The sequence below is a fragment of the Aegilops tauschii genome, chromosome 1 (genome assembly GCF_002575655.3).
Source record: "Aegilops tauschii subsp. strangulata cultivar AL8/78 chromosome 1, Aet v6.0, whole genome shotgun sequence".
NCBI lineage: Eukaryota > Viridiplantae > Streptophyta > Magnoliopsida > Poales > Poaceae > Aegilops > Aegilops tauschii.
In genome coordinates, this window is record NC_053035.3 from 356,035,772 (window position 1) to 356,106,813 (window position 71,042).

At 44.5% G+C, this 71,042-nt stretch overlaps 6 protein-coding genes across 6 annotated transcripts; 3 read left to right on the forward strand and 3 right to left on the reverse strand.

Moving 5' to 3' along the window:
- Positions 1–4,901: 4,901 nt before the first annotated feature.
- LOC109774066 (transcription termination factor MTERF4, chloroplastic) lies at positions 4,902–6,701 on the forward strand. The gene has a single exon (XM_020332783.4). It carries the CDS (start codon positions 5,007–5,009, stop codon positions 6,507–6,509), a length of 1,503 nt encoding a protein of 500 aa, XP_020188372.1. The 5' UTR covers positions 4,902–5,006; the 3' UTR covers positions 6,510–6,701.
- Positions 6,702–7,353: 652 nt separating this feature from the next.
- On the forward strand, positions 7,354–10,850 carry LOC109774064 (peptide methionine sulfoxide reductase B5). Its single transcript, XM_020332781.4, has 3 exons — positions 7,354–7,931; positions 10,129–10,285; positions 10,403–10,850. The coding sequence occupies exons 1-3, from the start codon at positions 7,597–7,599 to the stop codon at positions 10,562–10,564; spliced, it is 654 nt and encodes a 217-aa protein (XP_020188370.1). The 5' UTR covers positions 7,354–7,596; the 3' UTR covers positions 10,565–10,850.
- Positions 10,851–10,860: 10 nt separating this feature from the next.
- On the reverse strand, positions 10,861–12,718 carry LOC109774065 (uncharacterized). The gene is made up of 4 exons (XM_020332782.3): positions 12,481–12,718; positions 12,317–12,362; positions 11,272–11,346; positions 10,861–11,129 (listed from the first exon to the last, which is right to left on the reverse strand). Exons 1-3 carry the CDS (start codon positions 12,637–12,639, stop codon positions 11,291–11,293), a joined length of 261 nt encoding a protein of 86 aa, XP_020188371.1. The 5' UTR covers positions 12,640–12,718; the 3' UTR covers positions 10,861–11,129; positions 11,272–11,290.
- Positions 12,719–20,587: 7,869 nt separating this feature from the next.
- LOC109774062 (transcription factor MYB36-like) lies at positions 20,588–22,925 on the forward strand. Its single transcript, XM_020332778.4, has 3 exons — positions 20,588–20,852; positions 20,987–21,116; positions 21,215–22,925. Exons 1-3 carry the CDS (start codon positions 20,717–20,719, stop codon positions 21,909–21,911), a joined length of 963 nt encoding a protein of 320 aa, XP_020188367.1. The 5' UTR covers positions 20,588–20,716; the 3' UTR covers positions 21,912–22,925.
- A 289-nt stretch (positions 22,926–23,214) lies between these two features.
- On the reverse strand, positions 23,215–25,027 carry LOC109774063 (protein RESISTANCE TO PHYTOPHTHORA 1, chloroplastic). Its single transcript, XM_020332780.4, has 4 exons — positions 24,600–25,027; positions 24,297–24,507; positions 23,691–23,860; positions 23,215–23,553 (listed from the first exon to the last, which is right to left on the reverse strand). Exons 1-4 carry the CDS (start codon positions 24,894–24,896, stop codon positions 23,527–23,529), a joined length of 705 nt encoding a protein of 234 aa, XP_020188369.1. The 5' UTR covers positions 24,897–25,027; the 3' UTR covers positions 23,215–23,526.
- Positions 25,028–33,264: 8,237 nt separating this feature from the next.
- Positions 33,265–35,633, reverse strand: LOC109774061 (methyl-CpG-binding domain-containing protein 4). The gene is made up of 2 exons (XM_020332777.4): positions 35,357–35,633; positions 33,265–34,017 (listed from the first exon to the last, which is right to left on the reverse strand). Exons 1-2 carry the CDS (start codon positions 35,402–35,404, stop codon positions 33,484–33,486), a joined length of 582 nt encoding a protein of 193 aa, XP_020188366.1. The 5' UTR covers positions 35,405–35,633; the 3' UTR covers positions 33,265–33,483.
- Between the last annotated feature and the right edge of the window lie 35,409 nt (positions 35,634–71,042).

Below are 71,042 nucleotides of genomic sequence, written 5' to 3' on the forward strand. Positions count from 1 at the left end.
TTGATGTAGTGTTTGAGTTACTGGCCACTACCGTTGGCACAAGCTCTTCAAACTCACTGTCTGAACCAATTCAGTTTCTTGAGTCTCAACTACAAGCTGAAAGACATCGATCAGCTGTGCTGGGACAAGAAACCGAAGGACTGTGGAAGTCCCTGGAGAATTTAGATGCATACTTTCTGGTGCAACATCAAACGTTGGAGGATTTTAGCGTCAAACAGGAGAAAGCTAATAAGCTTGCTATGCTTATTGCTAGCATGGTGGATACCCAGGATAAACGTTTCTTGAGCTCTTCTGAAGTTGTTTCAGTTATGGACTTGTTTTGCTGCCACGTTTATTTGCACTGGTGGCCAATTTAGACGACCAGTGTATATAATATGCTGCTTTTTTCCTATATTTGCACTGGTGGCGAACTTTGATGCCCAGTGGATGTAATATGTGTAATAGCCTAGCGTTAGTTTCTTGCTTATTTATTTCCTTATTGTCTTGTTTAGTTGTTTGCTTGTAGTCACTACAAGTCTTTTTCCGCGTTTTGCTAGTGGCCACAATAACCTATTTTTTAAAACTAGGCCACAATAACCATGGGCGACATACGGACCGTCGTAACCATGGTCCTGCTACCTGCTTTGGTGACCACGGGCCTCCTACGGGCCGAAGGATCCATGTGCCTTCTTCTATGAGTCGTAGAATCAATGGGCCTTCTACGGGCCGTATAATTGATTGGCAAAACATGGGTCGTACTATTCATGCACCAATAATGGACCGCAATATGGGTCGTAAACGGGCTACAATGGGAATCGTCTGTTTATGGGCCGACCATAACGAGCCATTAAGAGGCTAATATGTTTAACGAGCTTCATTCTATCGACACGCATAACAGGTCATTAGTGGGTCGTATTTGATGACACCATGAAAACGGCCCAACGGATTAACGGGCCACAAATGGGCTGACTGTAGCCACATGCTGAATTTGGCCCACAAGCAGAACAGGCCAGTAACGAACCGTTAGTATTCGAATGCTAGAAATGAGCCCGAGAATAAATGGGCCCTTAGAAGGCTGAAAGATAACACGGGCTAGAAACGACCCAATGGAATAACGGGTCGTTAATGGGTATAAAGCGATATACTGTTCATTATGGTCCAGTTTCACCACGGGCCATTAATGGGCCCAGGGTTACAGAGGGCCTCATATGTGCCGAAAGACGTCATGGGTCGTACATGGGCTGGAACTTACAACGGGCTGGAATCATATTGTATGGCCCAGATGACGCTACTGGGCCTAATTCGGATAGGCCATAATGGGTCGTGAGTTAGCAGGCTATAAATGGGCTATATGCGAACAGGTCGTTAACAGGCTTTTCGTGGGCCGACCCGCTACCTTTTGACCAAGTCAAACGGGCCGGGCTTTTCACCTGAATGGGCCACTGTTGGGCCTTGCCATGTGTCGACATATCATAGGCGCCTCCCGTCTAGTGAGTGGATGACATATGTCTCAACATTGAGCCGACACGTGGTTCCTCTGGCCATTGAGAACTTTAGACGTGGAAAACCCCCATTGGTCCGGTCTGTTGACGGGTTATCGGATCCAAACCTGAACCTGATAGCTTAACGGCGACCCGTTACGGTGGATGCCACATGCCGGTTACCCTTGACGAAAACACTTCCATGATGCGCCATTTATCGTCATGGAAGTGGACACTTCTCTGATGATAATTTTGGTATTTTCATGGAACACTTCTATGATAGCACGTGTATGACTATCTTGATTCTGTCATAAAAGCGTCACGGGTGTACATGCATGACAGAAAACGTGACCTACTGTGACAAACACGTATCATCATGGAAGTGTATTTTTTATAGTGACCGCAACCGTTGGTGATATACAACAAATCACAAACGGTCTGCAGCACTTGTATGTGTGCGAAGGGGCTCTTGAACCGTTTGTGGTAGAACATTATCGCACACGGTAATTGTTCGGAAATGTGTGCGAAGGAGTCATGCATGGCACACGAGTTCCGCAGAAAACTCGTGTGCGATGGGGCACATATCGCACACAGTTCATATGTTGGCCCGTGTGCCTTAGATACTGTTTCCCAAACAGTTCATTACGAAACACCGTTTTGTTTCGCTGCGTCAAACGTTTAATCACCGATCCCATACGTGTGACAGAATTTAGTGTCTGTTGCATCACATACGATTATATTTGGCAAGGCGTCTGCATTATGGCTCCCTATCCTCGACGGTTTCGGGTCGTGTGGGAAGGACCCCCCCCCCTATCGCACACACTCACTAGGCGACGGTTTAAAATGTCGTCGCAGCAAGGGGTTAAAAACTGTTTGTATAGCAGCTCGCTGTACCAGTGTATGATCGCGTCAAATGGACGTTTCTGGAAGGTGCCTTGTCCATGTTTGGTTTCTGCCACAAATGGACTTCGTGGGTAATGACTTATGTTCGTTTAGTGAGATACGCGGTGAGGATGAACGGGGTAATTCTGGATTTCTTTTACCCTACGAGGGGCCTCAGGCAGGGTGACCCGCTAAGCCCTTACTTGTTCCTCTTTGTGGCCGAGGAACTCTCCATGGCTCTGGATAAGCAGTATGAAGTTGGCAACATTATCCCGATTAAAGTGGTCAGAGGAACCCTAGGAATCTTCCATCCATTGTTCGCGGATGATAGTTTGCTCTTCTTTAAAGCACCTGAATCTTAAGCTCTAAGGGTGAAAGACACTATATCTTTATTTCAGCAAGGTACTGGTCAAGTTCTTAGCCCCGGAAAATGCTCTATATTGTTAAGTTAGGCGTGTCCAGAATCGGTCAGGAAGGCTATTACTAGTACCTTGGAGATTACAACGACTATTTTTGAGGAGAAATATTTGGTCCTTTCAACGCATTTCGGCGTGCTTCACTAAAAGGCTAACAAACCGGGCTGAGGGGTTTATATCTCATGGTGCGAAAGACAACCTTGTAAAATCGGCGGCTCATGCTATTCCCACTTATACTATGAGCATTTTCAAGATGGGGGCAAGTTTCTATGATTGGTATGAAAAACTCATTAAAGATTTTTGGTGGGGCGATGATCAAAATAAGTGAAAAGTGCACTGGATGTCATGGGATATAATGACTCAAACTAAATCGCAAGGCGGAATTGGATTTTGTGACATGAGAATTTTCAATCAAGTTTTGTTGGTGAAGCAAGCATGGAGACTTATTCAAAGGTCGGGCATTATGTGTGCAAAAGTTTTGAAGTCAAAATATTATCCAAAAGGTAATCTCCTAGATATGGTCTTCCTTTCGGACGCGTTTCCCGTTTGGCGAGGGATTGAACATGGGCTTGAGTTGTTAAAGAAGGGCATGATATGGAGAGTGGGAAATGATAAAAGTATCCAGATTCTTAGAGATAATTAGATCCTAACCAAGAAGGGATGTCGGTCCTGTCCCTTAAGAGCATAAGCAGAATTCGTTGGGTGAACTAATTGATTATACCAAACACAAATGAGTGGAATAGGCCTTTGGTTCATAGTTTTTCCATGAGTTTGAAGCTCAAGAGATGTGCAAAATTAGAATACCTTTAATACCTGTTGATGATTTACTGGCTCGGAATCATGAGAAGAATGGCAGCTTTACGATGAGAAGCGCATACAAATTGGGGCTAAACCTGAGAAATGGTACATGATGGGAAGAAACATCACATAGCCACGTCAACGGGAGGGGGTCTCTTTGGAACCTCATATGGAAAGCACACATCCCCCACAAGGTCAGAATTTTTGCTTGGAGAGTCGCTACTGATTCTTTACCAACAAAAGAAAACAAATTGAAGAGGACTTTGGAACATGATAGCATTTGCAATATTTGTGGTAGGGAGCCCGAGGATGCACACCATGCTATTGTTCGTTGTAGCAACCCTAGAGCTCCAAGAGAAGCCATGAGGGAGGTCTGGCCTTTGCCGAAAGAAGAATGCTTCGCTCGCTCCAGACCTGATTGGCTGCAGAATTACTTAGCCAACGTGACAACATCTCCAGAGATAAGATCTTGTTGATGTTATGGAGAGCCTGGTATTTACGAGACGACATAGTGCATCATAAAGGTACAACCTCCATTGCCAAATCTGCCATTTTCTTGTCTAATTACTGGAATTGTCTTAAGGGAGGCATTAATTCTACTGATGTCTTGAAGGGCAAAAGTCCATTGGTTGCAATTCCTAGAGTGCAACCTGAAGTTGGTGCCCATGCATCCAATGTTTTGGACTAGGGCCCTTGTTGGTTTTGTGAAGGTAAATTCAGACGCATCTTTTATAGTTGGTTCGGGTTTGGCAGCGGCCGGAGTCATTGGAGAAAATAGCGACGACGAGGTTTTGTTTAGTGCGGGCTGGACCCTTCTTGACTGCACTGATGCTGAAGAGGCTGAAGGGCAGGCAATGTTTTTAGGCAAGCATGCGAACCCTGAAAATAGTATATATAGTTCCTACGATGTTTGAGACAGATTGCATGGCGGTTGTTGAGGCCCTCAACGCAAATTCTGTGATTTGGCCAAGATGGCGGGCTACTTACAATTATTCATGGGCCTTGCTGAAGAATTCTCCATCCTAGAGAGTAACAAAGATCGGAAGAGAGAGCAACTTGTGGCTGCACATAAACTTGCAGCTTATACTAGAAGTAACGGCAATTTTTTTTATGATGGGCAGTGTGCCAGTGCCACCTAGTATAACTGATGTAATCTTGAAAGGCTGTACTCCGGATACAAGTAATATATAAAACTCTCTTTTCCTAAAAAAGAAAATCACGTTAAATCGCACGAGGTTTTCTCCTTTTGGGCTCATTTTGCTTTTCATCAAAATCAAAGCGAAGCAACAACCGGAGGCGCTGTCTTCAACCCCCCGATTGTACCCCAGCGGCCCGGACGGTAGGCCCCGCCTGGCAGTCTCAGCACTCTTCTTCCCCTCCCTCTCCCTACCCCGAACTATCTCATCGCCCCATCGCCCCAAACCCCTACCTCTCCTCACCCCGATCGGAAATGATGAAGTCCCTCTTCCTCTTCTCCGCGCACCCCGCGCCGCCCCTCCTCCCCTCCCCAAACCTCCGCAGGCTCCTCTGCCTCCGCGCCTCCTCCTCCTCCACCTCGTCCCGCCCTCGCCCGGGCCGCCGCTCCCCGGGCCCCGCCCGCCCCCACCAGCCCCAGCCCTCCTCCCTCTACGCCCGCCCCAGCCTCCTCACCATGGAGCGCGACCGCGCCGCGCGCCGCGCCGACGTCGACGCCTTCCTCGTCTCCCTCGGCGTCGACCCGGGCGAGCTCGCCGGCCTCGAGCTCCCCGTCACCGTCGACGTCATGCGGGAGCGCGTCGAGTTCCTCCGCTCCCTCGGCCTCGGCCCCGACGACCTCGCCGCCTACCCGCTCGCCCTCGGCTGCAGCGTCCGCAAGAACATGGTCCCCGTCCTCGACTACCTCGGCAAGATCGGCGTCCGCCGCGACGAGCTCCCGCACCTGCTCCGCCGCTACCCGCAGGTGCTCCACGCCAGCATCGTCGTCGACCTCGCGCCCGTCGTCAAGTACCTCCAGGGGATGGACGTCAAACCCGGCGACGTGCCGCGCGTGCTCGAGCGCTACCCGGAGCTCCTCGGCTTCAAGCTCGAGGGCACCATGAGCACCTCCGTCGCCTACCTCGTCGGCATCGGCGTCGCCAGGCGGCAGATCGGCGGCGTCATCACGCGTTTCCCTGAGGTGCTGGGCATGCGGGTGGGGAAGATCATTAAACCTTTCGTCGAACACCTTCAAGGCATTGGCCTGCAGAGGCTGGCCGTTGCAAGAATGATCGAGAAGAAGCCGTATGTCCTTGGGTTTGGGTTGGAGGAAAGGGTCAAGCCTAACATTGAGGCGCTTCTGGAGTTTGGGGTCAGGAAGGAGGCGCTGGCATCCATTGTGATACAGTACCCTGATGTTCTTGGGGTTGAGCTGCGAGAGAAGCTTGTTGAGCAGCAGAGCTTGTTTGAGTCCAGCATTTTGGTCAGCGGTGATGATTTCGGACGAGTCATCGAGAGGATGCCACAAGCCATTAGCCTTGGGCGAGCTGCCGTTCTAAAGCATGTCAACTTCCTCACAGGCTGTGGCTTCTTGCTGTCTCAGGTGAGCAAGATGGTCGTGGGGTGCCCCCAATTGCTCGCACTCAACATGGATATAATGAAGATGAACTTCGAGTACTTCAAGAATGAAATGGAGAGGGATTTGGAGGAGCTGGTTGAGTTCCCGGCATTCTTTACGTATGGCCTCGAATCCACTATAAGATACCGGCATGAGATTGTGGCTAAAAAGGGATTCACATGCTCTCTCGCATGGCTGCTCAACTGCTCTGATGCGAAATTTGATGAGCGTATGAAGTATGACACAATTGGAGTTGAGGAAATGGAGGATGATAATTCCTTTGACAAAGATAGGTTTGTGGAGCAAGTACAAGATGAGGATGATGAGGATATGGAAGAGGATAGCGATTATGATGACACCGATGATGAGTTCATCGAATGATTCCCTTCGTTCATAGTATCTAGTATCAATTGTTAGCTGACGAACTTGCATTTATGTCTTGAGCTTGATGCTCTGTTGTATATGATGCAGTAGTGATCACTAGACTGTCATTTTTGAAGGATGTGCTTGATAAACCAAATGCTGGATATAATCAAATTGTAGCTTAGAGGTCTGATATATTCAGATATTTCACACAGTGCTTGTTTAACTGGGAAATGATGTAGCATCCATCCTTGTTACTGACACATTTGGCATTTTCATATGGGAACACATTTTGCAGCCATCTTTCTCATGTATGCCTAATATACTGTAAACTTAAAGTTATATCATATAGACAGTTTGCATGTTTCTGAATGTGAAACTGCATTATGACCCACTGCATTTGCAAGAACCTGAGCAAACAATGAACAAATTGCGATGTTATAAATCTGACATCCCAGTCAGAATTGAGATATGATCCTCCTGTTAATGCCACCTGTTGGTCTTCCAATGCAATGCATTCATTTTTGGTGTCACCTTGTTTTTTTTTTAGTTGACCTTGTCATTTTCTTATGATATACACCCTTTTCTTCACGATTGAGTTTATTTCACTGGACTACGACTATGTAGTGGAGAGGGATGTTGGCATCAAGATTTTGACTACGTTGTCACAGAGATGGCTTTAAAAAGTCCGCAATGCATACTAGGTGCTGTGGCTTATAAAACTTGTCTCCTGTTGAACACCAAACTCGCGGATCCCCCTTTCAGAATGCCTGGAGAGAAGTCCACCACCCCAGTCTCCAGATAGTGGATACTCCAGAGTTACTAGTCAGGCTGCTGCTGCTGGCGCCGTTTGGTTTGGAATATGGTGTGTTTCCATCGCAAAACTGGATCATCTGCAGCAAAGAATTTTGCTGGAAACATTTCAGTTCCAGTAGCCACTACTCCATCTGGAGAAATTGCTGCCAAGTGCCAACCGAGAAGAGCTGGCCCGTTCCATGTGAAATTCCTGCCTTTCATGTCAGGAGGCTACAGAACCTTATCAGAAAACGAGCGGGGATCCCTTCCCCCCTTGCGCCACAGCTGCCTGTGAAAAGGAGAAAGGGAAATGGGCGGAGTCCAGCATCTGCTCAAGCTGAGGATGGCGTCGCCCCACGCCCACCCGGCCACGCGGCCCCTCTCATCGCTCCCGTCCCTCCTCCTCGCCCGCTCCTCCTCCGCCGCCACCGCCGCCGCGTCGTCCGCCCGCCCCGCCTCCCTCTCCCTCTCGTGCTCGCGGTCGCGGGCGCGGGCCTACTGCCCAGCCGGACGACGGTTGCCGGGCGCCGTGGTGGCTATGTCGTCGGCGGCGCCCACGCCGGGGCCCGTGCAGAAGTCGGAGGAGGAGTGGGAGGCCGTCCTCACGCCGGAGCAGTTCCGCATCCTCCGCCGCAAGGGCACCGAGTAAGAACAGCAGTAGCACATGCTTCATCTTTTCTCGGGCTTGTTATCTGTTTTCCTCGTGGAATTAATTATGTGGGTGCCCTCTGCACTTTTACCATACAAAGAATATGATGGTATCATGGCTGTCTACTCTGATCAACAAACAATGCTCCATTTTCTTCTTCTTTTTTGCGGGTGAAATACTGTATTACTCAACTCGAAAAATTCATACAATCAATCGTAGAAAGTTCTGTAGCAACTAAGGGCCCTGATCTAATCCAGGTCATGGTTCTGCCCTCTAAACAAGCAAACTTAGCTAAGCTATCACTAACCTTATTCTGGCTACGATTGATATGAGTAATAAAACAATGCTCCATTTTCATTGTAAGTTAGTTTACACATCAATTCGTCAGTGTGATCAACTGCAAATCGGTATGTATTGAACCGTATTTGAACATGTCTAACTAACCTGGGTTGCCACCAGTACTGGCATGCACACTACTGCAAGTCCTACTCCTATCCTAGTTGCAATGCAACGATGATTCGACAGATCTCAAACGTTGAGTCCTCCTTTGGTTCACAAGAAATTTGTAGGAATTCCTATAGGAAATTTTCCTTTAGAGCCCTTTGGTTTGTAGGAATGGATTCATATTCCTATGTAGGATTGGTTCCTATCCTTCACATTTCAAAGGAGAAAAAAACATTAGTTCAGACCTACTGGAAATATTCCATTCCTATGAATCAAATGACATCACTTTTGCTATAGAACTGAGAGCCGTCTCATTTCCTATGATATTCCTTTCCTATGAACCAAAGGAGGCCTGACTGGTTTGCAAAAACTTCTGGAGCAATTAGAAAAGCAAGAATCAAGAAAATAGGCATCCCTTTTATTTGATACTCCCTCCGTCCGGAAAAACTTGTCCCAAGCTTGTTTCTCAAATGGATGTATCTAGCACTAACTTTGTGCTAGATACATGCATTTGAGGGACAAGTTTTTTCGGACGGAGGGAGTACAAGTTTGTCCTGTTCCTATCCTGCATAACAATTGCAACTTGGCTCACAAGATTGTCCCAGTCATGCAGTCTGCTTTGTTATTGAAACATGACTGCCAGATTGGTAGAATCTAGATACGCCCCTTTTCATGAACATTAACCCATGTACTGTCGCAACACATATCGATGGTTGTTCACAAGATTAAGTCGTGTACTATGTTTTCTCATTGAAACATGACAACATGACTGCCAGATTGGCGTCTCTAGTATTTAGACCCTTTTTCCAGTCTTTAGGAGTACTATATGTACCTTCCTACTGCGCATGATTTTATTAACCGGTTAATAAAGTAATATACCCACATGACATTTGGAACAACCACATAACAAGGCCGTGTAAAGTTGGTATAGTGAAATTAATTACAATAGTGTATTGTCTGTTACCACCTCCTGAGACTAGGCTTACTCCAAAACCACAACCAAATTCCAGACAACCAATTTGAGAACAAACTAGAAATTCTTTTCCACAAAGTTGGAGAACCGCTTGCACAAATGATAGTATAAATCCAAAATAGCAAGTAAAAAGGTGTCTTGACAAAAATAAATCAGAAGAAAAAAAATGCTACCCAACAAAAATATACTTGGCCTTTTTAAGTTTGCTGTCAAGATCTCAGTACAAACTACAAAGTATTTTATTCTAATAACATTCTAGTCTACAATAGCAGCAGCCAGAATTTGTTAGTATGTATTGTACTTTTCTTAACGCATCTGTTTATGTATTGCCGACACGGGCAAGTATAGCAAGTTAAAATTTTACCTGTTCTTGAAGGAAGGACAGGTTCATTAGGTGAATTATCAGAATATCTAGTAATTTAAAATGTGAAGCTTGAGAAATATGGATAGGTGCTTTATCACAAATCAATTATTACTTCATATTTTGTTGGTAGATTATACTGTTGATTAATCTGGAACCTGCAATTCAACCAGATGCATACATAAGTTTAGTTTGATACTGGAATGGCATGTGAGCTGACTGTATCTATTCCCTATCCTACATCCACTCCAACATTTTGTGCTGCCCTATATACTGGCCTATGGTTCCGTTTCGATTTTTTTTTACTGGTCTATGCCATCTTACATATGGTAGTCTGTTAAACTAACAATAGCATAACTGTGAAAAAGAAAGAGCTTCCGTGTGATAAATTTTCATTTGACTATATTTGTTTCAGGTATCCTGGAACAGGTGAATATGACAAGTTCTTCAGTGAGGGTATTTACGGATGTGCTGGCTGTGGAACCCCCTTGTACAAATCATCTACGAAGTTCAACTCAGGGTGTGGTTGGCCAGCATTCTATGAAGGATTTCCTGGAGCCATAAAACGGACGGTACGATTCTCTCATCCATTCCCAGTGGTTTGACTAGGAACCGATGCCTTTCTTTTCCTCTATTCATTCCATGCCCTGATGCTGACGGCGGTGACATTTCATCGTTTAATACTCTAGGCGGATCCTGATGGGAGGCGAATTGAGATCACATGTGCTGCTTGTGAAGGACATCTGGGGCATGTGTTCAAAGGGGAGGGGTTCAACACGCCGACTGATGAGCGACACTGCGTCAACAGTATCTCACTCAAGTTCGTTCCGGCCTCTGAAGAGGCTAGTTGACTGAGCTGATGAACATCTATATGAGAAATGGAAACAAAACCTTTTGTGCAACCATCATAGTGACTACTGGATGTCAGAACTCAGTACTTTTGTCAATAATGCAAGCCCCAAGTACCGATGCTCGCTGCTAATTTTGGCAGTATTACATGTGTAAATTCTAGGTTTTGTTTTCCCTGTGGAAATTAATAGTGAGCTGTACATTTAAAAATAAAGCCGCCTGAAGAATGCAGCTCATGTTGTTTCCCTTTGTGCCCAACATAATATCTTAGTGATTATCCGCAATAAACCAGTTCCTGTGCAGCAATAATACTGATTTGCGTTAATAGTCTGTTTGGCAAATATGTCAATACTGCCGACATTTATTAGAATTGACAAGTAATATTTGAAACATCCAATCTAGTGTAGTGGTTGTTGCAAATAAAAGCAATCTGATCGTCCACGTCTCAGTCAAAGCACACTACAAGTTGTGATGTTGCAAATATTCTTCATCAACAGCTGCGAACTCAGCATGTTGTGCTCTTGTCTTCACGAAGATGATATGAGTGAGATGCCTTGAGCATGCGGCCTGATGATATGAAAGCAAATATACAGTTTCAGTTTGATGCCAACAGCAAAAGCAATAGCATAATATTTGGAAACAAAGTGCACTACTAGGTTTCATAAGCTTTAATCATTAGTATATGTGGTTATGTACTGTGCTTATGTACCTGTACGAAGGCGCATTTTTCATGTTTTCTGATTTTTGTTTCTGCTCGCCTCACATGCTTTCAAGGCTTGAACATCTGCATTTGAGCGGAGGTGACAAAAAAGCTGGTTAGATCAAATCTAAGAATTTGAAGTGATGACAACTTCAGTTTATGAATGTTATTTAGTGTACAAGACAACAGAAAAATATGTACGAATATAACCATCAAAGCAGGAACCTCCCTCTCTTCTTCCTTAAAAAAAAGCTACATTTGTTCATTTATTTGAGCACCACATAAGGTACCTGAAACCGCAACATCTCCCTTGGGGCACCCCTTGAGTGAACACTACCTTATGGCAACAAATCTTCCGTAAACAATAAAACCAAGTGCAGCTGCAAGTTATTGTTACTAGTACTATTTCTATACAATCTCGAACATGATATGAGATGGGTTCTGAATTTAACCTTAATGCCTGATGCTGATGAACATGTGAGAAAGCCTCATGCATGATCAACTTCTTTTAAAAATTCAATGTAGGATGCCGCACGTTATTGTCAAGCACAAACATGATGAATTTCAGCACATGTAGTGATATAACTGGTACCTCACAAGTCACATGACAGAAGATATACTGACCAGACGTCGTTACTTCATGATTTATCTTGGATGGTTCTGGTTCTGGGTACCATTTCAACATTTCTTTTTTTGAGAAGTGTTCAGCATTTTGTATGCTAGTGCTGACCATAACAACGCTAAACTGGGCAATGTGATAGAGCAAGGGAAGGTATCAACATATCTTCTATCCCATATAGCATTGCTTCTCTTCTAGATGGAACTTAATAAAATGAGGAATTATAAGGATATCTGAATTCGCATTTTGTTTAAAGGTAGTTCAACCTGAATCTCGAACATATACTTAAAACAGGTCCAGGTTTTGCCTAATTCCAAAACATTGAACAACAAACTTAGCCCCAAAAGCAGGGTGGGTAACAACCTCAGTAAGCCGCAACGGAATTGGCATCTACGAGGAAGAAAAAGCGAGGGGAAAATCTGCGGCGATGCTTACGTGCTTGGCAGGCCTTCCAGTTGCGGTCGGACTCGGCGAGGCAGTCCTGCAAACGAGCCAAGGGAAGAGCGGAATCAAAGGTTTGATGGAGCAAACAAGAGATTCGCCTGCAGCAGCAGAGGTCAGGAAAGGGGGCAGAAGGCGAGGGGGGGTCAGGGCGGTGCCTGGAGGGAGAGGTAGAGGGCGGCGCACTCGTTGAGCTGCTTCACGCTCTCGTCGTCCTCGTCCGCGTCCATCGCGTGGAGGGGGCCCGGCGGCGCAGGAGGTGGTGGCGGTGGCGCCGCCGCCGCCGCTTCCCTGGCGTTGCTCGAGGAAGAACCCATTCGAACCAGGTTTCGGCAGTTGGTTTGGTGGCACCTTCGACCAGTCGTCCCGTGAAGTCGGTCGGTCGGTCGGCTTTGAGTCCATTCGAACCAGGTCACGGCAAGGGCAACTCTGTTTGCCTGCTCGGCTTCCGTTGCCTCGAAAACGTAAACATTGTTTGATTTGTGCAATAAAAGAATACGCTTCCGTGGATTCCTCTACACGACCCCATTAAAAAAAATACTTGATTATAACATAAACGTACACACATGCCCCCTCCGTTTTTATTTACTCCACATATTAGTTTTGACTAAAGTCAAACTTTATAAAGTTTGATCAAGTTTGCAGAAAACAATATGAACATTTACAATAACAAATTTATATGATGTGAAAATATATACAATGATGAATCCAATGATATATACTCCTCCGTCTGGTGAAAAGTATACATACCATTTGTTTAGGACAAACTATAAAGTGGAGTAAAAAAATGCATTGGAAAGGTGCAACCCACCATCTCTCTCCTCTTTAATAACCCAACCCCCAATGAGCTAAGTGAATGTAAAAATTAATGTTATTAATCTTGATTACCGTGTGATAAGGGAGAAATATTTTTTTTCTACTTTAAAATGCATTGGGAAGATAGAAGTACACTCTTTTGTGAAGAAATTTTTAAACCGGGTGTACACTCTTCATCGGACGGGGGGAGGGGTATTTGGTAGTAGTGTATATGTTAATACTCCCTCCGTACGGAAATACTTGTCGGAGAAATGGATGAATCTAGATGTATTTTAGTTATAGATACATCCAATTTTATCCATTTCTCCGACAAGTATTTTGGGACGGAGGGAGTATATTTTACTACAAACTTGTTGAAAATATATAAAGTTTGACTTTAAAAAAATCTAATATGGGGAGTAAATAAAAATGGAGGGAGTATGCTGCACACATACTCACAAGCACTCGCCTACCAATAACCCGAAGATTCGATGAAAAAGAAAAGCCCTGAAGATTTCCGCAAAAAATACATAACCTGAAGACTTTATTCAATTTAAATATAAATACAATGGTATTGGTAATGATATCTCGCTTCCACATAAGCTTAATTACTGTCATATTGTCCTGACTTTTGAGTGTCGTGGCTTAAAAATGATCTACTTGACCTATTGGAAATGGGATAGCTCTACCCTCTAAGAATATCTTGCCTCTTCTTGACATAATTTGGCAAAACTCGCACTTTTTTATAGAAAAGGGGACATCCCCGGCCTCTGCATCAGAATGATGCATACGGCCACCTTTATTAGCGAATAAAAACAGGTTCAACAATAGTTTTAAAGTCTCAAACAAAAGCTGCTCACAAAGAGCTAAGGAACCAAAATAAAAGCCACAACCGGCTGGCAAAAGAGAGATAGGAAAACTAATTGCCTATCCTATTACATGACTGCCATCCAAACTGGCTGAAAATATCCCTTGCTACCATCTCCCATTGGATAGATCCAGTAACCAAACGCTCTCTGGCCTCCGTCGGAGTGAGTAACGACCGCATACGGATCCACGCAGTGGCTCGGAAGATAACCTGCAAAAAGTGAGTGTTTGTTGTTCTGTTAAAGACCAAATCATTTCTGCAATTCCAGATAGCCCATAATAAAGCACATACTCCTACACGAATGTGTCTTGCTGTTTGGGACTCAATCCCATCCAACCACGTCCCAAATAACGTGCTAATACTATTCGGTGGAGTAATATTGAAGGCAATGTTAACTGATTGCCAAAGAATCTTTGCCAAAGGGCAATCGAGAAAGAGGTGTTTGACTGTTTCATCTGTATCACAAAAGCTACATCGAGAGGATCCACTCCAGTTGCGTTTAATCAAGTTATCCTTAGTTAAAATGACTTGTTTGTGTACAAACCACATAAACACTTTAACTCTCAAGGGAACTTTAACCTGCCAAACATGTTTCGAGGTAGGAATAGAACTTGAATTAAGGACATCCAAATACATGGATTTAACCGTAAATTCTCCATTCCTAGTAAGCTTCCAACACAACTGATTCAGACGTTGAGAGAGTTGAACATCCATCAATCTTCTCACAAGATGGAGCCAAGCTTCCCAACGGTTGCCGGCTAACGCTCTCCTGAAGCTGATATTTAGAGGCGTGGACTGGCATACTGACTCAACGGTTGCATCTCTCCGTTGAACAATACTATAGAGAGAAGGATACTGAAGCGCGAGAGGCGTGTCCCCTAGCCAAGTATCCTCCCAGAATCTCGTAGAAGTACCGTTACCGACTATAAACTTGGTCCAATTGAGGAAAACCGATTTAACTCTCATCAGTCCTTTCCAGAAAGGCGAATCCATCGGCCTCACTGTCACCTGGGATAAAGTTTTAGATTGGAGGTACTTATTACGCAGAATCTGTGCCCAGGTGGCCTCGGTCTCTCGAGAAAGTTTATACAACCATTTGCTAAGGAGACATTTGTTCTTTACCTCTAGATTTTCGATACCTAGACCCCCTTGGTCCTTCGGTCTACAAATAATGTCCCACTTAGCTAGTCTATACTTCCTCTTCAGGTCATCACTTTGCCAGAAGAAACGGGATCGATAGAAGTCAAGTCTTTTCCGAACTCCGACTGGTACCTCGAAAAAAGACAATAGGAACATGGGCATACTTGTGAGCACCGAATTAATGAGAATTAAACGGCCTCCATACGACATCAATTTGCCCTTTCAGCATCCCAACTTCTTCTCAAATCGATCCTCAATGCACTTCCATTCTTTATTTGTTAGCTTACGATGATGAATGGGTATACCTAAATACGTGAAAGGTAAAACCCCCAATTCACATCCGAACAATTGCTTATACGCCTCTTGTTCCTCTTTGGCTCTTCCAAAGCAGAACAATTCGCTCTTGTGGAAATTGATTTTTAGTCCGGTCAATTGTTCAAATAAGCATAACACCAACTTCATGTTTCTCGCTTTTACCAAGTCATGCTCCATAAAGATGATTGTATCATCTGCGTACTGTAGGACAGATACACCTCCATCAACTAGATGAGGTACCAAACTACCTACTTGGCCAGCATCCTTAGCCCTCCCTATAAGAATTGTCAACATGTCGACTACGATGTTGAACAGAATAGGTGACATTGGATCTCCTTGTCTCAAGCCCTTATGCGTTTGGAAATAGCGACCTATATCATCATTCACTCTAATTCCAACACTTCCTTTTTGCGTGAAGGATTCCACCTGTTTTCTCCAGGCTGGATCAAAACCTTTCATCCTCAACGCTTGTTGGAGGAATGGCCATTTGACTTTGTCGTACGCTTTCTCGAAATCCACTTTGAAAACAACCCCATCTAGGTTGGTGGGGCGCCTTCAACATCTTCTTCTGTGTTGTTTTGAGGCATGGTCCAATTTCTTCTACTCTCTGGACCGGTGGTGATGGATTGCATACCTGTACTACGTGCGCTCATGCTCCAACCTATGTTTCTTCATCGACTTCTAGATCCCGTTACAAGCGGTGAGTGGTTATTGTCTTTAAAGCCTGCTATGGCAAGGGTGTTTGTAGGTGTCTCTTTCCTTTACTGTTAGCTCAGTCTGATTTTCAATCTCTGGCGAGCGGCAATCAATCGGCAGAAGAAGAAGACTAGTATGATTTTCATTGTAATTTTTTACTGATCGTTCTGCGTCATGTTTCTCTTTGGATAGCTACTTTTGCATTGCTTATTTCTTTTAGAAAGGGGTAGTTCTCATGTAGGTTGTTTTTATAAAAAGTCCCTCTCTTTATTGAGCTTCAGTTAGAGTTACATCATCTAGTAAGTGAGGAATAAGCTTAACAGGAGGCTCATCAAGGAAGGAATTACAACAGGGGCCCTTGGCCATGTACGCTAGCTCATGGGCAACCTCATTTCATTCTCTAAAGCAAAGCACAAACTAGTGTTAGGGAAGTTACAAGCTAGATGGTAGCAATCAACAATCGCAGCTGCAGGTCCCATTGATCTTCCTCCATCATTCATTGAATTTCTCAGAAGCTTGTTACAGCCGGCACCTGAGCAAGTATAAAGCCGAAGAGTAATTGCGTAAGCTGATAGAACGTCATAGCACATCTCGATCTTCGAGTTGCTTGCACAGATAAATTCCACCAAACATTTGATGTTTTTGCAAAGTTTCAGCCACAAATAAAATTCGAGGAGCCCTCACAAAAAAATCGCAGTGCACTCTTGAGCAGCGATTTTTTTGTGAGGGCTCCTAGAATGTTTTTTGTGGTTGAAACTTTGCAAAAGCATCAAATGTTTGATCATGTTTCATGTCCTGAAATTTCAGATTTGTTTGATTTTGTTTCGTATTTTTTCGAATTTACTGCTCATAGGAGTAGAAAATCCACATTTGGTGCTTCAGAAGCAACAAAGTAGGCTATTAATGCTACTTCTCATGTAGGTTAATTAAGAAACATAATAGGATTTCTATGAAAAAATGGGTGACATGTGAAAGTGTGCTACATATAAATTGATGGCACTTCATTTGCAACAAACGTTGTGCCAGCAGCAAAACTGAAGTTGGCACAGTACTACTTTTCCCTCCAACGGCACTTTTTCTTCGATAATGCCTCCAACAGCACTTAATTTAGTCAAGAAACCCCGACAGAAGAAATCCAGGAGTATGTCATGGTCTATTCACGCGTAGACGCAAGTACATGGCCAACAATCCATAGCTAAAGAAAGAACAATCAAGGACACACTAGTCAAAAGGCATGCATACACAATGTTTTTTCTAGGACAAGAAAATAGTCCATTGCTCATTTGCACTAAAGCTCTTCATGTTCAGTTAACTTGATCAGCCAACAGCACCACTCAAGCTTATCTTACCTCCCCGAATAATGTGGTCAACTCAACCTTATCCCGGAAGAAAGATTATTAAACAAGAGGGGCAGCATAGCCTTAGTTAATTAAGTTAACTAATCAAGAGTATCTTGTGGAGGCCTTACCCTTGTTTTTGCAGGTTGTTTAGGTGAGTCTACTCCATGGTCGTCAGACGAAGTGGGCTGCTTCTGCTTGGAGACTAATGGCAGAGCTGTGATGCTGCATCTTTTCCTACTAAGTTAAGTTCCATCCGGGATCCGCCCAGTCTCAAGTTGGCCATGCGATATTTTTCTTCCACCATTGTTCGTTGTTGTTGTGCTGGCAAGATACAGATCAGTATACTACTATGGCCACTGAAGCTGCAACAACTTCGTACACTTGGTCAAAAGCGTACCTCTCCCCCCGCTTAATGCCCGGACCTGCTTCTCTCTGACCAGATAGAGGGTTCAGACAGGATGGCATGCAGAACAAGTTTACATACTTCCAAGTGACGAGGCTACTTGATCAGACAGTGTGGCTCAGCTCTGGTAAGTGCAGCTAGTAGAACAGTTCGTTGTTTTAACATTTTTTGGTGGCTGGTGGAGGATTGGAAATTTGATAACTTTCACTTGTATCTTGATCAGAACAGAACAAGAACCCACTCTAAGACCACCCACCCCAAGATGCAATGCAATGACCATTTGTTTTGTCCGGCAAAAAGGGAGGACATCAACCATACAAGGTCAATGACCTACTAACATAAGCACAAAGTTGCATGCTCCATGCACAATATTCTAACACTGCCTCCCATGATCTCACATAGGTGTGCAAAGACAAGGAGTTTGAAGTACAGCATGATTGCTTGCACAGGTAAGGATTGACATGACAGAAAGGGGCAATTTCTTCTGTACTATTGTTATTGAGGCTGGGTCAAAATGGATGACACCATCCACAAGCATACGGCTGCATTGTCAGTTACAACTGCCCATGGACTTTTGGCAGGTCAGCCTAGTAGTATGTACCTGCTTTCCACCATGGTCCAGCCAGCCCAAGTTAGGGTTCTTGACCTGAGACGAGGGTGGTACAAACATAACTGCATGGAGGACTTGGACTGGTCTAGAGTCACAGGCTTGTTATCTCTATACGCGGCATAGAGATTGTTGAGTACACTTGTCCTTCCCAAGTAGTACTCCATTGGTAGGTACATTATTGGTGACGCTATGCACTTCTCTCTCCCATGGTAATAATTGAGTGGCACTTGATCTGTAGCTTCATGTAGGAGCAAGAGTACTTTGTTCAAAGATACCACACTAATTTTATGAGGTCACAATATATTGAAAATCTTAGCTGATATAAATGTTTGGATTTTTGGCTTGTCTAACATGGGCCAAATTGAGGAAGAGAGTGGGAACTGGGCTCCATTTGGGACTGCCATGAGCTCTCTTCTTTACACATTAGTAGGTTTGAGCGCATATTTTCTATATATGTTACAACGGTAAATTTACTGGCATTAATAAAGATCCTCTAAGATGAGATTTTACGACATAAGCTAACCGTTGCACTTTTCCCGACAAGGAGGAAAACCCTCGGCGTGTTCATTGGTTGATGCACAAATCTATATATTATTTATTATTAAAAACAATGCGAACAAATCAGTTTAAAAAATAGAAAAGAAAACCCATGGCCATCACCCAACAACATAGGACATGTCTCGCGGCAACATCTTCAAAATCCTACCACAAATCTTATGACCGCGAACCAATCCAACATTGGAGCGACTTGTAAGCTGACTAAGGGCGTAACACTCTAAGACAATGTATCAATGCCATGAAAAAGGAATCATCACTCACACACGTTGATGTTGACTGGTCAACCAGACCAGGGACTATTACCCCGAAGCAGATCTTCAAAACAACACCTTCAAGAAGTTAACGATGGGCATGTCGATGCTGCCTGGTTAAGCTAGAAAGCTAGATCATGAGTTTTCACTCGGAGATAATACAACTGTTATGTCGACCACCATAGTCGCCATCAGGAAATTGCATAAACCACCAACCATTGGGGCTGATTTTGCACAAAACATCTACTCTTTGGGTTTGTTACGCAAAACACCAAATGTTGGTGTAATCCATTGTGGCTAGCTTTAATCCATCATTTGACTCCATTGACATTATTCCTACGGGTGGGTCCCGCTTACAAGTGCTTGCACAAAACTAGTTCGACAAAGGAGAAATCGTTGGAAGGAAGACGCAATCGCATCACTTCTGATCATCGATGCACCCCTGTCTCGCTGATGTTAGCCGTGCTCGCACCGCCCAAATGCCATCCTACAATGGCCCCAATCCGGCCCTCGGTCAAGCTAGATTTGGCCTTGCTGGCATTCACCAGCAGTAGTGAGGCGGAGGAGTGCCGCGTCTCACACAACCTCCCCACAATCCAGCCAACACCTGATACATCTATGTTTGACCAAGTTTACAAGAAAAAGTATGAGCATCTACAATATGAAGTAAACAAAATATGAAAACACATTTCATGATGAAACTAATGATAGTAATTTTGCATTGTGGTTGTTGATTATTTCCTCTATAAACTTGGTCAAATGTACAAAAAGTTAACCATTTGAAAATTAATACACCTTATATTTTTGAAACGGAGGAAGTACCTTCATTAGCCGAGGGTTGCATCAAGGATTGATCCAAATTGGATTGATTAGCAGTCATGCATATCCCTTTGCCATGGGATTCTAAAGGATGCTCGGAGACAAACAGGAAATGAGGAGATTGCATTACATTCTTATCCCTGGGCGTGTTCCGTTGATGCGGTAAAGTGGTCACTCTCTAGACCCTACGTTCCTAGTAAATCTAATTTACGTTCATAGGAGCTGGTTTTCAACGTACAGGTGTTGTTACACTCCTCGTCTGCTCAATGACTCAATGCCTTGATTCCAGTACCTCTTAGCGATTAACAGAAATCATAGCACACACTTTCTGCATGAGCAGCATAGGTGTCCGGCCAAGGTAACAATAAAAGGGCTTCCAAAGTACTCCACGAGAAGAGCCGGCAGGTGTCATGTCATCAGCAGCGCATATCACCAAGTCAAACCATATCCGTATATTCTATCAGTCCCTCTCATCTGCTCCTATAAATCCCTCCCCCCGCGCATACCACATCACCCAAACCAACTCAACCCAATCGACTCACAACGCAAGGCAACACAACACAACACAGCACAGGCTCACACACGCACACACAACTTCAATGGGGAGGGCGCCGTGCTGCGACAAGGCGACGGTGAAGAGGGGGCCATGGTCACCGGAGGAGGATGCGATGCTCAAGGCCTACATTGAGGAGCGTGGCACCGGCAACAACTGGATTGCATTGCCACACAAGATTGGTAATTATCTCCCAAGATATATGTTCATCATCCAAGCATCTTTAGCTTTTCTCATCTTGGAATTTCCAGGCATTTTTCATCAATCGTTTGTGGTTAACTAACTAAGTTTATATATCTGCGTGGGAACTTAACAGGGCTGAAGAGGTGCGGCAAGAGCTGCAGGCTGAGGTGGCTCAACTACCTGAGGCCCAACATAAAGCACGGGGACTTCACCCCAGAGGAGGACAGCACCATCTGCAAGCTCTACATTAGCATCGGAAGCAGGTACACATACAAACACCAAATTAACCCACTAATGTAGTCTCCACAAACCGCAACACAAATGTTTGTGCTAATCCGGTGTGCCATGATTAACCAACCAGGTGGTCAATCATCGCCGCACAGCTGCCGGGAAGGACGGACAACGACGTCAAAAACTACTGGAACACCAAGCTCAAGAAGCGGCTCCTCGGCGGCCGCCGCAAGGACCGCGGCGCCGGCACGCAGCAGCACCGCCAGGGCGAGCTGGACGGCGCCAACGACGGCGGCGAGCAGCAGCCGCTGAGCGCGTCGGCCATGGAGAGGATCCAGCTCTGCATGCAGCTGCAGGAAATGCAGAACCCCCTCAGCAGCATCAGCAACCACAACAACCCCTTGCACCTGTGGCAGCCTAGCAGCCATCATCAGGTGGCCGCCACCCACAGTAACAACAGCAACAACAACAGCAACAGCAGCCGCAGCAGCAGCTTCGATGTAACAGTAGCTGCTGAGCAGGGGCAGTCCAGCTCCCTGAACGATCAGAACCTCGGCGGACAGCAGCAGATGGAGACGACAGCCACCATGGACGGCCTGGCCTCGCCGTCGAGCGCGGGCAACTCCAACATCGTCACCATCGAAGCCGAGCTTCAGGAGCTTCTCTACAGCGCTACGACGACGACGACCGACAGTGTCGTCACGCAGCAAGGGGGTGTGGACTGGTGGAGCTATGAGCAGGGCAGGTCCCCAGTGAACTGCTGGGACTTCACCCCTGAAACCAGCTCGGTTCTCCAGGACTACACGTCCGTGGTGTATGACATGTGAACAAAGTGTGAAGAGGACCAAGTTAATTAGGGGTGGTAATAGGGATTTGTGTAGGCTTGGATCTTGTAAGAGTCCAAAGAAACTGTGACGAACTTCTTGTAAGAAATATGTAGTAGTAAGCTGCTGTAAGGCATAAATAAATAAATAATCAACAAAGGTATGTAAGAACAGGTTCTGGCAAACAAATGTAACTTGGCACCATGTTGTCCAAAGAACAGATAAGAGGAACATGAGCCATTTGCAAGGCTTGTAGTACATATATCCTCTTTTGCTATTAGAATTTAGAATCAGGAAACTCTGACATCATCGACTCAGGACTGAAAACAATGCCCCTTTCGACAATATTCTGCTGAACCACGGTCATTGCTATCCATCGTCAGTGGGCTATGCGAACCTTCATACTGTCCCATGAATGGGAAATCAAGGTGAACTGTATTCTTGAAACACAGACACAATCCCTAGCCTCTGCATCGATCGATGAACACAAGAGTGGAGCATTATTCATCAACTCTTGCTACATAAGAAAGCATGCAAATAGGAACCTAGATCCAAACCGGCCTACAGAACGAACTGACAACATCTGATCAACAGCTAACACTACAAAAAATGGAATGACATCACATGGTTCACTGTCCAACATGAACAGATATGTAGCACAGCCGATGCTGGTTAGATCACCCTTCACTAAAATGCAGTTTTTAGCGCGTACCTCAATAGAAGTTGCAAAATTCCTTGTCCGAAGAAGTGTCTTATTCTAAGCATGCTTACATTGTTTCGGTGTTTCCCAATTATAAGAGCAGGAAGGGTCAGAACATAACTATTTACCTGAGTTGGATGTCGCTCTGGCCCATCACCTTCATTAACAACCAGGGTTTCTACAATAACAGCTGATCTCTTGGACAATATTTGGGAATGTTATTTAAAAAATGGAAAATAGTTTACTGTTGCCGGATTAATCGACATTGTGGTTCCTACACCAAACCAGTAGGAACTGCACATTCTTCATACAGGGAAAGTATATTGAAGATGATGAAAGTAAAACTATGTCTTAAAGGTGGTACTGTCTTTTAACTGGGAACTGAAGGGATGCAACGAGATGAACACAGTAGCCAATCATACATGTAGGTTGCGTTGCCGTGTAAATTTTGGTCAAGGAATATGACCTATTACAACCTGTGCACAAAAAGGTAACCTGTTTACTTCTTTTTGCATGGGTGGCTTTTGCCTGATTTCTTGCAATTATAACTCAAATGGTTCAGGCCGCTTTTGGCTACCATAGTTGCCCCCAAAAAACCCAAGTCACTTGAACTATAAATGTGCCTTGAAGTAGCTGGACCTGGAACATTTGATACAATAGGTACAATTTTTATAATAAACACATACATATTAACAATATCTAACATTGCTGCATGGTTCCTAGTTAATAATGAATGTTGGCCCTCAGTTACATCTATTTAACAATCTGATGTCAAAATCCAATTTCTCCGTACTTCGTGGGTATAAACAAAACTTTAAAGGGCTATACAGACGCTATATCTTGAAATTTGGTCAACCTGTGCCCTAGAAAGAAACCAGCAAAATTCACAAGTAGAATGCTCCTCAATCAGGATAATCTTCACTCGGTCTTTTGCAGCCATCCAAGCTGCACAGAGAAAATCTGTTAGACATATACATGAAAGCTTGGGATAATTTTTTTTTCGTCTGCAGCAATGCATGGGTTATTTAGCTAGCATATACAAGAGCGAAATCCTGAAGGAGAAGACAACATTAAACATGTACCTTCCACGCATACATCACGAAAAAGGCGACTGTATCTGCTGACCAGACAACCGCAAACGATTTCACGAAGAACGGGATGATCACGTTGATCAAAGGGACCAGGATGAACAAATAATTGAGAGCCTCTTTCTCCTTGTTTGAGCAGTCACGGGCCCGTAAAGAAGGTATAGCTACAGAAGTAGAATGCGATCCGTTACTGTATTGCTGAAAATGTTTCTGTGCATCAATACTGAATAAAAAAAACATATTCTCCATAATTTAGACATATCGTTTCAAGTTGTTGCAACATCAGCTTGAGGCTGCTTGTCTATTTTGATTCTGCTGGATGATAATCATTTATAAATTTGTAGTGAACTAGATATACAAGATACATCCTTCGCACAAAATAAGATATACGAGATAACATCATGTTCCTATTTGCAAAGCCTGCCAAGAACAGATCCTAGGCCTAAGACATACTAGTTCTTACAGGACTTTGCTGCTAGCAACAAAATTCTTAGCAATTGAACAGCAGTAAGCACCACATATTCACTTCATCGAGAGATAAGCACCAAAAATCATCTTCAACAAAGAACTAATTTGCTGGAAAACACATGTCTTACTTACTGAACATCCAGATGGACCACATCCCCATGAGCCTCCAAATGTCCGGTTCGCTGGAGGGAAAGACGAGGTTGAAGGAAAGGGCGCCGCCGGCAAGCATGGAGGCGTACGCCTGGACCTCAAAGATGGTGTACAGGGTGGATCCGGGCACGGCGGGGTTCTTGCTTTTGGTGGACGCCCTCGGCGCAAACGTCGCCGCGGTCTTCTGAACTGCCTGCTCGGGGAGGACGCTAACCGTATCAGATAAAGCTTGATAATTTCTCTCTGCGCAACTGCAAATGGGTTCAGGGCTTTAGCAATTCCAACCTTCTTGAGCTCCTTCTCGATCTTCGGGTTGACGACGGGCTGCTGCCTCTCCGCCGCCGGCTCGGCCGAGGTACCGCGCTGGCCGCCGGCGCCTGCGCCTGCCTCCCCTTCCGTTACTGCGCCGGCCACAGCGCCGTCAGAGCCATCAGAGGCTGCGCGCGCTAAACCGGGCCGCCGCCTCCTGCTCCTGCTCCGGCCCGCGCTTGTACAGAGGGAGGCCGCCGGCAACCGCAGCGCGGCTGCCACCGACGGGAACGCGCAGCCGCCGCTGAGCGGATTGTTTAGCAGGGGATTCATCGTTGTTGAGGTTCTTTTTTTCGGGGGGAGGAGGGCCGGGGTGGCGAAGGGATGGGGAACGGAAGGTCCTCCCGCCTTCACCTTCTGGCCGTGGTCGCCCCACGAACACCGTGGTATTTCCACCCGTTGGCTTCGTGCTTTCCACAACGGTTTTTAGGCCAAAAATTTGTAATTTTTTTCGAATTTCAATAAATAAAGCACTCCCTCCAATTTAAATTAATTGACGCAGCTATAGTACAACTTTGTACAAAAGTTGCGCTAGAGCTGCGTCATTTAATTTGGATCGCGGTGCTATCTCGTGGATAGACCTGCAGCGATGGAGGCACGGTCAATTTCGGTCTGGTATTTTTGTCATTTACTAGCAAGATGCCCGTGCATTGCACGGAACATCAAGATGCATTTTTTACAAAACACCTGTTGTGATTGACCCATGCGGGAGTAATCCCATGTGTAAAAACTAATGATATCTCGAGAAATAGGAGAGATAAGGTGAGGAGGAGTGGGGCGTGGTGGTGATTGATGGTCAGACTGAGCGGAGGCATGAGGATGGACGACGCCGATTGTGGCCACCATGCTAGATTGTTCCAGAGAAATTCCTTTTTTAATTGCTCAACAATGAGGTTGTGGGAGATAAGGATGAACGAGGGAAGGTCTTATCTGCAAATGTGGAGAGAGGTGCGGGTATCTTTTTGCAAAATTGCCATAGTTTGCTTTCTATCCGTTAGATATAGATCGGACGGTCTATATTGCAAGATGGCAGGCACACAATCATCACCAACTCGGTTTTTTATAAGAGTATAGATAAAGTCGAATGCCGTGTCAAACTTCAATTCTTTGGGCAATATCCTATTCAGGAACTTTAAAACAATGTGTGTCTACATTTTTCAGAATTTGTTCACCAGCTATTAGAATTTCATAATTTCTTCATTTCCTCATATGAATTTCACGACTTTTCAACTTCAGAAAAGAATGGAAGTTCCAAATTTTCAAAAAAAATGTATTCTTGAAAATTCAAACTTTTAGAGTACTCAACTTTCAAGAACTTTCAATAAAGTAAATATTGCAAAACCACATTAGTTCTGATAATTGTATCGAGCGATGCTATCTCGCGGACAGCCATGCAGCACGGTAGGCATAGTCAATTTCGGCCAGGTAATTTTGTCGTTTATAAAGTCCTTTGTCATCTCAAACTTCAATATTTTTGGGGAAATTATCCTTTTCAACAACTTTCAAAATGTGTGTCGACATATTTCAAAAAATGTGTGCCGCAAAATTTAGAATTTCATACTTTCTTAATTTTGTTGTATGAATTTCGGGATTCTTTACTTTAAAAAAATTAAAGTTCAAAATTTTCAAAAAATGTACTCTCAAAAACCCAAAATTTAAGAATACTCAACTTTCAAGTTGTTCAGATGTTTTGAATTCTAAAAAATTTGAACTTCCAAAATTTGGAAATTATACACAAAAAGAAACAAATGATGAGAAGGAAAAAAGTGCCACATGGGTGGGCCCAGATTTGGGTGTGTTGTTTTACTTGGTCCAAATCTCCAAATTATGTCTCCTATAAGTACCCCTAAAAAAACGTCTCTCTGTGTGTGTGGTGCGGCTTTGGCCAGAGCTCGTATTCACTGTCTACGCATTGCGTAATGTGGTTAGCACAACTGATGTGTCGTATTCGGCTAGAGATTCATGATCTTCACGAATTTGAGGTGGAGGGAACCAATAACACGGGGAAAACAAAGAACATGAAGTATAAAAAGATAACTCGTGAAGCCTTTGCGGCAATACACAAATTTGGCAAGAAGTGGCTTAGATATACAGGATCCCGATCCCATAACAACAACACTCTTGCGACACTTGATCAGTCAAACGGTCGAAGGTGATCCCAAATCCAAAAGAAGAAAGAGCTAGTTGTTCCTCTCCAATCCTAGGACATTGAGGTCTTGTACCTCACCATTGGATACATGTATGTAAGGAGGCCTTGGACACCTCACCATCAATGATAAGATGAGCGCTAGCTTTTTAGTATAAATGCTTTACTAACCCTAAAAATAGAGACATGTATGACTTAAATAGGTTCTCACACAAAGGGGGAGATGGAAGGAAAAAATTACATGGGCTCAACCCATTTTCATTCTCGTAAACACGGTCCAAAGTGTGTGGATGGATTCGGAGTTTCTGAGCACCTGAAGTTGCATGCCTTTGCTTCCTTGGAAACCATTTCCCCTATAGTTTTGGCTTTGTGTTTCATGCCTTGTAGCGATCTGACCCAAATGGATCGGAGTCTCTGTGCATAAGTGCTATCCCTAGATCGGTTTCACCTGACCCAAATTGAGTGAAGTCAAAGGGAACAATGAGTAGATGAGGTGCATGGAAGGAATTTCACCAGAGATCATCATGTGCCAGATTGAGTGTATTGATGAGTCACTAAAGGCAAAGAAAGATGGCCATAATTTTGGTTCTACAGTGTCGAGCGTGAAACAGTGCCCTTGGTTTACTTATGTCGAAGGCGACTGTCAAGTCTGACTTTGCTGCCATCGTGTGCACCGATGAAGTTATTCCCAATAACACCCTACAGCCAGCGGAGTTATTCCTAGAAGCCCCCTACAACCAGCATAACCTGGCGCTTGCCGACTCTCTCACCTTCCACAACATGTCAAGGTATGTATCATATGTACTTACCTCTAATTCTCTGACAACTTAACACTATTTGGGACTATTTGTTGGAATTATGATGATGTTTAGATCAAATTATACTATCTATAGTGTAATTTTTCACAATTTTTGACCGAATCTCTCCTCTCATAATTAAAAAGAACATAGTGTTTTGTCGTTCACCTTGTCCTTGGTCCAACCTTAAGTATGTTCTCCTAGCCCTCTCTCCGTTTTGATTTTCTCCACTAGTTTTTCCTGAAAACCCGCCTTAGTTGTCCGGCCTTTTATTGACTTATACGAAATTTTATTATGTATTCTTTGTTAAGTCTACATCTTCTCTCATGCTTTAAAAAAGGTGTTATGTAGTCCACCTCGTCCTTCGTCCAACCTCCGTTGAGGTGTTTTCTTTTGCAAGGATGAAGAATTTTGAGGTGTGTCAACATCAAAATGAAATGAGGGCATGCGCTAAGTGAACCGTGTGTGGTCCTGCCCATAGTTTGTTCAGCTTACAATAAACACAGTTTTTTTAGGGGTACAATAAACACAGCTGAGCTGAACATATAGGCGGAACCAATCTTTGGCAAAGGCACGAAATAAAAGGTAATGGAAAGATGAAACGATTTGTTTCTCAAAAAGGGGGAAATGACAACACGCTCAATCCCGTGAGACAAGGAAAGAATCGTACAGAGGATTAATTGGTTGCCCAAACCCTTCGAATCCTATCCTACCCTTAAATAAACATGAACCCTTTCGGTAATTCTCCGGAAGCCCCGATCGTCGTTCGTCTTCCGGCGGCCTAAAGTGAAGTCCCGAGCTCTGCACCCGGTGACGGCAGGCACTCCATGCCCATCCCCAAGTTTTTCAAACTACCTTTGCCGCGTGCGCCTGCAGAATCTGCTTCGGCACAAACCGCGCGCGACGGTCCAGATCATACCTCAAGGTGCGCCGCGGCGACGAGGAGCCATCCAGTGGTATACATCATCTTCAAGTGCATACGGTGTCTCACATGATGTATGTGCGTATTAACATAGCGCCGAGGGGTGCATCCCTCACCGGATAGATTTTCATCAAGGTAACCTTCCGCTACACTAATCTTCTTTCTCATCATACGTATGTACGAGTCATATTATTCGATTTATTGTATTCATTCATGTATAACTTTGTACTACTAAATCAGCGTCAATTAATATGATTCGAAGGAAGAAGTACTAAATATAACCACATAGTGCCATATCAGGGTAACTTAGACAGCAACAATGCAATTGAGCAGCTGCAACATGATTTCGACTTGGAGGCGCTGCCGGGACAACGGCGTCAGAAGGCGGCGGCTGAACCATCTACGTTGCGTACACAACATGTGTTTTGGTACCAGGTATTGGAGTGCACTCGGTCTTCAATATACGTAGTACAATTTTGTTACTGAATGTTCCTCATCTGGCATTAGCTTCTGCTATCTATATGCATGCCCTTGCTAGACCCTCTTTGGATTGTTGAATTTTTAATTAAAACATAGGAATATGAAAAACACTTAATTAAAGCAACTTCAAAGCGCCAACCCAAACTGTTCGCGCGTGTTCGTTTGGGTCGAAACGGACACAAAAGCTGGCTCAACGCGGCGAGCGTCCGCTTTTTGTCCGCGCGCGACCCCTTTCAGGCCGGGTTGGTGTCGGCTGGACACGCAGTGGACGCGCGCGACGCCCGCCCTTGTTATCCCCTGGCCCGCTAGTCGGTGGCACATGGCCATTCCCCTTCCTCCATCGACAGCCAGCACACCAGACCTTCCCACCCGTCGCCACCACCGCCCAGTACAGGTACCCAGGCCGAACGCCCGCACCCACACCTCCCCCTGCAGCACGCCACCCCCTCCCCCCCCCCCCCCCCCCCGACGCCCCCCTACTCCGCCGTTTGGTGGACCATTTTCGCCGCCATCGCAGCACCCCTGATGTTGGTGAAGGAAATATGCCCTAGAGGCAATAATAAAGTTATTATTTATTTCCTTATTTCATGATAAATGTTTATTATTCATGCTAGAATTGTATTAACCGAAAAACATAATACATGTGTGAATACATAGACAAACATAGTGTCACTAGTATGCCTCTACTTGACTAGCTCGTTAATCAAAGATGGTTGAGTTTCCTAAACCATAGACATGAGTTGTCATTTGATTAACGGGAACACATCATTAGGAGAATGATGTGATTGACTTGACTTGACCCATTCCGTTAGCTTAGCACTTGATCGTTTAGTATGTTGCTATTGCTTTCTTCATGACTTATACATGTTCCTATGACTATGAGATTATGCAATTCCCGTTTACCGGAGGAACACTTTGTGTGCTACCAAACGTCACAACGTAACTGGGTGATTATAAAGGTGCTCTACAGGTGTCTCTGAAGGTACTTGTTGGGTTGGTGTATTTCGAGATTAGGATTTGTCACTTCGATTGTCGGAGAGGTATCTCTGGGCCCACTCGGTAATGCACATCACTATAAGCCTTGCAAGCATTGTAACTAATGAGTTAGTTGCGGGATGATGTATTACGGAACGAGTAAAGAGACTTGCCGGTAATGAGATTGAACTAGGTATTGAGATACCGACGATCGAATCTCGGGCAAGTAACATACCGATGACAAAGGGAACAAACATATGTTGTTATGCGGTTTGACCGATAAAGATCTTCGTAGAATATGTAGGAGCCAATATGGGCATCCAGGTTCCGCTATTGGTTATTGACCAGAGAAGTGTCTCGGTCATGTCTACATAGTTCTCGAACCCGTAGGGTCCGCACGCTTAACGTTCGTTGACGATATAGTATTATATGAGTTATGTATGTTGGTGACCGAATGTTGTTCGGAGTCCCGGATGAGATCACGGACATGACGAGGAGCTCCGGAATGGTCCGGAGGTAAAGATTCATATATTGGATGATATGGTTAGGCCAAGGGGTCAGGCCCACGGGGCTATAAGTCGGTGCAAAAGGAGTTTTGCGGAGGCCAGGGGGCCAAACGCCGGAGACCCTGGCGTCTGGCCCTGGGCCAGACGCTGAGGCCCATGGCGTCTGGGCCAGACGCCAAGGATTGTGGCGTTTGGTCCTGGAGTCCGAGTGGGACTCTTGCCTTTCGGGCAAAACCGACTTTGAGGAGGCTTTTGCTCCAAGTTTTGACCCCAGGGCTCTACATATAAATAGAGGGGCAGGGCTAGCACCAAAGAGACATCAAGTAACACCAAGCCGTGTGCCGCCAACCCCGTCCCCTCTAGTTTATCCTCCGTCATAGTTTTCGTGGTGCTTAGGCGAAGCCCTGCGGAGATTGTTCTTCACCAACACCGTCACCACGCCGTCGTGCTGCCGGAACTCATCTACTACTTCGTCCGTCTTGCTGGATCAAGAAGGCGAGGACGTCACCGAGCTGAACGTGTGCAGAACTCGGAGGTGCCGTGCTTTCGGTACTTCGGTCGGATCGTGAAGACGTTCGACTACATCAACCGCGTTGATATAACGCTTCGGCTAACGGTCTACGAGGGTACGTAGACGACACTCTCCCCTCTCGTTGCTATGCATCACCATGATCCTGTGTGTGCGTAGGAATTTTTTTGAAATTACTACGTTCCCCAACAGTTGGCGCCACCATGCCCACGCCTCCCCTTCCGTCAGCACGCAAGCACGGCTACCTCGCTCGCCGAACGCTGCTACGTTCGCCTCCACGCCTCCAGGCCTGATATCTGGTCTCGCAGAGGCACAAGGCTCTTCACCAGCCAGCTTCTTCCACGACGCCCGCAATGTGTTCGAAGGATTGCCCGAAGGGTACAAATGGACTCGGCGATGAGTACTTTTTCCACAATTTCATTTGCGATTCGGATGACTCTTCATCCGATGATAAATTGTGGTTGCTGCTTTGGTCGTCCATGACCACATTAATAGGCAGCGGTCGATATTCAGGGGCTCGATCCTGGGGCACCTCCATCGTTGAATCGCAACCGAGAGAGTGGCCATTGCCTACTCTCGCAGGACTACTTTGAGTCCCCTAACCCACTCTTCAAACACCACCTATTCCGGCGTCGTTTCCATATGGCTAGACATGTGTTCAATCGTATCCAGGAAGGGAGGGGGTGGCGTACGACAACTATTCCGACTGCAAGGAGGATGCCCTCGGAAAGATTGGCTTCTCCTCTTATTAGAAATGCACTGCAGCTATTCGGATGCTTGCATACGGAGTTCCCAGTGATCTCATTGATGAGTATGTTCGAATGATCGAGTCCACGTGCCTAGACTCCATGTAAAAGTTCTGCACGGGTGTGGGAGCAGTGTTTCGCCTAGAGTACTTGAGATAGCCAATTGCTGCGGATACAACCTGGTTGTTGGCGATCAACGCGGTAGGGGCTTTCCGGGGACGCTTGGTAGAATAGATTGTATGCACTGGGAGTGGAAGAACTACCCTTCTGCTTGGCATGGGCAGTATAGGGGCTATGCCAAAGCTTGCACTGTCATACTTGAGGCCGTGGCTTCACAAGATCTCTGGATTTGACACTTTTTCTTCAGCATGGCCGGATCTCACAATGACCTCAACGTGCTTTAGCGTTCTCCGGTGTTTGGAGGGCTTGCAGAAGGCAACTGCCTGGAGGTCAATGCTGAGATCAAAGGCCACCAGTACAACAAAAGATACTACCTAGCTGACGGGCTCAGTGAACTACTCTTGTGAAGACAACCGCCAACCCTGTAGGAGAGAAGAGGAGGTGATTTGCCCAAGCATAAGGGAGTGCTAGGAAGGATGTGGAGCGTGCCTTTGGTGTTCCTCAATTTTAATGGGGCATCATTCGGTATCCTGTTAGAAATTGGAGCACCAAGAAGTTTTAATGGGAGGTGATGACTGCTTGTGTGATCATGCACAACATAATCGTAGAGGATGAGCGTCCGGATGAAATCTACGATCAAGGGTTTCAGTTTCAGGGTGACAACGTTGTGTTGTGCCTGAGCATGGAGGAGCGGCAACGTTTGCACAGTTCACCGAATTTCATCATCAAATGCGTGATTAGGATACTCATATTCAACTGCAAGATGATTTGGTTGAGCATGTGGGCTCACCTTGGCAACCAATAGATGTATCGTCTATTTTTTTCTTTCAAATGTATTTGAGATAATTTAATTTTTATTTGGCTTGTAAACAATGAGATATTTATTTGGCTGTGAAACTATGATATATTTGTATTTTTGTTTGAATTATGTGAACTTGGGCCAAAATCTATTGATATGCCACAAAAAGAGCTAAAAAATGGCCGCAAACCGGCCGCCAGGACAAAAATGCATCTGCGCATTGCCGACCCAAACACATAAGGGGGCGGACAAGCCGACCCAAACGGACAAAAAACAGAACAAACACGCGTCCGTTTGGGTCGATGCGTTGGAGTTGCTCTAAGGATTTCGGAGTTGCTCTAAGGATTTCAAAACACAGAATCTTGCAATATGTGAGCCTTCATCTGGCGTTAGTTTCTGCTACCTATGTGGCCTTGCCAGAATTTGTGGTTGATGACTGATGGATAGCAATTGTCATATATAGGTTTCGCAGTGCAGAATGTAAATCAAATCAAACGATGGCAGAATTAACACCCTAGCTTAGGACAGTATTGACCAATTCAGCTGCTTTCTAATGAGATCTCTACGCATATGGCCATCTGGTAAAACAATGTATCACGGCGGATGGTAAACTCAAGGACATCTGTAACTAGATCTTTTTATTAGAAGAGAAAGCTACAGCCCTTCTCGAGCATCTCAGAATTTTACCAGAAACTCATGCATAAAAACGAAGAGATTCAGTGCATTGGAGCGCTCAGAGTAACATCGCAGAGAGAGAGACCCGACTTGATGACTAACTTCAAGGTAGATGAGGTAGGATCATCCAAGCAGCAGGCGACAGTTTTGCATTTGCTGCCATGGCTAGTTCTCGCTGCTTGAAGCATTTGCCTTGTCCTTCTTGCTGCTTGAAGCATTTATCTTGTCCTGCTTTTTAGCCTTTTTAGTCTTCCACAAAGAGCTCTGCGAAACGGTCTCCTCAACGATCTTGGGCACCGTAAAACTGAAGCTTTCAGCTGATATGCGGTCTTTGTACTCTGGGTTTGTGTCGAGGAACTTCTGCACGTCCCCGATGCCCCTTGCACGCTTCCCGTTTGGCAGGACATAGTAGATGTCCATTTTAGACAGATCACCTCTCATGATCACAAGTCTCTCGGTCTTGGGCGGAGGCTTTGGTATGTTGGGCTTGTCGATGACCCAGATGCGGCTGCTGTCGTACTCAATGTCTGGAGGGTCTTCACACGAGCACTCAGGTCTTTTACTGCAGAACCATGGGTCTTCAGTGAAGTTCTCACGAATTGTCTCAAATTCATCTTTCGTTGAAACTGTACGCCATTTATGACATTCACAACACTGGACAGCATACAGGCCAATTGATTCCGTTGCACCTCGTTTTTTCTGCCAACATCAGAAGGTTTCTTTTTAGTATTTTATTATATCAGGCAAGGCAAGCAAGTTATCTGAAGTAAGCATTTCAATTTGAAAACATGAAATTTAACTCTTATCAGGAAAACACAAATGCAAGTCAACAACCTTTTCCACTCTCCCTACTACCTGTAGGATGATTAGTGGATAGTGCAAAAGGTGGTGTTTGTAAACTGCGCAAGCCTGAACACATCTAACACAACCATTCCTACAATCTAAAGAAAAATGCACAGCCATTCCAGATTATAAACATGAATACAAAAGAAATATCTAATGGTTTGCACAATACATTTGCTTTCCATGCTGGCAGTTGTCTTTGGTTAAACAATGTCACAACAACACAGCTATTTCTTATACTGTTGTCCCCAACAGAGCCTAAAGAGGAGATTGGCCAAGACAATTGTTTTGCTGGATTGAGTTGCCATAATTGTGTTCCATTATATTACTGGGATATACAGCAATTCGGCCCATCAATCACTATTGTTAGTTATGTAACAGTGTAGATTGAGAACACATTGTCTGAAATCTTAAGAACCGCAAATAGGTTAACACTGCTGCATTGCCAATTGCAATGGAAATATCGACCAATAACAAGCTTACACTGATCTGAATTCTATATCAATTAGCTTACTTGACAGGAGATGGGAACTGTGTAACCCCTTTAATGATTGCACAAATTTCACATTTTTCTTCATTCTCTACTACATATTCTCTTGATTCCAAGTTCCCAACTATGACTTTAGAGAATAACCCACAGTTATTTGTTGTTGTTTGAAGCTCCTAACCTCCCTGCAACTGGTTAAACAGTCTTCACATACCTGCCCTCACCATATATAGACAATAGTCCAAGTGGACATGTCTATAACTTTGGTACTAACAGTAACGCATGTATCCAGCCTAACAGATGAATAAAGGAACAAAATTTCTCATGTATCCGGTCCCGAACCAAAGGCATGTGTGCAGGATCGATCACCAAATCCTATTCTGAGGCTATCCAAACAAATATGCAGCCAACATTGATGTTCTTCTAGAACAAGGCTCAACCTTTTTGTTCAGGGATCCGGCATGTAGATACTCATCACAATCCAGCCATCCCTACCAAACAAAGCAGCCAGATGCAACCAAACCTACCCCCGCAATAGCAACGAAATCAACCTCTGAGCATTACACCAGCGCCCACCACGCCGAAATTGACCTCATAGCATTACATAACCATCAGTCCATCACCAAGGAGATTGCACAGGGGAGGAAATTAAAGCTGCGGAAACATTAATCAATCAAGGCGGGGAAGATCAAAGAAGGGTAAAGGGACCTGAGAGGAGGACCCCGGCGAGGCCGGAACCGGCGCCGGCGAGGCCATGTTCGACAGTGAGGTGGCCTGCGTCGGGAACTCGGAGGCGCCCCGCTGGAGAAGCCACCGGCGACGGCGCCGGTAGTAGGCGGGCGGATGCGAGAGGACGGAGCCAAGGTCGGCCGTCCGGATGGGGACGGAAGTGGGGAGAGTGGATCTCGGGCAAGTGGTTACGGGGATATACGGACAGGATCGTCCACGGTATGCTCACCGAAAGTGATCCACCCTCAATGTCAAACCACCCACCAAACAATTTGTTTGTTACGAAGGATGGATCAGCCTGAATAAAGGTGAAAAAAAAACAACCCTAACGCAACTTGTCCATCACCGTCTTATATGCCTTGTAAAGAAGCTAAAAAATCCCAGTACCAAAAAAATGCCATCATCTATAAAAAGCAGAAAAATGACATAGGTAAAACCTAATATTCACCGAACGTTCGATTTGGAAACCCCCCGTCCGAAAACGTTATGACAAATAAAAACCAAGTATTTAAAAAGAAAAAATTACATGGCAAAATAAACGAAAAATTGCCATGTGAATAAAAGCATTCTTGCCATGGCAAAAATGGAGTAGATTTTGCCATGGCAAAAAAACTAAAATTTGCCATGTGAATAAAAGCATTCTTGCCATGGTAAAAATGGAGTAGATTTTGCCATGGAAAAAAATGGATTAAAATTTTCCATCGCAGACATGGATTAAGTTTTCCGTGGAAAATAAATTAAAATTTTCCATGTGAACACAAGTATATACCATGCTACATAGTAAAAAGTCGCCGTGTTCCTGAAAAATGTAAATTTGGCATCATATTTAAATTAAAATTGCCTTTACAATAAATTTGCCATGGCAAAAATAAAGTAAAATTTGCCATGTCATTAAAAGTATGCGATGGCAAAAAATGGACTAAAATTTTCCATGGCAAAAATAGAGTAATTTTGCCATGGAAATAAAGTAAAAATTGCCATGGCTACTCAAGTATATTTTCCATGCTACATATAAAAAATTGACATGTTCTCGAAAATGTAAAATTGCTATGCTCTAAACAATACATTTGCCATGTAAAAAATTGCCATGTCAATAAAAGTAAAAGTTGCCATGGCAAAGAAAATGTAGAAAAATCCCGAAGAAAAGTATTTTTGCCATGCTCCGTGAACTACAATTGCCATGGCCCTTTAATACATTTGACAAAAAACATCATAAGTTTGCCATGGTTTTGAACATATTAAGTTGCCATGTTTTTGAACACCCCATAACTTTGCCATGTTTTGAAACATGACAAAGTTGCCATGGCAAGTTTGCCATGTTGTTGAACATATTAAGTTGCCATGTTTTAAAACATTTATAACTTTGACATGTGTTTGAACATGGCAAAGTTGCCATGGCAAGTTTTCCATGTTTTTAAATAAAAAATTGCCATGGCAAATCACAAAAAATGTCATATAGAGCAATTGCCATTGTTTATGTACACGGACGAAGATGAAAATTGCCGTGTATGTGAAACAATACAAAAAGATCAAAATTGCCATGTCAAACACATATTCTTATTGGTCGTGGATTTTTTTAATCAATTTTGCCATGCTAATATTTTTTTGCCATGAATGTGAAATAATACAAAAATGATCAATAGTTGCCATGGCAAAAGCATGTTCAAATTTCCCGTTGTATTTTACCTAAAGTAGGCATATTTTGTGTGATTAATTTATCGTGTATGTGAAATAACACCAAATCAAATTTGTCGTGGCTCCAACCAAATCCACCCATCTCGTCTCCGTCCATCACCCCTGTTCGTGTTGGTGGTCTATGGCGTTGAGCACTGGGCATGCAACTCCTAGTCCTAGCTCATCCGTTGTGGCAAGTGCTGCTCCTCTGCCAGCTACCACCATGGAGGCCGCCCGCCAGCGACGCTTCCTACCACCGCGCACCCCCAGCAGCCCCCCTCCATCTGCCTCATCTACTCCGCCGCGAAGCTGGGCAGTAGGTGCCAGCGGGATGGAATTGGGGGTGGGGAGGGGGCGGCGCTTATCTCCCCCGAAACTATAGGAGGCTGCCACAATGTTGAGATTTCCCTTAGGGTCGACTAGCTCCGTCCCCCGCCGGCGTCCACTATGGAGGTGTAACATCTCAAAATTCTAAATTTTGGAATGTTATATTAAATAAATAGTTTTGATTGATTATTTGATTGTGGTATGGTTTCTTGTGTGAAATTGAGTGAAATCTAAAATTTTTTGAAAGTTAAATGAGAGGGAATAAAAGGACTTTCCCAAACTTTCACATTGCATTTATGATCTCCATGAATTCAAATTCTTTTACAAAACCCTGGAGAGAAGATAACATGAATTCTTCCATTTAAAACGAAAAGGGTTTTTGAAAATATTTGAATTTCATTTGGAAATATTTCAACTTCAGAAACTTCATGCAACTCAATGATTTTCATGAGAGAAGATAAAAGGACTTCTTCAAATCTTATGAAATATGAGTTGGGAGTTTAAAAGAATCAAATTTGAAAGTCCCTTTGAAATTACTTTCATTTTGGAGTTATTTGGTTTTTATTCAAATTATTCTTCTCCAAAAATAAAATAAATGGAAATAAGGGTAAAATGATTCCCTTCAATGTAAAAATGAAGAGAAATAAATTTGAAATCATTTTGGTATTTTTAAAATGATTTTATGGGGTTTTATTGCAGCAGTAGCACTATTTGCTTTATTTAAATTTTTGAGGATTTTATTTGACGCTAAAAAAATGTTCATGTTTTAGATTTTTTTTGAAAATTTTGATATATAATATGCCTATATATCATTTTTATTGTCTATGGTTTTTATTTATTTTTCTGTTGTTTGTTTAAAAAAAATGTTAGGACCGACCGGACCGGGCCGGCCCACTTCGCCAGGCCGCGGCCCAGCCGGCCCAGCCGCGCGCTCGTCTCCTTCCCCGAGCCGTCGCCCGCATGCCAACGCCGCCATAGGCAAGCCGGACTTCCCCGCCGCCTCGCCCTTGCCCTTCTTCCAAGCTGCCTCCCCGCCCCTGGCCTTTAAAAGCCGGACCCCGACCCCCTCCTCTCCTCAGCCGCCGTCGCCTCGCATCTCGCCACCGCCGCCACAACCACCGCCGCCGCACTTCCCGCACCGTCGCCGTCGCCTTAGCCCGCGCCGCCGACCGCCGCCGTCGCCGGAGCCCCGCCGCCCTCCCCCGAAGCCGACCGCCGCCGTCGCCGGAGCCCCGCCGCCAACTCGCCGCCCTCCCCTGAAGCCGTCGCCGTCGTTGAGTTCGCCGCCGTCGCCGTTGACCCCCGGTAGCCCCTTGGATCTAATCCCGACCGTCGGATCGAAATCCGACGGCTTAAATCCTCACTTCTGTTTTTTCCGAACGTTCTAATTTGCAAGCGTTCGCTCGTTAGTTTCTGTAGCGAACGGTTTTCGTAGGGTTAGGTTCTGTAGCGAACTTTCGTTCGTTAGATTTATTCTTTTATTTTTAATTTCGGTCAGGGACCTATCTGTGATTACTTTTCTTACATATTAGTCCTTGAATTTCAAACCCTCACAACTTTTACACCGTTTATCCAAATCCAACGAAACCAACGCCCACTCCTTCGTTATGATCCCCTCTGTTCAGATAACCAACTTAAACATATTTTTGAAAGTTTAAAATTTGATTTCAAATAGATTTTAATTCAAACTTCTTTTGTTCATACCTCGAGTTTTATAACTCAGATTTAATTGATTCTCTTTTGCTAATTGAAGCTCTTGACTTAAACTTTCTGATAAGACCAAATCCACCCAATTTTGGTACTGTTAGAAATTGTTTTCTGTTGCAACAGTACAAGGCAAGTTCACACTTTAATCATATTTTTCTTCATACCCAGTTTTTATGCATTAGTTTCACCCTCAAAGATTTGCATGAGTATGATTGGGAATTGGGGCATTGCTATGTAGTTGATGAGGTAGGAACCTATTATCTTTTATCAACCCTGGGATTATACGTTATGCTCATACTGCTTTGCTATGCTCGTAGACATGGATTGGTATGTGAGATTCATGAAAGATGTGAGAGTTATATTTAACCAAGGGAAACTTAAGGTGGCAACATTAACACACATCTGGGTGGAATGGTTGGGGCACCCTGGGGATATACCAGTGGCTTTCCCAGGCACCTCGGGAATCCAGTGTTGTCCTAGGAGATCCCGGGGGACCCGTGTGATCATCCTATTGGAATGCCACCCAGGCTCAAAGGGATCATAAGATTATTCATGCTAGAAACTTCCATGTGCAGCCACATGCCATCATGGGCTCCGGCATTGTTGAGTAAGTTGTGGGAATCCTTTCCATGATGGGCTAGCAGATGTAGGGGATTGTAGGTGTACCGGCCTATCTATCAGTTAAGGGGACCTCTTTAGAAAGACTGTGTCTCGATCATTCGGTTCTCAAACATCAGGCAGTGCGAGAAATTCAACGGAGGAGATCGAGTCTTGTGGGGAAAAGTGCGCAAACCTCTGCAGAGTGTACAAACTAATCATGATTAGCCGTGTCCCCGGTTATGGACAATTTGAGCATCTGGTATTTGAATTATTTGGTTGATCTCATCACTCTATTTTATGAATTTGTTGGGTTACTAATGATTTTGTGATTTTGGGATTGAGTTGGGGTTACCTTCTCAATATGGGTAATTTAAACTTGGTAGTAAATAAAATCTATTCCTTTGTTGTAGGAAAAAAAATAGCTTTATGCAAAATTAAACTTAGAGCCTCCACCAGCCAAATATGCATGTAGTGATAGATACTATTCATCATTATCCTATTGTGTGAATTTGCTAGTACATTCAATGTACTGACCTACATGGCTGCAACGTCTCATGTTGCAGGAATCTTATGACGAGTAAGTGATATGTTAGGGTTACGATGTCTACACTCAACTTTGCCGTTGGTGTTGTTGGGAACTCCACAACCTTGTTGTTACTTCCGCTATATGGATTGAGGTAATAGTATTTATGTTACTTTATACATGTGATTTACCTCTGTTATAAATCCTCGAGTACTGTGTGTGTCAGCATACCGATCCAGGGATGACACTTAAGCACAGAGAATTGATCCATTCGGGTCGGGTCGCTACGGGAGGCTGAGTCACGGCAGGGACCCCGGCCTCACGCACCCCGGTCATTCCCAAAGTAGGAGCTCGCGACCTAACGCCGCAGAGCATCTACTGGAGGCAGATATCGAACCCTAGCAGCAGCCGCACACGTGCCTTCCTCCTCCACTGTGCCTTCCATCGCTGTCGGCTGGATCCACCTTCTGTTCGCGACCGCCGCAGCCTCTGCCCACCTCCCCAATCATCTACCGCCGCCCCGGGTCTGCTGGGATCCGCGGGCCTCACCCGAATCTGCGGACCCACTTCTGAATACCCACTCAGATGGTGGTAGCTCACTCGAACGCTTCATCGCCATTTGGCCTCACTCGCCAGCATTCGAACATGGAAGGCAAAGGGGCAGCACGGGACCCAAACATTTGAGGAGCGTAACACGAGGCTTCAAGTGAAGTTATAGTGGCAGTTGCTAGTAACACTTGTATTAACCCTCCTCTTTACCTCCCTTGTAACGTAGCCTTAATGGGGACGACGCACTCTATATAAGCCGCTCCCTAGCGCTGTGATAAGGGTTTACAACCCTTCTGCAATCAATCACCCCAGAGAAAACATAGCCTCGGGGCTCGAGACGTAGGGCTTTTACCTCTCCGCGAGGGGCATTAACTCATAAAATCCGAGTGTCACACATGTGTCGTAGCTAGGTTTCGCCCCTATTCGTACCCCTAGTGCTCACTGTCAGATTCGTTGCCTCGACACTACCATCATATAACATTACAATTAGATACATGTTTTCATTTGCCTTGCATGATCAGCATGGCTAGCTCGATATTTGCACACTTGTACGTCTTTTTATGTATATGCTATGCCAGATCATTGCACATACTGGTAGTTTGCCAGAGGCATTCATCATATAGAGTTTATCTCATGTTTTGAGTTATGATTAACTACTTAAGTTGAAGTGTGTCAGTAGAAAATGCATTGTAAGGTGTTACTTGTAAAAAGGAGAGAGAGAGAGAGAGTGAGAGAGAGAGAGATATGCACCACAGAGGTGGCATAAAAAGAGAAAAAAGAAATAAAAGAAGAAATAAAAAGAAACAGAAAGGTGTTTTTAGTATACAGTTGTGCTTCAAAGTAGCACCACTTCATGCATTGTAACGTAGAAAGTTTCATGAGCTTCATGTTTTATACTAGTGGGGAAAATACACTATAGAACTTGGCTTCTATAGTCTGATGACCAGCATCCTCAAAAGCTCGAGGTCTTCATGAGCAAGCAAGTTGGATACACCCCCACTTAGTCCATAGGAGAGCTTTCACATATTCATAGCTCTATGTGCATCCTAGCTGCATGGCGATCCCTACTCCTTGCGTTGACATCGATCATAAGACCTTCCTGATAGTCTAATAGTCAGTTGTGTTGATGCAAGACTTTTTATTTGTTTTTGTCTTCTCAAACCCCAATCATTATTATAATTTTTGCTTAAGTGCGAGGCATAGGCTTGCGCTCAGTGCAACATAGGTAGTTGAGTGGTTGATTAACACAGACATACGGTCTTCCTACTGTACCTAGTAAGCCTTGGGTTGGTGCTTCTGATGCGATCACTAATGTATGATTTATTTTGTCTATGACTGTCATTATTATGTTCCCAACGTAATATTGAAACCTTCGGCAATGGTTGTTTGGGATCCACAACACTATTTCCTCTTTCTTGACCTCCATGGAAATGGAACTACGAGGATTGCATGTATTATTCCCATGCTAGCTAACTTTTGCAAACTTGCACGATGAATATCACTTTTGGACTTTGGTTTTCAATATTACGTTAGTGCCGTGGAGTTAGTGATACGTCTCCAACGTATCTATAATTTATGAACTATTCATCCTATTATATTATCCATCTAGGATGTTTTATATGCATTTATATGCTATTTTATATGATTTTTGGGACTAACCTATTAACCTAGAGCCCAGTGCCAGTTTCTGTTTTTCCTTGTTTTTGAGTATCGGAGAAAAGGAAAACCAAATGGAGTCCAATTGAGCTGAAATTTGACGGAGATCATTTTTGGACCAGAAGAAGCCCACGGAGTACCGGAAGTGGGCCAGAAGAGTCCCGAGGCCACCACGAGGGTGGGGGTGTTGGGGAACGTAGTAATTTCAAAAAAATTCCTACGCACACGCAAGATCATGGTGATGCATAGCAACGAGAGTGGAGAGTGTCGTCCACGTACCCTCGTAGACCGTAAGCGGAAGCGTTATGAAAACGTGGTTGATGTAGTCGTACGTCTTCACGATCGACCGATCCTAGTACCGAACGTACGGCACCTCTGCGATTTGCACACGTTCAGCTCGGTGACGTTCCACGAACTCACAATCCAGTAGAGCTTCGAGGGAGAGTTCCGTCAGCATGACGGCGTGATGACGGTGTTGATGAAGCTACCGACGCAGGGCTTCGCCTAAGCACCGCTACGATATGACCGAGGTGGATTATGGTGGAGGGGGGCACCGCACACGGCTAAGAGAGATCAATGATCAACTTGTGTGTTCTAGGGTGCCCCACTGCCCCCGTATATAAAGGAGCAACAGGGAAGGCTGGCCGGCCCCTGTAGGGCGTGCCAGGAGGAGGAGTCCTCCTCCTAGTAGGAGTAGGACTCCCCTTTCCTACTCCTACTAGGAGGAGGAAAGGAAGGAGGAGAGGGAGAAGGAAGGAGAGGGGGGAAAAGGAGGAAAGGGGCCCCAGCCCCCTAGTCCAATTCGGTTTGGGCTAGGGGGGCCGCGCACCCTTCCTCCTCTCTTCCACCACTTGGCCCATGAGGCACATTACTTCTTCCTCGTATTCCCGTAACTCCCCGGTACCTCGAAAAATACCCGAATCACTCGGAACCTTTCCGATGTCCAAATATAGTCGTCCAATATATCGATCTTTACATCTCGACCATTTCGAGACTCCTCGTCATGTCCCCAATCTCATCCGGGACTCCGAACTACCTTCGGTACATCAAATCACATAAACTCATAATACCGATAGTCACAGAACTTTAAGCGTGCGGACCCTACGGATTCGAGAACTATGTAGACATGACCGAGACACGTCTCCGGACAATAACCAATAGCGGAACCTGGATGCTCATATTGGTTCCTACATATTCTACGAAGATCTTTATCGGTCAAACCGCATAACAACATACGTTGTTCCCTTTGTCATTGGTATGTTACTTGCCCGAGATTCGATCGTCGGTATCTCAATACCTAGCTCAATCTCGTTACCGGCAAGTCTCTTTACTCATTCCGTAATGCATCATCCCACAACTAACTCATTAGTCACATTGCTTGCAAGGCTTATAGTGATGTGCATTACCGAGAGAGCCCAGAGATACCTCTCCGACAATCGGAGTGACAAATCCTAATCTTGATCTATGCCAACTCAACAAGTACCATCGGAGACACCTGTAGAGCACCTTTATAATCACCAAGTTACGTTGTGATATTTGATATCACACAAGGTGTTCCTCCGGTATTCGGGAGTTGCATAATCTCATAGTCAGAGGAACATGTATAAGTCATGAAGAAAGCAATAGCAATAAAACTAAATGATCATTATGCTAAGGTAACAGATGGGTCTTGTCCATCACATCATTCTCTAATGATGTGATCTCGTTCATCAAATGACTACACATGTCTATGGCTAGGAAACTTAATCATCTTTGATTAACGAGCTAGTCAAGTAGAGGCATACTAGGGACACTATGTTTGTCTATGTATTCACACATGTATTATGTTTCCGGTTAATACAATTCTAGCATGAATAATAAACATTTATCATGAAATAAGGAAATAAATAATAACTTTATTATTGCCTCTAGGGCATATTTTCTCCAGTCTCCCACTTGCACTAGAGTCAATAATCTAGTTCACATCGCCATGTGATTTAACACCAATAGTTCACATCGTCATGTGACCAACACTCAAAGGATTTACTAGAGTCAGCAATCTAGTTCACATCGCCATGTTATTAACACCCAAAGAGTACAAAGGTGTGATCATGTTTTGCTTGTGAGAGAAGTTTAGTCAACGGGTCTGCCAAATTCAGATCCGTATGTATTTTGCAAATTTCTATGTCAACAATGCTCTGCACGGAGCTACTCTAGCTAATTGCTCCCACTTTTAATATGTATCCAGATTGAGATTTAGAGTCATCCGGATCAGTGCCAAAACTTGCATCGACATAACCCTTTACGATGAACTTTTTGTCACCTCCATAACCAAGAAACATATCCTTATTCCATTCAGGATAATTTTGACCAATGTCCAATGATCTACTCCTAGATCACTATTGTACTCCCTTGCCAAACTCAGGGCAGGGTATACAATAGGTCTGGTACACAACATGGCATACTTTATAGAACCTATGGCTGAGGCATAGGGAATGACTTTCATTCTCTCTATATCTTCTGCTGTGGTCGAGTTCTGAGTCTTACTCAACTTCACACCTTGCAACACAGGCAAGAACTCTTTCTTTGACTGTTCCATTTTGAACCACTTCAAAAACTTGTCAAGGTATGTACTCATTGAAAAAACTTATCAAGCGTTCGTGATCTATCTCTATAGATCTTGATGCTCAATGTGTAAGCAGCTTCACCAAGGTCTTTCGTTGAAAAACTCCTTTCAAACACTCCTTTATGCTTTCCAGAAAATTCTACATCATTTCTGATCAACCATATGTCATTCACATATACTTATCAGAAAGGCTGTAGTGCTCCTACTCACTTTCTTGTAAATACAGGCTTCACCGCAAGTCTGTATAAAACTATATGCTTTGATCAACTTATCAAAGCGTATATTCCAACTCCGAGATGCTTGCACCAGTCCATAGATGGATCGCTGGAGCTTGCATATTTTGTTAGCACCTTTAGGATTGAAAAAACCTTCTGGTTGCATCATATACAACTCTTCTTTAATAAATCCATTAAGGAATACTGTTTTGTTTATCCATTTGCCAGATTTGATAAAATGCGGCAATTTCTAACATGATTCAGACAGACTTAAGCATTGCTACGAGTGAGAAAATCTCATCGTAGTCAACACCTTGAACTTGTCGAAAACATTTTTGCGACAATTCGAGCGTTGTAGATAGTAACACTACTATCAGTGTCCGTCTTCCTCTTGAAGATCCATTTATTCTCTATTGCTTGCCGATCAACGGCCAAGTCAACCAAAGTCCATACTTTGTTCTCATACATGGATCCTATCTCAGATTTCATGGCCTCAAGCCATTTCGCGGAATCTGGGCTCATCAACGCTTCCTCATAGTTCATAGATTCGTCATGGTCAAGTAACATGACCTCCAGAACAGGATTACTATACCACTCTGGCGCGGATCTCACTCTGGTTGACCTACGAGGTTCGGTAGTAACTTGATCTGAAGTTACATGATCATCATCATTGGCTTCCTCACTAATTGGTATAGGAGTCACAGGAACAGATTTCTGTGATGAACTACTTTCCAATAAGGGAGCAGGTACAGTTACCTCATCAAGTTCTACTTTCCTCTCACTCACTTCTTTCAAGAGAAACTCCTTCTCTAGAAAGGATCCATTTTTAGCAATGAATATCTTGCCTTCGGATCTGTGATAGAAGGTGTACCCAACAGTCTCCTTTGGGTATCCTATGAAGATGCACTTTTCCGATTTGGGTTTGAGCTTATCAGGCTGAAACTTTTTCTCATAAGCATCGCAACCCCAAACTTTAAGAAACGGCAACTTAGGTTTCTTGCTAAACCACAGTTCATACGGTGTCATCTCAACGGATTTAGATGGTGCCCTATTTAACGTGAATGCAACTGTCTCTAATGCATAACCCCCAAACGATAGTGGTAAATCGGTAAGAGACATCATAGATCGCACCATATCTAATAAAGTGCGGTTACGACGTTCGGACACACCATTACGCTGTGGTGTTCTAGGTGGCATGAGTTTGTGAAACTCTTCCACATTGTTTTAATTGAAGACCAAACTCGTAACTCAAATATTCATCTCTGCGATCAAATCATAGAAACTTTATTTTCTTGTTACGATGATTTTCCACTTCACTCTGAAATTCTTTGAACTTTTCAAACGTTTCAGACTTATGTTTCATTAAGTAGATATAACCATATCTGCTCAAATCATCTGTGAAGGTCAGAAAATAACGATACCCGCCGCGAGCCTCAACACTCATTGGACCGCATAGATCAGTATGTATTATTTCCAACAAGTCTGTTGCTCGCTCCATTGTTCCGGAGAACGGAGTCTTAGTCATCTTGCCCATGAGGCATGGTTCACAAGCATCAAATGATTCATAATCAAGTGATTCCACAAGTCCATCAGCATGGAGTTTCTTCATGCGCTTTACACCAATATGATCTAAACGGCAGTGCCACAAATAAGTTGCACTATCATTATTAACTTTGCATATTTTGGCTTCAATATTATGAATATGTGTATCACTATGATCGAGATTCAATAAACCATTTATATTGAGTGTATGACCATAGAAGGTTTTATTCATGTAAACAGAATAACAATTATTCTCTAACTTTAAATGAATAACCGTATTGCAATAAACATGATGAAATCATATTTATGCTCAACGCAAACACCAAATAACATTTATTTAGGTTCAACACTAATCCCGAAAGTATAGGGAGTGTGCGATGATGATCATATCAATCTTGGAACCATTTCCAACACACATCGTCACTTCACCCTTAACTAGTCTCTGTTCATTCTGCAACTCCCGTTTCGAGTTACTAATCTTAGCAACTGAACTAGTATCAAATACTGAGGGGTTGCTATAAACACTAGTAAAGTACACATCAATAACATGTATATCAAATATACCTTTGTTCACTTTGCCATCCTTCTTATCCGCCAAATACTTGGGGCAGTTCCGCTTCCAGTGACCAGTCCCTTTGCAGTAGAAGCACTTAGTCTCAGGCTTAGGTCCAGACTTGGGTTCCTTCACTTGAGCATCAAGTTGCTTGCCGTTCTTCTTGAAGTTCCCCTTCTTCCCTTTGCCCCTTTACTTGAAACTAGTGGTCTTGTTAACCATCAACACTTGATGCTCTTTCTTGATTTCTATCTTCATTGATTTCAGCATCGCGAAGAGCTCGGGAATTACTTTTGTCATCCCTTGCATATTATAGTTCATCACGAAGTTCTAGTAACTTGGAGATAGTGACTAGATAACTTTGTCAATTACTATCTTATCTGGAAGATTAACTCCCACTTGATTCAAGCAATTGTAGTACCCAGACAATCTGAGCACATGCTCACTGGTTGAGCTATTCTCCTCCATCTTGTAGGCAAAGTACTGTCAGAGGTCTCATACCTCTCGACACGGGCATGAGTCTGAAATACTAATTTCAACTCTTGGAACATCTTATATGCTCCATGACGTTCAAAACATTTTTGAAGTCCCGCTTCTAAGCCGTAAAGTGTGGTGCACTAAACTATCAAGTAGTCATCATATCAAGCTTTTGTCAAAAACATTCATAACGTTTGCATCTACTCCTGCAATAGGTCTATCACCTAGCGGTGCATCAAGGACATAATTCTTATGTGCAGCAATGAGGATAATCCTCAAATCACAGAGCTAGTCCGCATCTTTGGTACTAACATCTTTCAACTTATATTTCTCTAGGAACATATAAAAATAAACGGGGAGCTACATCGCGAGCTATTGATCTACAACATAGATATGCTAATACTACCAGGACTAAGTTCATGATAAATTAAAGTTCAGTTAATCATATTACTTAAGAACTCCCACTTAGATAGACATCCCTCTAATCATCTAAGTGATCACGTGATCCAAATCAACTAAACCATAACCGATCATCACGTGAGATGGAGTAGTTTTCAATGGTGAACATCACTATGTTGATCATATCTACTATATGATTCACGCTCGACCTTTCGGTCTCAGTTTTCCGAGGCCATATCTGCATATGCTAGGCTCGTCAAGTTTAACCCGAGTATTTCCGCGTGTGCAAAACTGGCTTGCACCCGTTGTAGGTGAACGTTGAGCTTATCACACCTGATCATCATGTGGTGTCTCGGCACGACGAACTTTGGCAACGGTGCATACTCAGGGAGAACACTTGTACCTTTAAATTTAGTGAAAGATCATCTTATAATGCTACCGTCAACCAAAGCAGAATAAGATGCATAAAGGATAAACATCACATGCAATCAAAATATGTGACATGATATGGCCATCATCATCTTGTGCTTTTGATCTCCATCTCCAAAGTACTGTCATGATCTTCATTGTTACCGGCATGACACCATGATCTCCATCATCTTGATCTTATATCAACATGTCGTCACATGGTCGTCTCACCAACTATTGCTTTTGCAACTATTGCTATCGCATAGCGATAAAGTAAAGCAATTACATGGCACTTGCATCTTATGCAATAAAGAGACAACCATAAGGCTTTTGCCAGTTGTCGATAACTTTAACAAAACATGATCATCTCATACAATAATTTATATCTCATCACGTCCTTACCATATCACATCACAACATGCCCCGCAAAAACAAGTTAGACGTCCTCTACTTTGTTGTTGCAAGTTTTACGTGGCTGCTACGGGCTGAGCAAGAATCGTTCTTACCTACGCATCAAAACCACAACGATATTTCGTCAAGTTAGTGCTGTTTTAACCTTCACAAGGACCGGGCGTAGCCACACTTGATTCAACTAAAGTTGGAGAAACTGACACCCGCCAGCCACCTGTGTGCGAAGCACGTTGGTAGAACCAGTCTCGCATAAGCGTACGTGTAATGTCGGTCCGGGCCGCTTCATCCAAAAATACCACTGAACCAAAGTATGACATGCTGGTAAGCAATATGACTTGTATCACCCACAATTCACTTGTGTTCTACTCGTGCATATAACATCTACGCATAAACCTGGCTCGGATGCCATTGTTGGGGAACATAGTAATTTCAACAGTTTTCCACGCACACGCAAGATCATGGTGATGCATAGCAGCGAGAGGGGAGAGTGTCGTCCACGTACCCTCGTAGACCGCAAGCAGAAGCGTTATGACAATGCGGTTGATGTAGTCGTGCGTCTTCACGATCGACCGATCCTAGTACCGAACGTACGGCACCTCCGGGATCTGCACACGTTCAGCTCGGTGACGTCCCACGAACTCACGATCCTGTAGAGCTTCGAGGGAGAGTTCCGTCAGCACGACGGCGTGATGACGGTGTTGATGAAGCTACCGGCGCAGGGCTTCGCCTAAGCACCGCTACGATATGACCGGGGTGGATTATGGTGGAGGGGGGCACCGCACACGGCTAAGAGAGATCAGTGATCAACTTGTGTGTTCTAGGGTTCCCCTGCCCCTGTATATAAAGGAGCAAGGGGGGAGACTGGCTGGCCCCTGTAGGGCGCGCCAAGAGGAGGAGTCCTCCTCCTAGTAGGAGTAGGACACCCCTTTCCTACTCCTACTAGGAGGAGGAAAGGAAGGAGGAGAGGGAGAAGGAAGGAGAGGGGGAAAAGGCGGAAAGGGGGCCCGCCCCCCTAGTCCAATTCGGTTTGGGCTAGGGGGGCCGCGCGCCCCGCCTCCTCTCTTCCACCACTTGGCCCATGAGGCCCGTTACTTCTTCCTCGTATTCCCGTAACTCCCCGGTACCCCAAAAATACCCGAATCACTCGGAACCTTTCCGATGTCCGAATATAGTCGTCCAATATATCGAACTTTACGTCTCGACCATTTCGAGACTCCTCGTCATGTCCCCGATCTCATCCGGGACTCCAAACTACCTTCGGTACATCAAATCACATAAACTCATAATACCGATCGTCACAGAACTTTAAGCGTGTGGACCCTACGGGTTCGAGAACTATGTAGACATGACTGAGACACGTCTCCGGACAATAACCAATAGCGGAACCTGGATGCTCATATTGGTTCCGACATATTCTACGAAGATCTTTAGCGGTCAAACCGCATAACAACATACGTTGTTCCCTTTGTCATTGGTATGTTACATGCCCGAGATTCGATCGTCGGCATCTCAATACCTAGCTCAATCTCCTTACCGGCAAGTCTCTTTACTCGTTCCGTAATGCATCATCCCGCAACTAACTCATTAGTCACATTGTTTGCAAGGCTTATAGTGATGTGCATTACTGAGAGGGCCCAGAGATACCTCTCCGACAATCAGAGTGACAAATCCCAATCTTGATCTATGCCAACTCAACAAGTACCATCGGAGACACCTGTAGAGCACCTTTATAATCACCCAGTTACGTTGTGACATTTGGTAGCACGCAAAGTTTTCCTCCGGTATTCGGAAGTTGCATAATCTCATAGTCATAGGAACATGTATAAGTCATGAAGAAAGCAATAGCAACATACTAAACGATCAAGTGCTAAGCTAACGGAATGGGTCAAGTCAATCACATCATTCTCTAATGATGTGATCCCGTTAATCAAATGACAACTCATGTGTATGGCTAGGAAACTCAACCATCTTTGATCAACGAGCTAGTCAAGTCGAGGCATACTAGTGACACTATGTTTGTCTATTCACACATGTATTATGTTTCCGGTTAATACAATTCTAGCATGAATAATAAACATTTATCATGAAATAAGGAAATAAATAATAACTTTATTATTGCCTCTAGGGCATATTTCCTTCAGGGGGGCGCGCCCTACCCCCCTGGGCGCGCCCCCTGCCTCGTGGCCGCCTCGGGGACCTCCTGACTTGTTCCCGACTCCAACACCTCTTATATAACCCCAAACTTCCAAAAAGAAATGTAGATCGGGAGTTCCGCCGCCGCAAGCCTCTGTAGCCACCGAAAACCAATCTAGACCCGTTCCGGCACCCTGCCGGAGGGGGGGGGGATCCCTCACCGGTGGCCATCTTCATCATCCCGGCGCTCTCCATGACAAGGAGGGAGTAGTTCACCCTCGGGGCTAAGGGTATGTACCAGTAGCTATGTGTTTGATCTCTCTCTCTCTCTCTCTCTCTCTCTCTCGTGTTCTTGAGGTGGTATGATCTTGATGTATCGCGAGCTTTGCTATTATAGTTGGATCTTATGATGTTTCTCCCCCTCTACTCTCTTGTAATGGATTGAGTTTTCCCTTCGAAGTTATCTTATCGGATTGAGTCTTTAAGGATTTGAGAACACTTGATGTATGTCTTGCATGTGCTTATCTGTGGTGACAATGGGATATCACGTGATCTACTTGATGTATGTTTTGGTGATCAACTTGCGGGTTCCGTGACCTCGTGAACTTATGCATAGGGGTTGGCACACATTTTCGTCTTAACTCTCTGGTAGAAACTTTGGGGCACTCTTTGAAGTTCTTTGTGTTGGTTGAATAGATGAATCTGAGATTGTGTGATGCATATCGTATAATCATACCCATGGATACTTGAGGTGACATTGGAGTATCTAGGTGACTTTAGGGTTTTGGTTGATTTGTGTCTTAAGGTGTTATTCTAGTACAAACTCTATGATAGATCGAATGAAAAAGAATAGCTTCGTGTTATTTTACTACGGACTCTTGAATAGATCGATCAGAAAGGATAACTTTGAGGTGGTTTCGTACCCTACAATAATCTCTTCATTTGTTCTCCGCTATTAGTGACTTTGGAGTGACTCTTTGTTGCATGTTGAGGGATAGTTATATGATCCAATTATGTTATTATTGTTGAGAGAACTTGCACTAGTGAAAGTATGAACCCTAGGCCTTGTTTCCTAGCATTGCAATACCGTTTATGCTCACTTTTATCATTAGTGACCTTGCTGTTTTTATATTTTCAGATTACAAATACTCATATCTATCATCCATATTGCACTTGTATCACCATCTCTTCGCCGAACTAGTGCACCTATACAATTTACCATTTGTATTGGGTGTGTTGGGGACACAAGAGACTCTTTGTTATTTGGTTGCAGGGTTGTTTGAGAGAGACCATCTTCATCCTACGCCTCCCACGGATTGATAAACCTTAGGTCATCCACTTGAGGGAAATTTGCTACTGTCCTACAAACCTCTGCACTCGGAGGCCCAACAACGTCTACAAGAAGAAGGTTGTGTAGTAGACATCAAGCAGTTTCTGGCACCATTGCCGGGGAGGTGAGTGCTTGAAGGTATATCTTTAGATCTTGCAATCGAATATTTTTGTTTCTTGTTTTATCACTAGTTTAGTTTATAAAATAAAACTACAAAAAAATGGAATTAAGGGTGCCTCATATGCTTCATCTTTTTAATGTCTTTCGTGAAAATGATGGGAAGGAAAATTGTGCTCAAGTGCTAGAAGAAGAATTACATAGAATGCTTGGCATAAAATATGTGAATGATGAGCATGATTGCAATGTTGTTAGTATGAATTCTTTGAATACCCATGATGCTAATGATGTGCAAAGCCACAAGCTTGGGGATGCTATGTTTGATGAAGATGATATGTTTAGTCCCCCAAGTTTTGATGAGCAAATTTATTATGATGAAAGCATGCCTCCTATTTATGATGATTATTGTGATGACACGTATGCTATAATGAATAAAGATAACCATGAAACTTGTCATCATGATTTTAATTTTCAATTGGATTATGCTTCACATGATAGTTATTTTGTTGAGTTTGCTCCCACTACTATTGATGAGAATAAATTTGCTTATGTGGAGAGTAGTAAAATTTCTATGCAAGTAGATCATGAAAAGAATGCTTTATGTGCTGGTTATATGGTTGAATTCATTCATGATGCTACTGAAAATTATTATGAGAGACGATCATATGCTTCTACATATTGCAATAACATCAAGTTTCCTCTCTATGTGTTGAAAATCTTGAAGATTTGCTTGTTTTGCCTTCCTATGCTAGTTGATTATTGTTCCCATAAGTTGTTTGCTCACAAAATCCCTATGCATAGGAAGTGGGTTAGACTTAAATGTGCTAGTCATATTCTTCATGATGCTCTCTTTATGTTTTAATTCTTATCTTTTATGTGAGCATCATTGAAATCATCATGCCTAGCTAGGGGCGTTAAACGTTAGCGCTTGTTGGGAGGCAACCCAATTTTATTTTTGTTCCTTGCTTTTTGTTCCTGTTTATTAATAAATCTTTGATCTAGCCTCTGGTTAGATGTGGTTTCATGTTTTAATTAGTGTTTGTGCCAAGTAGAACCTTTGGGAAAACTTGGGTGAAGTCTTTATTATCTTGCTGTAAAAAACAGAAACTTTAGCGCTCACGAGATTAGCTACAACTTTTTACCGGAGAGTGCTATTTAGTTGATTCTTTTTGCAGATGATTAATAGACAAATTCCTCACGTCCAGTAACTTATTTCAGAATTTTTGGAGTTACAGAAGTATTCGAATGATACAGATTACTACATACTGTTCTGTTTTTGAAAGATTCTGTTTTCATTGTGTTGTTTGCTTATTTTGATGAATCTATGAGTAGTATCGGAGGGTATGAACCATAGAGAAGTTGGAATACAGTAGATATTACACCAATATGAATTTAGAATGAGTTCACAACAGTACCTAAGTGGTGATTTATTTTCTTATACTAACGGAGCTTACGAGTTTTCTGTTAAGTTTTGTGTTGTGAAGTTTTCAAGTTTTGGGTAAAGATTCGATGGACTATGGAATAAGGAGTGGCAAGAGCCTAAGCTTGGGGATGCCCAAGGCACCCCAAGGTAATATTCAAGGACAACCAAGATCCTAAGCTTGGGGATGCCCCGGAAGGCATCCCCTCTTTTATCTTCGTTCATCGGTAACTTTACTTGGAGCTATATTTTTATTCACCACATGATATGTGTTCTGCTTGGAGCGTCATTTTATTTTCTTTTGTTTTGTTTTCTGTATGAATAAAATACCAAGATCTGAAATTCTTAAATGAGAGAGAGTCTTCACATAGCTACATAATTATTTAACTACTCATTGATCTTCACTTATATCTTTTTGGAGTAGTTTGTCATTTACTCGTGTGCTTCACTTATATCCTATGAGTAAATGGTTGAATGCTTTGAATCTCATAAATCTAAAATTATATATGTTTCATATCCTTATCCCATGGGGAGTAATGCCTTCACATATAAGAAGTAGAGGTGGTAAATTTTTTGAAGGTTAGCAAACATTGTATTGGTCACGTGAACAATTCATGAAAGAATATTGAAGGAAGAGAGATTTCACATATAAATATACTATCTTGGACATCTTCTATGATTGTGAGCCCCATTAATTATTTTCAAACCTGAGCAAATTAGTTGAAGTTGGACAAGGAAGACAACATAATGAGTTATGCTTGGGTATATTTGTATAGAAGTTATATTGTTATGGATCCTCTAACATGTGGTGCTTGCTATTTAGAATCCTTTGCTAGCCAAAATATCTGTACTAAGCGGGAATACTGCTTGTGCATCCAAATTCCTTGAACCAAGTTTCTTCCATGAGTGTCCACCATATCTACCTATATGCGGTATTTACCTACCGTTCCAAGTAAATTTGCATGTGCCAAACTCTAAACCTTCAAATAATAATCTGTTTTGTATGCCTGAATCGCTCATGTAGCGACTAGGGGCTGTCAGTATCTTCCATGCTAGGTGGGTTATTCTCACGATAAGTGGACTCCGCTCATCATTCACGAGAAAATGGCTGGTAACCGGGATGCCCAGTCCTATGATCAAAAGATCAAAAACAAAATCGCAAATAATTTTAACAAAACTCCCCCAGGATTGTTGATAGTTGGACGGCACCCGTTGTTTCGGACGAGCCGTGGAGTCTGATTGTTGGTGGAGGGGGAGTAAAATCTTTACCTTTTTGTTTGGGAACCGCCTATAATGTATCTAGTATGGAAGATATTGGGAGCTCTTGGTCGTTATGTTGACAATGAAAGCATACCTCTCAAAATTATTTTCATCTCTGTTTTTGCTTCGAGCTCTGGCACCTCTGCAAATCCCTGCTTCCCTCTGCGAAGGGCCTATCTTTTACTTTTATGCAAGAGTCAGTAGTATTCCTTCTCATTCTAACCTACTCTTTAGTTGGCAAGCATCATGTGATGGAAATATCTAAGCATATATGGCCATTCAAATATATTTGATCATGAATTATTATTGTTGACAATTATCTACATGATAAGTAAGTTAGCCCCTATCTTTCTCTGTGTTCGATGGATGCTATTTGTTCTAAAAATATGCTTTGAGTGGTAGCAATCATGGAAGACTATATGATAGTTGAGTATGTGGAATTTGCTAAATTAAAGCTCTTACATAGACCCTTCCTGAAAATTTCCAATTGTTTGATGACTGAGAACATAGTTTGTTAGTTTTCAAGAAAGTTTATGATCTATGCTTTAACATGTGAATAGCTTGTTACTTGATCATGAAAAGTTTTGTGAGTTGAGCTACTGTTATGACATATAATGATACTAGAAAAGGTGATTGAAATTATCATTGATCAAGCTTGTGCACCTGCTAGCATTCACACTTCATAAATTATTTCTTTTATCATTTACCTACTCGAGGATGAGCAGGAATTAAGCTTGGGGATGCTGATACGTCTCCAACGTATCTATAATTTATGAAGTATTCATGCTATTATATTATCCATCTAGGATGTTTTATATGCTATCTTATATGATTTTTGGGACTAAACTATTAACCTAGAGCCCAGTGCCAGTTTCTGTTTTTTCCTTGTTTTTGAGTATCGCAGAAAAGGAAAAACTAAACAGAGTCCAATTGAGCTGAAATTTGACGGAGATCATTTTTGGACCAAAAGAAGCCCACGGAGTACCAAAAGTGGGCCAGAAGAGTCCCGAGGCCACCACGAGGGTGGGGGGCGCGCCCCCTGCCTCGTGGCCGCCTCGGGGACCCCCCTGACTTGTTCCCGACTCCAACACCTCTTATATAACCCCAAACTTCCAGAAAGAAACCTAGATCGGGAGTTCCGCCGCCGCAAGCCTCTGTAGCCACCGAAAACTAATCTAGACCCGTTCTGGCACCCTGCCGGAGGGGGGATCCCTCACCGGTGGCCATCTTCATCATCCCGGCGCTCTCCATGACGAGGAGGGAGTAGTTCACCCTCGGGGCTGAGGGTATGTACCAGTAGCTATGTGTTTGATCTCTCTCTCTCTCTCTCTCTCTCTCTCTCTCTCTCGTGTTCTTGATGTGGTACGATCTTGATGTATCGCGAGCTTTGCTATTATAGTTGGATCTTATGATGTTTCTCCCCCTCTACTCTCTTGTAATGGATTGAGTTTTCCCTTTGAAGTTATCTTATCGGATTGAGTCTTTAAGGATTTGAGAACACTTGATGTATGTCTTGCATGTGCTTATCTGTGGTGACAATGGGATATCACGTGATCTACTTGATGTATGTTTTGGTGATCAACTTGCGGGTTCCGTGACCTCGTGAACTTATGCATAGGGGTTGGCACACATTTTCGTCTTGACTCTCCGATAGAAACTTTGGGGCACTCTTTGAAGTTCTTTGTGTTGGTTGAATAGATGAATCTGAGATTGTGTGATGCATATCGTATAATCATACCCATGGATACTTGAGGTGACATTGGAGTATCTAGGTGACATTAGGGTTTTGGTTGATTTGTGTCTTAAGGTGTTATTCTAGTACGAACTCTATGATAGATCGAACGGAAAGAATAGCTTCGTGTTATTTTACACCGGACTCTTGCATAGATCGATCGGAAAGGATAACTTTGAGGTGGTTTCGTACCCTACAATAATCTCTTTGTTTGTTCTCCGCTATTAGTGACTTTGGAGTGACTCTTTGTGGCATGTTAGGGATAGTTATATGATCCAATTATGTTATTATTGTTGAAAGAACTTGCACTAGTGAAAGTATGAACCCTAGGCCTTGTTTCCTAGCATTGCAATACCGTTTACGCTCACTTTTATGATTAGTTACCTTGCTGTTTTATATTTTCAGATTACAAATACTCATATCTATCATCCATATTGCACTTGTATCACCATCTCTGTTGGGGAACGTAGTAATTTCAAAAAATTGCCTACGCACACGCAAGATCATGGTGATGCATAGCAACGAGAGGGGAGAGTGTTGTCCACGTACCCTCGTAGACCGAAAGCGGAAGCGTTAGCACAACGCGGTTGATGTAGTCGTACGTCTTTACGATCCGACCGATCAAATACCGAACGCACGGCACCTCCGAGTTCAGCACACGTTCAGCCCGATGACGTCCCTCGAACTCCGATCCAGCCGAGTGTTGAGGGAGAGTTTCATTAGCATGACGGCGTGGTGACGATGATGATGTTCTACCGACGCAGGGCTTCGCCTAAGCACCGCTACAGTATTATCGAGGTGGACTATGGTGGAGGGGGGCACCGCACACGGCTAAAAGATCAATGATCAATTGTTGTGTCTCCAAGGGGTGCCCCCTCCTCGTATATAAAGGTGTGGAGGAGGGGGAGGGCCGGCCCTCTCTATGGCGCGCCCTGGGAGGAGTCCTGCTCCCACCAGGAGTAGGATTCACCCCTTCCAAGTAGTAGGAGTAGGAGTCAAGGAAAGGGGAGAAAGAAGAGAAGGAAGGAGGGGCCGCAGCCCCTCCCCTAGTCCAATTCGGACTAGGCCTTGGGGGGGGGGGGCGCAACCTCTCCTCTCTCTTTCCCCTAAAGCCCAATAAGGCCCATATACTCCCCGGCGAATTCCCGTAACTCTCCGGTACTCCGAAAAATACCCGAATCACTCGGAACCTTTCCGATATCCGAATATAGTCGTCCAATATATCGATATTTACATCTCAACCATTTCGAGACTCCTCATCATGTCCCCAATCTCATTCGGGACTCCGAACTACCTTCGGTACATCAAAACACATAAACTCATAATATAACCGTCATCAAACTTTAAGCGTGCGGACCCTACGGGTTCGAGAATAATGTAGACATGACCGAGACACATCTCGGTCAATAACCAATAGCGGAACCTGGATGCTCATATTGGCTCCCACATATTCTATGAAGATCTTTATCGGTCAAACTGCATAACGACACGTTGTTCCCTTTGTCATCGGTATGTTACTTGCCCGAGATTCGATCGTCGGTATCTCGATACCTAGTTCAATCTCGTTACCGGCAAGTCTCTTTACTCGTTCCGTAATACATCATCTCGCAACTAACTCATTAGTTACAATGCTTGCAAGGCTTATAGTGATGTGCATTACTGTGTGGGCCCAGAGACACCTCTCCGACAATCGGAGTGACAAATCCTAATCTCGAAATACGCCAACCCAACAAGTACCTTCGGAGACACCTGTAGAGCACCTTTATAATCACCCAGTTACGTTGTGACGTTTGGTAGCACACAAAGTGTTCCTCCGGTAAACGGGAGTTGCATAATCACATAGTAATAGGAACATGTATAAGTCATGAAGAAAGCAATAGCAACATACTAAACGATCAAGTGCTAAGCTAACAGAATGGGTCAAGTCAATCACATCATTCTCCTAATGATGTGATCCCGTTAATCAAATGACAACTCATGTCTATGGTTAGGAAACATAACCATCTTTAATTAACGAGCTAGTCAAGTAGAGGCATACTAGTGTTACTCTGTTTGTCTATGTATTCACACATGTATTATGTTTCCGGTTAATACAATTCTAGCATGAATAATAAACATTTATCATGATATAAGGAAATATATAATAACTTTATTATTGCCTCTAGGGCATATTTCCTTCAGTCTCCCACTTGCACTAGAGTCAATAATCTAGTTCACATCACCATGTGATTTAATACCAATAGTTCACATCAGCACACCCATAGTTCACATCGTCATGTGACCAACACCCAAAGGGTTTACTAGAGTCAATTATCTAGTTCACATCGCTATGTGATTAACACCCAAAGAGTACTAAGGTGTGATCATGTTTTGCTTGTGAGAGAAGTTTAGTCAACGGGTCTGCCACATTCAGATCCGTATGTATTTTACAAATTTCTCTGTCAACAATGCTCTGCACGGAGCTACTCTAGCTAATTGCTCCCACTTTCAATATGTATCCAGATTGAGACTTAGAGTCATCTGGATCAGTGTCAAAATTTTGCAGCGACGTAACCCTTTACGATGAACCTTTTTGTCACGTCCATAATCGAGAAACATATCCTTATTCCACTAAGGATAATTTTGACCGCTGTCCAGTGATCTACTCCTAGATCACTATTGTACTCCCTTGCCAAAATCAGTGTAGGGTATACAATAGATCTGGTACACAGCATGGCATACTTTATAGAAGCTATGGCCAAGGCATAGGGAATGACTTTCATCGTAGTCAACATCTTGAACTTATCGAAAACATTTTTGCGACAATTCGAGCGTTGTAGATAGTAACACTACTATCAGCGTCCGTCTTCCTCTTGAAGATCCATTTATTCTCTATTGCTTGCCGATCAACGGGCAAGTCAACCAAAGTCCATACTTTGTTCTTATACATGGATCCTATCTCAGATTTCATGGCCTCAAGCCATTTCGCGGAATCTGGGCTCATCATCGCTTCCTCATAGTTCGTAGGTTCGTCATGGTCAAGTAACATGACCTCCAGAATAGGATTACCGTACCACTCTGGTGCGGATCTCACTCTGGTTGACCTATGAGGTTCGGTAGTAACTTGATCTGAAGTTACATGATCATCATCATTAGCTTCCTCACTAATTGGTGTAGGAGTCACAGAAACAGATTTCTGTGATGAACTACTTTCCAATAAGTGAGCAGGTACAGTTACCTCATCAAGTTCTACTTTCCTCCCACTCACTTCTTTCGAGAGAAACTCCTTCTCTAGAAAGGGTCCATTCTTAGCAACGAATATCATGCCTTCGGATCTTTGATAGAAGGTGTACCCAACTGTCTCCTTTGGCTATCCTATGAAGACACATTTCTCCGATTTGGGTTTGAGCTTATCAGGATGAAACTTTTTCTTATAAGCATCACAACCCCAAACTTTAAGAAATGACAACTTTGGTTTCTTGCCAAACCATAGTTCATACGGTGTCGTCTGAAACGAATTTAGATGGTGCCCCTTTTTACGTGAATGCAACTATCTCTAATGCATAACCCCAAAACTATAGTGGTAAATCGGTAAGAAACATCATAGATTGCACTATATCCAATAAAGTATGGTTACGACGTTCGGACACACCATTACACTATGGTCACTACAGGAAACAGCTACTTTGCCGTCTGCCATGGCGGACGGCAAAGGCTCGAAAGGCGGACGGCAAAGACCTTTGCCGTCAGCCGCGGACGGCAGAAGGCTCCGGCAAAGAAGGCTACGGTAAACAGCTGCTTTGCCGTCTGCTTCCTGGCGGCGGACGGCAAAGAGGGCGGACGGCAATAATTGCGCTGTCAGTCCGTTAAGTGGCTAACGGCAGACCTTTGCCGTCCGCCGCAGACGGCAAAGAGCCTTTGGTCTTTGCCGTCCGCCTTATGATGTCATCTACACGTCACTAGATGGCAGGTTCTTTGCCGTCTGCCACTGATGGCAAAGTGCAGGTTCTTTGCCGTCTGCCACGGATGGCAAAGTCTTTGCCGTCTGCCACTGTAGGCAAACTGACCAAATGGGCCAGCTCCCAGGAAGCACAGTTGGCTGCCACGTGGCTTCTTTGCCGTCCGCGGCAGACGGCAAAGAGCTCTTTGCCGTCGGTGGCAGACGGCAAAGAGCCTGCATATTGTCTGTTTTTTCTGTTTTTTATTAAATCCCACAATTTGCAGCACATATCACATATATAAGTTCATATCCAGCACATATCCAACACATATCTAGCACATAAGTTTCATATCACATATCACATCAGTTTCATCCATACACATTGTTCATACATAAGGAAGTTCCATCCATACACATTGTTCCATCCATATATATATTACAATGCAAAGTGTCATGAAGATAGCAAGCTAGATACAATGCAAAGTTTCATCAAAGGAAAAGCAAGCACTCCATCATAGCAAGCTAGCTTCCATCAAGTGAATGAAATCTGGAAAATGGTAAATAAGAAAGTTAGAAATAGGTGACTAGAACAAGAAGAAGACTAGAACAAGAAGAAGACTAGAACAAGAAGTATATGTCATTTATGAGCTAACTTAGGTGAAATGGATCATATATGAGCTAACTAAGTTGAAATGGGTTGTTTATGAGCTAACTTAGTTGAAATGGATCATTTATGAGCTAACTTAGTTGAAATGGGTCGTTTATGAGCTAACTAAGGTGAAGGGCATCGTTTTTGAGCTAAGTAAGGTGAAATGGGTCATTTTGGAGCTAACCTAGGTGAAATGGGTCATTTTGGAGCTAACCTAGGTGAAATGGGTCATTTTAAAGCTAACGTAGGTAAAATGGATCATTTAGGAGCTCATCTACGTAAAATGGGTCATTTTAGAGCTAATTTAGTTGAAATGGATCTTTTTGAGCTAACTTAGGTGAAATGGATCATTTAAGAGCTAATTTAGGTGAAATGGATCGTTTTTTAGCTCACTTAGGTTAAATGGATCGTTTATGAGCTAAATTAGTTGAAATGGATCGTTTATGAGATAACCTAGGTAAGATGGGTCATTTTGGAGTTAACCTAGGTGAAATGGGCCATTTTAAAGCTAACGTAGGTAAAATGGATCATTTAGGAGCTAATGTAGGTAAAATGGGTCATTTTTGAGCTAACTTGGATGAACTGCATCATTTATAAGCTAACCTAGGTAAAATGGGTCATTTTGGAGGAAAATAAGCTAACTCTAGGTCATTATGGTAAGCATATTGGAGGAAATAAAGCTAAGTCTAGGTCTTTATGCATTTGTTAAGCAAAACACTAGAGAAACTTACCGTGATCAGGGAGGTGTAGGAGCGGGGTGGCTAGTGCCGCTACCTGGAGAAGGATCGTGCGATGCGTTTCTGGAGTTAAGCTGCACCAAAGATCATTTCCAATGTCTCGTTAGCATTACGACACTCAAATGTTAAGACTACCAAGTAATGTCCATTCAAACTAAACTCACCGTGCTCCCAGGAGCAATCACTGGCATCGGCGGAGCGGGCTGACCGGACTTCTCGCACACAGACTGCACATTTGGTTTTCAGAACAGAGTCATACTAGTTAGTAATGAGACTCAAATGTTAAGACTAGCAAGTAATCTGCAGAAGAAACTTACCACAAGGAGCTCGTACATGGCCCTTGCCTGCATGTCATTCCGTGCCCTCTCCTCCTCCATCATCTTGAATGAATTGCATGATGAATGAATTGCATGAATCATGAAGCAAACCACATACCCAGTTGCGCCCGAACTGATATAAGTTGGAGCTGCCTTGATGGTGTGGCACACCTTCCATTTGGGCACGTTTGTCCTTGGCCTGGTTGTGGAGGGCTAGCCATTCTTGTGAGCACCACTCATCGACCAACACCTCCCAACAATCCATCCGATCCGCACACCATCTCGGAGGCGCCTAAGTTAGCAAATAGAAACTTGAGCGCTACGGCTAAGAATTACTAAATGAAGGAACTTAAGTAGAAGGCCTTAAGAATTACCTTCATGTACTGCTCCTTACTCAGGAACTTATCGCGGCACGCCGGCTTGGTCTTCTTGATACCACGCAAGGCGTAGTAGTCTCGAACAGCCTGCACCCGAGCCTCGTGCCGTAAGTTCTGGAGTAGGCGCTTGCAGACGTTCTGGATAACATTTGCGCAGTCCTCCTCGTATCCCTCCTCACACCTGTAGAATGTCTGCAATCAAATGAGACAATATTGATTAGTACAATTAATAACTAGCTAGTTGAAGATTTTGAAATGTGTAAAGGAGAAATTACCCAGAACGTCCTGATCACCATGTCTGCCCTCGTGTCGCACACGACACCGTCGATAATGACATCCGGCGGGGCCGGGGCAGCCACGTAGTGCTCCCAGCTCAACCCAAGCTCTGGAAGCCGACCCTCACCAGGCAACGTGACAAACCCCGGGAAGTTTTGCCGGCAAAGAACTCCAAGGACGGAGTTGGGCCGGCGGACACTATGATGGTGGTCCCAACCCCTGCAGCATGACAAGGCCAACGCATTAGTTATTTGAAGAAACGTGAATGCAGAAGGTACAAAAATATTAAATGCACTTACGTACCTCTCCCCATCAGGGAAGATCAACCACCTCTGCTCGCGGGTCGCCGGCACGGACGGGAGCCGTGTAGCACCACGCTGGTACACGGTGCCACCCTCCTCCTCAAGATCAGTCGGCTCCCCGCCATCACCAGCATGACCACTCGGCTCCTCGGGCTGATCCGGCCAGGTACCCCATCCGGACGTGTGCTCCTCCGGGGTCTCGTGGGCCGAACTCTCGTGGGCCGAAGGCCAGTCGACCCGAGGCTCGTGGGCCCAAGACCCGTGGACCGGAGGCTCGTGGACCGGAGTCCGTGTAGCCTCCTCCTCGGACGAGTCCACCCTAGCAATCACGTGCTCGGGTGAAACAGCTGGGGGTGGCGGCGAGGAAGGTGCCCTAGCAGTCACCCTACCTCCTCTCCCGCGACCACGTGCCCCACCTCCTCTCTTCCTACCTCGTCCCCTGCTGGGCACCGCGGTCGACGAAGAAGGGCCCGGCGGTGTGGACATACTGTCCAGCAACGCTCGGCGGAGAGGTACGTCTGGAATCGAAGACCTCAGACCACGCGCCGACGAAGAAGGGGCCTTGGCGCGCTCCCGACCAGCGCCCACCATCTTTCAACACCTGCCATGACAAACAGTAAACGAAATTAGTACAACATAAAAAAAAGACCGACATGAATAATAATATGTGTATCACTTAAGTGTATCATCATCAAGTACAACATTAAAATTTTTAATACCTGACACTACTAATAATCTCGATCAGTATCATCAATAAATGCATAATCATCATCATCACTATAATAAATGACGGGATCATAGGGTTCAGTGGCATCAACATGTGCAAGGCCACCTTGACGTAATCGGTGAAGCAATGACAGGTCATCCGCAGCAGTAACCTCTTCTTGTTCCGGCTCTTCTTGTTCCGGCTCTTCTTGTTCCTCCTCTGGGGTGATGTCGGATTCACTGTCGCTGTCTACTTCAATGTATTGGGGTGAAGTATAGCGGTTCTTGAAACGCTTTTTGGAAAGACGTGTCTCTTGGAAGAATTCTCCTTCATATGTGTCTGGGTTAATGTGAGGTTCATAATCCTCTTCCTTTGGGGGAGATAGTCTAGCACGTGGCGGCACTTCATAAACGACATCCCAACCTTTCAGATTTGGATTAGTTTGGCAGGCCCACGGTAGATAGAATACTTGGGTCGCCTGTTGAGCCGTAATATAGACATCAGGAACATCTAAATGGGTGCTTTGGTTGATTTCAACTAGCCCTATATGTTCATGAGTCCTTCTAGTCTCCTTCGGCTGAAACCAATAACATTTGAAGACTACGACATTCGGTGGGTTTTCACCATAGAATAGAAGTTCATAAATTGCTTCAACTCTCCCATAATACTCGGTACCTCCTTCGCCGATAGCAGATACACAACAATTTGTAGACTTTCGGTCGGCCATAGATAGCTCTTTGCCATAGGTACGAAAGCGATACCCGTTGATGTCGTATTTGTCAAATGAACGGACCTTATAGTCAAAACCATTAGCGACTTGTCTCAATTCGGCGTCCATAGACTCTGAATTAGCCTACAAGTTTAATATGAAAGGATTGTTGCATTACGCACAAATTAGCGAATGAAACCGGGATAGCCGCCTACAAATTAGCCTACAAGTCTAATAGAAATTACCGTTTGTTTGAACCAAGAGATGAAACCGGGATAGCCGCCTCCTTGCTTTGCGAGAAGCTCATACTCTTCGACAGAATCCTTTTGGATCACCGCTCCATACGAGAATAAGGCGACGTATCGACTGTATGAAATATCCAGGAATAAGAGCAGTTCAAAGGAAATAGAAGTTGCGAAACTATGTACCGAGAACTTACTCGATGTACGGCCGCACTTCTATCAGGTTGTTGAAGATATACAACGAAATGGTCCGCCATTGTTCGTTATCCAAAGATACTGGATTTGAAACACTGGCTGGTGCGAGATTCCCTTTGAATAGGCTGAGGTTGGATCCACCCTTTTTAGGGTCGTCAGCATTGTACCGAGGCTTCGGATTATGCAAATGACGATTTTTGGCTTCGTAGTGTGCTGTCACGAAGTTTGCCGCCTCCTCAGTGATGAATGCCTCAGCCATCGATGCTTCAATTCTACGTTTATTTTTACATTTTTGTCGAAGCGTCTTCTGCATCCTCTCAGTTGGGTAGCACCAACGATTTTGCATGGGCCCCCCCAATCTTGCCTCGGTCGGGAGATGCAAAATCAAATGTTGCATTGGATTAAAGAAGCCCGGTGGAAAGATCTTCTCTAACTTGCAGATCAACTCCGGCGCCAACTCTTCCATTTCTTCTAGCACGCCAGGCGATAGTTCTTTCGCACAAAGAACACGGAAGAAATAGCTGAGTTCTGCCAGTACTAGCCATTCATCCTCAGGGATGAAGCCACGCAACATCACCGGCATTACCCGCTCAATGCCAATCATGACTCTTGAGACCAAATATCTTCAATTTATCAAGACTGGCTCCCCTCTGTAGATTCGCTGCATACCCATCGGGGAACATCAACTGCATTTTCACCCACAAGATAATTTCCCTCATAGCCGGCCTTCCAAGATTGAACCATGCCTTTGGCTTCGTCTAGTTCTGCTTTCCTTTCGGTTCTTTCATGTTTTGTAACGGCCTATCACATAGCGCCTCCAGATCGACTCTAGCCTTAGTATTATCCTTTGACTTCCCATCTATGCCGAACAATGTACCAAAAAGTGCCTCGGCGATATTCTTCTCAGTGTGCATCACATCGATGTTGTGTGGGCAAAGGAGGTCTTTGAAGTAAGGCAGATCCCATAAGCATGTTTTGTGAGTCCAGGCGTGCTTAGAATTATACCCCTTGAAGTACCCTGGACGCTCGGGATCTGGCTCGAGAGCGTTTAACTGATCCAGGGTCTGTTGGCCTGTCAATGCATGTGGTGCAGAGTTTTTGACAACTCTACCTCTGATGAAGTTCTTCTTGTCTTTCCTGAACTTATGGCGAGGATTCAGGAACTCTCTATGCATGTCGAAGCAAGAAAACTTGCGACCGGCCTGAAGCCAACGAAACTCAAGAGCTCCCTTGCATGTGGGGCACGGGAACCTTCCATGCACACACCAGCCAACGAATAGCGCATACGCCGGCAAGTCATGCGTCGAGTACATGTACCAGACACGCATTATGAAGTTCCGTTTGCTATAGGCATCGTATGTCTTGAACCCATTATCCCAGGCTTCTTGCAATTCGTCCTTAAGCGGTTGCATGTACACATTCATATTTTTCCCCGGATAGTTGGGCCCTGGAATTATCAACGTCAGGAAAATGTTCTTTCTTTGCATAATCTGTCCGGGGGGGGGGGGGGAGATTGAGTGGAAAGACAAATACGGGCCAACAACTGTATTGGGCTGCCGTCATACCAAACACACTGAACCCATCCGTGCTGATGCCGACTCGAGGATGCCTCGGATCTGCCGCTTTGTCACCATGTAATTCATCAAACTTTTTCCACGCAACACCATCCGATGTGTGTACAATCATCAGATTCCCATCTGCATCTAGTTCGGTTCTTTTGCCCGTTTTGTGCCATGTCATCTGTCTGGCCGTCTCTTCGACCATGAAAAGACGTTGAAGTCTTGGTACGATTGGCATATACCGAAGAACACTAACGGGGATTTTGGTCTGTGTCTTCTCACCCATACCGTTGTCTACCACAACATACCTGGAAGACTTGCAAATGGGACAATAGTTCAAGTCCGCATAGTCAAGCCTAAACAAGACACATCCTTTCTCACAGGCATGTATCTTATCATAGGGCATCTTCAGTGCACGGAGGATTTTGTCCGACTGGTATAGGTTTGCAGGCATTACATGGCCTTTGGGTAGAAAGCGTCCAAATACTGTCATCATTGCATCGTAGCATTCTCTGCCCAAGTTGAACTGAGCCTTCAGAGCCATTACTTGTGAGATGGCATCCAACTGACAAAGCTCAGTGTGCTCATGGAGCGGACGTTTTGAAGACTCCAACATTTCATTGAAGGCCTTTGCAGATTCCTCCATCTCCTCGTCCGAATCCCGAGCATCATCAAAGTCTTGCACCATGTTTTCCATCCCGGTACCATGCTCGTCGGTGGGACGACGATCCACCTCAGCTCGGTCACGTTGGGCAGACTCACCTTGAAATGTCCACACCGTATAATCGGGCGTAAAACCACTCTTCTGCAGGTGTTTGCCCGTTTCAGCCTCTGTCCTCTTTTCCCAATTGCCGCACCGTAAACAGGGGCACCAGGTTTTCCTCTGGCCATTTGCAAATGCGGCTCGCACAAACCCCTTGGTTTTTGTGAACCATTCAGTGCTCCATTTGTTCTGACCAGTGTGACCGGTGTATATCCACGCACGATCACTCATCTTGACTTTCAGAGCTACTAGACACACAACAAATATATATATATATAATTCAGCATGTATGTATTCATCAATTGATCTACTTTGTCAATTTTATTACGTCCATGCAACCTACACTCTAATAGGTAATGATAGGTCCTAATCCCACCCGAGTATGTTTAGATTGGGTTCATTTTCCCATGCTATGCCCCGGATCCTACGCAAAATTTCGGCAGCACCTCCCCGTTGTTCTCCTGATACACGTCTCTGCAATAAACAGGGAGGATGTGTACCCGGAGAACAACAGGGGAGGCACTGACGAAATTTATGCGTCGGATCCGGAGCAAAGCATATGGGAAAACGAACCCAATCTAAACATACTCGGGCTGTCCATGGATAGCGTTGGACAATTCAAAAGAATCAAGGTTATAAATATGCAAATGCATGCATATTTATAACTATGACGCTTTCGAACGGGAGACACATATTGGATACGCATACTGATGATTCAAGACACATATATATCTAGCTATCAAGTTTCATCGGAATAGATCAAATAATTAATGGGGGAGGAGGACATGTCATTTGTGCTCACCCACGAACGAAGGGGCAGAGCTCGTCAAACGCACGGCGAGGTCGTCGAACACCAAACCTCGCAGTGATGAAACAACTGCACATTTAAAACTACCCGATCAACACAATTATATATGATGTTTTTCATAACAAAATCGAAAGATATATGACCTAACTAATAATTCACAAATATATGACCCCGTCGGCTTCTGGAAGGCCAAAGAACACCTTTTCGGGAGGTGTCGGGGGTCGGGGTGTCGTGTCGGTCTCGGGGTGCCGTGTCGGGGTCGGGGTCGGGGTCTCGGGGTCGGGGTGTCGGGTCGGGGTGTCGGGTCGGGGTGCCGGGTCGGGGTCGGTGTGCCGTGTCGGTGTCGGGGTCGGGGTGTCGGGTCAGGCTCGGGGTCGGGGTGTCGGGGTCGGGGTCCGGGTCGGGGTATCGTGGTCGGGGTCTCGGGGTCGGGGTGCCGGGTCGGGGTCGGGGTGCCGTGTCGGTGTCGGGGTTGGGGTGTCGGGTCAGGCTCGGGGTCGGGGTGCCGGGTCAGGGTCGGGGTGCCGTGTCGGTGTCGGGGTCGGGGTGTCGGGTCAGGCTCGGGGTCGGGGTCTCGGGGTCGGGTTGTCGGGTCGGGGTGCCGGGTCGGGGTGTCGGGTCGGGGTGTCGGGTCGGGGTGCCGTCTCGGGGTCGGGGTGTCGGGTCGGGGTCGGGGTGCCGTCTCGGTGTCGGGGTAAGGGTGGGTGTGGTGTCAGGGTGTCGGTGTCGGGGTGTCGTGTCGGTGTCGGGGTCGGGGTCTCGGGGTCGGGGTGTCGGGTCGGGGTTGGGGTGCCGTGTCGGTGTCAGGGTCGGGGTGTCGGGTCAGGCTCGGGGTCGGGGTGTCGGGGTCGGGGTCGGGGTGTCGGGGTCGGGGTCGGGGTTGGGGTGCCGTGTCGGTGTCGGGGTCGGGGTGTCGGGTCAGGCTCGGGGTCGGGGTTGGGGTCTAGGGGTCGGGGTGTCGTGTCGGGGTGCCGGGTCGGGGTCGGGGTGCCGTGTCGGGTCGGGGTTTTTTCCTTTTCTTCTTCTTCCTATTCTTCCTTTTCTTCCTCTTCTTCTTTTTTCTTCTCCTCCTCCTCCTCTTCTTCTTCTTCTTCTTCTTCTTCTTCTTCTTCTTCCTTTCCTTTTTCCTCTTCTTCTTCTCCTCCTCTCCTCTTTTTTCTTCTTCTTCTTCCTCTTCTTCTTTTTTCTTCTCCTCCTCCTCTTCTTCTTCTTCCTTTCCTTTTTCCTCTTCTTCTTCTCCTCCTCTCCTCTTTTTTCTTCTTCTTCTTCCTCTTCCTCTTCTTCTTTTTTCTTCTCCTCCTCCTCTTCTTCTTCTTCTTCTTCCTTTCCTTTTTCCTCTTCTTCTTCTCCTCCTCTCCTCTTTTTCTCTTCTTCTTCTTCCTCTTCTTCTTTTTTCTTCTCCTCCTCCTCTTCTTCTTCTTCCTTTCCTTTTTCCTCTTCTTCTTCTCCTCCTCTCCTCTTTTTCTCTTCTTCTTCTTCTTTCCTCAAACTAAACTAAGCCTACAACTAAACCTAAACCTAAAACTACAACTAAAACCAAATCTAAACTAAAACTAAAACTAAAAAGGAAAAAAGAAAAAAAAACAGAAAAAACTGAAAAATGGGGGGCTCACTTGGGGGGTGGAGGAGGCCGGTGGAGGAGGGGGCGGGGCGGTGGAGGAGGCGGCCTGGGGCGGCGGGGGGCCGGGCCTGAGGCGGGGGGGGGGGGGGCTGGGCCCGGGCGGTGGGGCGCGGGGCGGCGGGGGGCCGGGGCGGTGAGGGCGACGGGGCCCCGGGGCGGCGGCGAGCCGGGGCGGCGGGGGCGACGGGGCGGCGGCGTGGGAGGAGAGAAACGGCGAGGGAGAGGGAAGAACTGAGTAACGGGCGGAGGGTACGGGCCGTTAGGTAGTAGGCTCTTTGCCGTCCGCCCCCCTTTGCCGTCCGCTTTTTTGCCTCTTTGCCGTCTGCTAGCGGACGGCAAAGAGGTGGCCCGTTAAGTTTTTCAAAAACGGGCGGGGGGTGGGGGCCACCTCACTCTTTGCCGTCCGCCAGCGGACGGCAAAGATTCTTTGCCGTCCGCTGGCCGACGGCAAAGAGCTGGCAGACGGCAAAGAGCTTGCTTCTTTGCCGTCTGCCCTTTCTTTGCCGTCTGCTTTTGGGTAGCTGATGGCAAAGAGCTTCTTTGCCGTCAGCTAGCAGACGGCAAAGAGCTGGCAGATGGCAAATTAGCTGATTCCAGTAGTGGGTGTTCCAGGTGGCGTGAGTAGTGAAACTATTTCACGTTGTTTTAACTGAAGACCAAACTCATAACTCAAATATTTTACCTCTGCGATCATATCGTAGAAACTTTTATTTTCTTGTTACGATGATTTTCTACTTCACTCTGAAATTCGTTTGAACTTTTCAAACGTTTCAGACTCATGTTTTATCAAGTAGATATATCCATATCTTCTCAAATCATCTGTGAAGGTCAGAAAATAACGATACTT

Bases quoted from the DNA above. Each gene is read 5' to 3' on its own strand.
- LOC109774066 (XM_020332783.4), top strand. From the start codon at position 5,007: ATGATGAAGTCCCTCTTCCTCTTCTCCGCGCACCCCGCGCCGCCCCTC.
- LOC109774064 (XM_020332781.4), top strand. From the start codon at position 7,597: ATGGGCGGAGTCCAGCATCTGCTCAAGCTGAGGATGGCGTCGCCCCAC. The intron at 7,932-10,128 runs GTAAGAACAGCA...TATTTGTTTCAG, and splicing joins CTCCGCCGCAAGGGCACCGA to GTATCCTGGAACAGGTGAAT. The intron at 10,286-10,402 runs GTACGATTCTCT...TTAATACTCTAG, and splicing joins CTGGAGCCATAAAACGGACG to GCGGATCCTGATGGGAGGCG.
- LOC109774065 (XM_020332782.3), bottom strand. From the start codon at position 12,639: ATGGGTTCTTCCTCGAGCAACGCCAGGGAAGCGGCGGCGGCGGCGCCA. The intron at 12,363-12,480 runs GCACCGCCCTGA...GCTCGTTTGCAG, and splicing joins CCCTCTACCTCTCCCTCCAG to GACTGCCTCGCCGAGTCCGA. The intron at 11,347-12,316 runs GTAAGCATCGCC...GCTCAAATGCAG, and splicing joins CTGGAAGGCCTGCCAAGCAC to ATGTTCAAGCCTTGAAAGCA.
- LOC109774062 (XM_020332778.4), top strand. From the start codon at position 20,717: ATGGGGAGGGCGCCGTGCTGCGACAAGGCGACGGTGAAGAGGGGGCCA. The intron at 20,853-20,986 runs GTAATTATCTCC...GGAACTTAACAG, and splicing joins TGCATTGCCACACAAGATTG to GGCTGAAGAGGTGCGGCAAG. The intron at 21,117-21,214 runs GTACACATACAA...TTAACCAACCAG, and splicing joins TACATTAGCATCGGAAGCAG to GTGGTCAATCATCGCCGCAC.
- LOC109774063 (XM_020332780.4), bottom strand. From the start codon at position 24,896: ATGAATCCCCTGCTAAACAATCCGCTCAGCGGCGGCTGCGCGTTCCCG. The intron at 23,861-24,296 runs GTAAGTAAGACA...CTACTTCTGTAG, and splicing joins GTGGTCCATCTGGATGTTCA to CTATACCTTCTTTACGGGCC. The intron at 23,554-23,690 runs GTACATGTTTAA...TTCTCTGTGCAG, and splicing joins TCGTGATGTATGCGTGGAAG to CTTGGATGGCTGCAAAAGAC.
- LOC109774061 (XM_020332777.4), bottom strand. From the start codon at position 35,404: ATGGCCTCGCCGGCGCCGGTTCCGGCCTCGCCGGGGTCCTCCTCTCAG. The intron at 34,018-35,356 runs GTCCCTTTACCC...TGATGTTGGCAG, and splicing joins CGCCGGGGTCCTCCTCTCAG to AAAAAACGAGGTGCAACGGA.